This window comes from Coloeus monedula, assembly GCF_965178545.1.
Source record: "Coloeus monedula genome assembly, chromosome: 15".
NCBI lineage: Eukaryota > Metazoa > Chordata > Aves > Passeriformes > Corvidae > Coloeus > Coloeus monedula.
This window is the reverse complement of record NC_138795.1, coordinates 1,086,958-1,146,465: the sequence shown is the minus strand read 5'-3', so window position 1 is coordinate 1,146,465 and position 59,508 is coordinate 1,086,958. Positions and strand designations below refer to the sequence as shown.

General features: G+C 52.0%; 1 protein-coding gene across 2 annotated transcripts; it reads right to left on the bottom strand.

The window, feature by feature from the left end:
• Window positions 1–36,989: 36,989 nt before the first annotated feature.
• On the bottom strand, window positions 36,990–58,164 carry FGF1 (fibroblast growth factor 1). Of its 2 annotated transcripts, none has more exons than XM_082291784.1 (4): window positions 57,879–58,164; window positions 41,841–42,033; window positions 38,479–38,582; window positions 36,990–37,773 (listed from the first exon to the last, which is right to left on the bottom strand). In XM_082291784.1, the coding sequence occupies exons 2-4, from the start codon at window positions 42,007–42,009 to the stop codon at window positions 37,579–37,581; spliced, it is 468 nt and encodes a 155-aa protein (XP_082147910.1). In that variant the 5' UTR covers window positions 42,010–42,033; window positions 57,879–58,164; the 3' UTR covers window positions 36,990–37,578. The 2 variants fall into 2 exon arrangements, with proteins under 2 accessions (XP_082147910.1, XP_082147911.1); XM_082291785.1 differs by lacking the exon at window positions 57,879–58,164 and adding an exon at window positions 55,306–55,525.
• Between the last annotated feature and the right edge of the window lie 1,344 nt (window positions 58,165–59,508).

The window sequence follows — 59,508 nt, the reverse complement described above, 5'->3', positions numbered from 1 at the left end:
CTTGACCATTCCTGTGCATGTTATAAGGATGGAAGCTGTAGATTAAATTTTCCTATTAAAAATGAAAAAAGAGAATTTCAGGTTTTATCACCTCTTAGAAATAATTGATAAAACCTGGAACACTGAATGTTTCTCTTTTAATCCACTGACACAATATGCTCCTTGCATGGAAATGCATTGCTGCAAAACCCATCTGGGGCAGCATCCCATATTCCCGATGTGTTTGAGGCTTGTGATGCCTCCAGCCATAGGCAGAGTAGGAAGGATCATTCCTACTGATAAATGCTGGGGGATTGTGCCAAATACTTGTCATACATAAGTCAGAGAAACTGTTTGGATGTTGCTATAGGAATTCTCCTCCCCTTGTGCATTGCAACCAGCAGTTACTGTGCTGCTCTGTCATGGAGATGAGTGAGAGGGGGTTGCTGTGGATTCACAAAAGTGTTGGGAAAACAGTGGGATCGTGGGCTCTCGGGCACAGCCTGAAATGGGAGCGTGCTGAGATGCCAAACAGAAGTCAGGTGCCACAAAAGAGGTGCCAGACAGAAACCAGCAGTGCCTGCTGAGCTGTGGAGGTACTGGGTGCAACTCTCAGAGGGCTGAGTGTGCGAGATTGGCAGAATCCGGGAGGATGGGAACTGATGGAGCCTGTGGGAAGCACCACCTCTCAGGAGCTTCCCTCTGGATCTCAGCCTCTGTGGGAAGTAAGAGAGAAGCCCAGTGCTGTAACCCAGAAAGGGGTGGTCATGGCTGGATGTCACCTCGCTGTAGCTCGTGTGGGTGGAGGGCACTGCTGGGCTCATCCATGTGGGGCTGCTCCATGGAAGTGTTCCTGAGTTTTCTCTTGCTGCCTTGAAGTGCCCTGGCACGCAGCAGGGGCCTCTCCCTGGCAGCCAGGCCCCTGGCACGGGCAGCACGTCCACTCCTGTTATGAAATCACCTCATAAACTCTGCCAGCTGTCCCGGGGGTGGCTAAGAATCGTTATCTCTGTTCCCGATGGAGCTCTCGTAGCCGCCGCTTCTGCGGCACACATGAAAGGTCTGGGCTTCCTCCTCTCTTATCAGGCACCTGTTGTTGTATCCAGACATTACTCACATCCTTGGAGTCACATCTTGTTTTGCATAATTAACACCAACTGCTTTGTTTCCTTCCTCCCCTTGCAGTTCTGCTCTGTGGCCTTACCTGGCTGAGCAGCCTGCAGGGTTATTTTGGGTTTTAACACAAGCGATGGAAATTTGGGAGCACCAGCTTGGGGAAGGTGGGAAGATTTTAGTCAGGTGGAAGGCATGCTCCTTAGTCTTGAACTAGTGCTGCAGCCACGGCCTGTGGTGGGAATTCTGCACCAATTCCTTGTGAGTGGTATAAAAGAACCTGAAGCAAACCTGAACAAAGGTCTGTGCAGCAAATTTGGACTTGGAAAATGGCAAATCATAGAATCCTGGAATGGTTTGGGTTGGGAGGAACCTTAAAGCCCATCTTGTTCCACCCCTGCCATGGGCAGGGACACCTCCCACTGTCCCAGGGTGCTCCCAGCCCCAATGTCCAGCCTGGCCTTGGGCATATAGATTATATAAGGGTTTTTTGAGGGTTAGGGCGTTATAGTTGTTAATTTTTTGCAATATATCTGGCTTACCTGGCAACTTTAATTCCACCTGAATGGCCCATCTTTTGCTCTTGCTTTTTGGAGTTTTGCTGCTTTGAAGATGTTTCCTGGTTAATATTTGCTGTGTGCTGGCTGTGTCATCATCTCAAAAGCTGAACTCAGTATATCAGAGCAGTTTGCCTTTCCCTGGCATAAAAAATTCCACTGAGATAAATGCGAATTCTGAAGCTGGGACCTGACCAGGGCTGGGATTTTGGACTGGCTGCTCTGCAGAACTGTGCTTTGCACAGGTAGAACTCCTCAGGGAGAGAGCAGGTCCAGCCTGGTTGTGATGGATGAGCAGGGTTCTGAGGCTGCTGGGATCCTTCCTGCTGCCCAGCTGGCAGAGCAGCAGCGCTCGTTATCAGGCCAAGGCTCTCAGTCTGAGATATGGATTTTCCCATCGTGGGCTCCAGGTCTGAGACTGGACCTGCGGCCCAATCTTCTTGGAAGGGCTGTGGGTTGTTTTCCAACCTGCAGGACTCAGCCACTTGATAGTAGATGAGGGAGGGAAATATTTCACCTGTTTCTGATCGACTCGATCATCTCAAGGACCATAAATTGTGAATATGCCCATATTTTTTTTCCTGAATATTTATTTACGGTTCAGGTCAATAGTCTCCAGAAACACAATTCTGCTTACAAACGAAATTCCTGGGCTGCATTCCCAGGCATTCCCATGTGACTCGAGCATTTTTAGCAACTAAGTGAACAAATGCAAACATATTTTCAGGGCAGGGGAAGTGCTGCTATCCACATTCCCTCTGAGTGCCTGGGAGCCCTGGGTGTGACCATGCAGAGGTCCCTTCTGGGGGGCATCCCTGTCTGGGGCCCCTGGCAGGTGTGGCAGGGCAGGCACAGCGACTTTGGCCATCTGCAGCTTAATAATGCCAATGGAACGGCCCCACGCTCTGTCCTGTGTCCCCAGGTGTGGCCAGTGCCCCAGGTGGTACCCTGGCAGGGCACAGCCCCTCTCTGCCGGTCTTGCACAGCTGGGAATTGTCTTTCCTGTGGATTTCTGGGCCCAAGATAGGTGGATATCTGTTTTTCCAATGCCAGGGAAGAACTGATGCCAGCAGGCAGCACCTGCAGGCTCAGGGCTCTCAGCAGCCATCACTTCACCTGGGACTGAGAAATGAAATTTCACAGGGAGGAAATGGTGTTCCCTGGCAAACAAAGCAGCATTGTGGAAAAGTCCTGACCTTAAAAGTCATGCTGACCACGCAGCAGAGCTTTACAGGTCTTTTGGTGTCTGTGTTGCTGTGGCAGGCCTGAAAAATCCGGGTATTGGGATTGTTCTCGCTTCTCCAGCCCATGGACCGAGCTACAAATTATTGACAGCAGCCTGAAGAAATGCTGCATCCATCCCTGAAACCCCCAGCTGATACCCAGCTACATTTTGGTCAGAAAACCCTCTAATTCCTTCCTCAAAAGCCACATAACTTTTCACTAAATGGCTTCATGTTGTAATTAATGCACAGCAAAGCAAACACTTAAATATCAACCGGTTTTTTGAACGTATACTGAAGTGATCAAAAGCAGACAGCAAATCCATCTTTATTTTGGCAGGAACAAGGTCTGTATCTCCCACCTGAGATAGACAGGGATGCTGATGAGTAACAGCCATGCTGAATTAATGTATCAGCATAAAAGATCAAATAAATTACTGTTACATTCTTGTTTTTCCTCCTTCTGTAGAATTGAGCTTTCCCCAAAACCAAACTATGTCCAAATGATCTCTGAGGTCTCTTCAGGTAAATAATCTGTTGTCAGCCTTCAAACGTTTTTTGTGTCCAATTAGTTTTGATTTGCTGGGGAAGATGTTGGGGCTGTTTCTTTAAGAAAAGCTGAAATCCTGCAGTGCCAGTGGATAAATCCCTGGGGCTGACAGTGGTTTGATCACCGAGGCACCACCAATGTCTTCTTCAGGCCAGAAATGCAAGAGGAAATTTATGAAACTTGGAACCAAAAGGCACATATTTAATCCCAGTGTAGCTGCTGCAGTAGTTAAAGGTATTCCTGTGGAGTAATTTCTGTTTTTTCTGAGGTTAAGGTTTAAAATGTAAAGACTTCACTGAGATGATGTCTGTGTGCTGTGGTGGCAGGGGCTGTGCTGGTGGGAAACAATTGGGTTGGGGTTTTTATGCTATAAAATCATTCTGGGTTGCAGCTCTTTGCTGGCTCCCCAGGATGGGTGAGGATTAATTAACTGCATATTTTAAGCAGAGCTCCTCTGGGCCCTGTGACACTGATTTGGTTTGTGGGGCTCCTGTCTCCAGCCCCATGCCGTCGTTTTTAACTGGGTTTGGTTTTTGGTGGATCTGTAACACACATCACAACGGAAAAGGCTGGAATGTAACATTTCGTTCATGATTTATAACTGCTAAAATAAATTGCAAGCGAAAATATTCCTCCAAGTTAAAGTTCCTTTAGGGAAGTGCCATTCCTTGAGGAACTGGTGTGAGTTTGTCCCAGATTAAGGTTTGGTGTGAATGGTCCAGGGGGCTCATGGTGGTTGTGGGGCCCTGATGGAGTTTATGGGGGTCTTGCACCTCACCCCAGCCCCACATGGACGAGGGGGAATCTGTCTCTCCCTGCAAGATCAGCTCTGAATCCCCTGGTTTTCCGTCCCTCATGTGTTTACTCCTCCACAGGGTACAGCAGTAGAACAAAATCTACCCGACCCTTCCCCCTTTGAAGTATCACTGGGTGTTACAGAGTCACATAATTGTCTGTAATTACCATATTCTAACACTTAAATATTTTCCTGACTAATTTCCTCCTGTCTCTGCTTTGAAAATACCCAGATTATATCCATTAAAAAGTTACAGACTGGAAAATATGCAATTTCAAAGGAAATTTTTTTTTGCATTTAAACCCCACTTTTCTTTGTGGCCTTAACCTGTTGCCTCTGACAGAATTACTGGGGTTTAGTGTTCTGTTGTGGTTTAGTTTTTTCTTTAAAAGCCCCACCAGCCCACAGCCCCTCATGCTGTATATCAGGATATTATGACAGCTCTGCTGGGCTGAGTCCAGCAGTCGATGCTCTGTCAAAATACCCATCATTTCCTGTAGTTTTGCCTAATTAATGGTGCAGTAATGTGGAAACTTAGAACAGCACCAGAAGGAAAAGTAAACGTTAAATGATTTGTCTTTAATGGATCTCAAAAGCTTCTCTTTTTTGCCTTTTTTTATTCTTTCTTCCTCATGAGCTGTTTTTCAGGCACCTTCGTCTTCTCTGCTGTTCCTGGTTCCCTTCAGTTTTCTTCCTTCCTACAAGTGGGGGGCTCACCAGTGTCAGGGACTTGCAGCACAAAGGACACCAGCTCAACACCTGGGAGGGGATGCATTTCCTTAGCACAGTGATTAGCCCTGGCTGCTGGAGAACAAAAGCAGATAGTATTTGAAATGAATGTGACTAATTCAAATTCACTCGATAGCATCCTGTTGTTTCTGTCTCTCCTTAGCTTTCAGATCTTCAAATAGGATCCAGGTAGTTTGGTTAAAGCATCTCCAGAGTCTCCTGTCGGCGTGGGGAGGGAAAGGGAGGCTGTGTGGTTGGAACAGGTGGAAAGGTGGACATGGAATGACAGGACACAGGGAATGGCTCCCACTGCCAGAGGGCAGGGTTAGATGGATACTGGGAAGGAATTCTTCCCTGTGAGGGTGGGCAGGCCCTGGCACAGGGTGCCCAGAGCAGCTGTGGCTGCCCCTGGATCCCTGGCAGTGCCCAAGGCCAGGCTGGACACTGGAGCTTGGAGCAGCCTGGGACAGTGGAAGGTGTCCCTGCCCATGGCAGGGGGTCAGAATGGATGAGTTTTAAAGTCCCCTCCAACCCAAACTGTCCTTGAATTCTCTTGCATTTCTTTTGAAATGGGAAGTAAATTAAACCATAGGCAATGGACAGGATCGAATTGATGAAGGAAAGGCCTGTGCAGTGCAGGAGGGTTCCTCACCTGGGCACCCTGCAGAGCCCTGCTGGGGTCGGGGAGAGCCTCCCCAGCCCGGGGTGAAGGGCACCAGCTCTGCCAGGAGCCAGGAGGGCGCCGGGCCGGGCGTGGGGGGCTGGCTGATCCTCTTTTACGGTGTTTTGGTTCTCTGAAAAATATTTTGTTGTGAGAAACACCAGATGGATGTGAACGTTCTCAGGGGTGGAGGGAACAAGGGGAGGGAGAAAGTTAGTCATCGTCCTGGCAGGCGAGAGCCAGCGAGGACAAGCACTGGATGATGCACAGGGCAAAAATAGCCCAAGTTCCAAATGGAATGGGATGTGACGGCCGAGCTCCTCCGAGGGAAAACACTCCCGAGTCCTTGGGCACGTCTTCGCTGGCGTTTGGTGCAGAGCCGTGTAGGGCCTTTGCTTATCTGGGGGACAAATGGACAATGCTTGGGAAACAGAGAACTAGGGAGGAGAAACTGGTGTGAAAATAAGCCTTATGCCTTACTGGTCTGAAATTTTGGGAATTTTGAGACTTATCTTTCAGTCCAGTCTAAACCCCCTCTCTTTCCGTTCTAAAGCAAAGTCCTCTGTCCATCTAATGGATGGGAGCACTTCCCACGTCCATTGAGTTATGTCCAGTACCCTTTGTAAGGGTTAATGTTAGAAGGGAAAAGTTATTTGTACTAATTTTGACCTGTTTGACCTTTGATTTTGTGAATTTCTTTTCATTAAACCATGTGTTGAAAGAGACTTGAGTTTTCACCTCAAAACTTGTCTCAGTTATTGAAGTAATTAGAACCAGAATGGATAAAGTTTGGAAATGACCCTGAATTTTCATAATCAAATAAAATCTTGGCCCCCAGAATTGCCAGGAATGTTAAATTCTGATAGCTGATCTGTGAATTGATATCCCTGACAGGAACTTGGCAGCCAAAGAGGCAGGGAACCTTCAAAATTTTTTGTCCTATCTCAACAAATTCAGTGATATGAATAATGAAATTATGTGGATTTGTCCTACTGATCTGACCCTGTGGGTATTTTGGGCTGCAGGCCCTGGTCCAGCTCTGTGGGCTCTTCTGACAGGCTCTGAGGTTGGAAGCTCCAAAGGGAAACGTTTTGCCATCTTTAGGAATTTTAGGGAGATTTGCAGAGCAGTGAAACAACAGGTTGAATGGAACCCCCCACCTTAGTCCACTTTTCCTGTATTCCCCATCCCAGCCACTTTACAGTTCAAACCACGTTTTTTTCTTTAAAATATTCTCCAGGGAGTGTCAGGTGTCCCTTTTCTGTCCCAGGCTCTCTTAGGAAGCCTGAAGTAGCTTCAGCACCTTTGATAAGTCGGTTTTGCTTTGTCCAGCAGGAGAGTGAAGAGATGATTTAAGGACAGCCTTGGCGAGGGGCTGCACGCTCTGCCCGTGCCGTGGTGTCTGTGTTCGTGCCACGTGTCTTTCCTGGCTCGTGTTTCATTATCTTGGTGCTTCCTGACAGGAATAGTTTGATGCCAGTGCTCAGGAGCCCCAAAGTGCCCCGTGTTTTGTTGGCTGTTTGTGATCAGCGTGTGCCAGACGTGGCTTCTCCCTGTTTGAGGTTTTTGTGCCTCAGGGTTGGATCGACTGCTCTAATGGAACAGTGTGTATGTCCTGTGGAAGTGTTTTTGTTTTCAAAGGCAAGCAGCACATTGTGCACACATGGAAGTGTGTGGCTTTCAGAAAACCAACCACTGTTTCTGGATGCTTGAAGAGCCGGCGTTGGCCAGTTTGGGGTATTTTTAGCAGCAAGGACTTGACCATTTGATATGGAGGGATTAAGGTTTGATGATCTGGAGGTTGGAGATTTCAGTTTCAGGTGTTGTCATTTGTTCCTTGGAGATGGAAAAGCCCTGGGCTATTTAACTGCTGTCTCTCTAGCCCTGGAATAACAAGTTAAAGTGTCCCAGGAGAAATTAGGATCTGGTGCCACTCAGACAGGCTCAAGCTACTGCATGGCAGGCTGACCCTAAGCTTAATCTTAGCCCAGAACAAAGTCCAGTCCTAGCCTTTGGCCCTGTCAGCCACTTGTGAGCTATGAAAGGGGACTGCTGAGGTTGAAAATCTGTCTAATAAAATGTACTTTCATTAGAATACAGCAATATTAATAAGATAAGTAATGCTATTATTACTTTAAAGAATGCGTGCCAGCAGTTTCTTCATCTGCTTCTCTTTGGAGGACAAGCTCACCCTCCTAATTATTGTGTTCCTGTTCTTAGGCAGGTGAGTAGTCAGAGCATGACAACAGCCTGGCATTTAATGTATGCACAGGTTAAATGGATCTGTAATTTTTGGGAGAGCAGTGAATGAGTATCAGGAGCTCAGGAGACAATTTCCTACATGCTGCTCGCTCTGCTTGCAGGAGGACGTGTTGGTCCTGGGCGAGCTGCCGCGAGCACAGCGCCGTGGGTGACAATGGGATCCCTGTACAAACAGTGCTGGCTTCTCCACGCAAAAAAAATGCAGCAAGGAATTTTTAGCACGTTGTCATGCAGCACTCTCTGTTTCCTGGCTTCCACATTCAAGCTGTGTAATAATATTTATATACAAATGCTGACTGTGATTTTCCACCCCGGAAAAAGGAGATGTCATTTAAAAGTGCCGTGTGTGATGTAAAGCAGGGATTTGACTCGCGGCCTTGCACATGGTGTGGGCGTGGATTTTAATTGTTTGAAAAGAGATCATTTCAAAAAATGTAACAGTCTTGCTACATAAGCACATTCCCCTGAAGTAAAGGTCATTTTGCTCTTTAGAAGTTGCTTTTGGAAGGGAGGGGAGGGTCCTGCTCTTGCCTTTCCTTGTTCCTACCTTTTGAAGCGTCCTGGAGAACATGAAGTCTTTCACTGTGGGGCTGAAGCAGCTCTCAGGCCATGTTCAAGCTGGGATCCAGTACCAGGAGAGCTGCAGCCATCCTGCACTGGCACATGGAAGCTCGTTTTTCCCCTGAAGATCCATGCTATCCCTTGTCCCCAGAGCCAACACCCCTGTCCTGGTTCTCCTGTGTCAGTGATCACACTCAGTCTCTTAAGCTTTTCTGGAGCTGGGATTTATAACCAGTTCCAGGCAAAATTGCTGCTTTTTGGCTCCAGCCAAGGAAAGTGTTCTGATATCTTGCCAGTTGCCAGCACATTTCTAATCCTGGTGTCCTGGGGCCTTGGTTTTCATGTTGAAATCTCTGCTCCTACCAGGCTCTTGGTGAACTGAACACACAGAAAATAACGACTTGCTGAGCTGGGATGTGTTTGCTCATCTTCTGATCCACACTTGACCAAAGAAGGTTGGATCATGGCTTTGTTTTATCCTGCTACAGTGACAGAATCCAGATGTGAGCATCCTAAATCTTCAGTGCTCCCGGTTTTCTCCTTCATGAACCCTTTGAAACCAGGGCTGTCACTCTGGCTGTGCAGCCCCTGGTCTGGCAGGGTCCTACACCTCTCTGACTCTGTAATAATAGGGTCATTGGGCTACAGGTGTACCTGTGCCCAGCTGCATTTCGAGATAATCTCCTTGTTGGCTACAAACCAGAGGGCTCCAGAAAATAACAAGGTAGTGGCATAAACAATAGGTGGCATAAAACTCCTCTGCCACCATGTCATGAGAGACTCTCACGGGGAAGATGCTGCAGCTGAAGTTTGGTTGGCAGTTGCTGTGTTACATTTTTGCAGGTTGCTTAATCCTGACTCCTTTTGAATGGTATTTCTGGAATTAAAAATATAACTAGTTTAATGTGCTTTATCTCAGGGTGGGTGTTTTGGGCTGAAGCAGCAGCTGCCTGGGAGGGGGATCCTGGCTTTGCACAGGCACAGTGACACAGCTTTAAACCCCTGGGCTGGACAGGATGGTGAGAGCCAGCACTTCCTCCCCTAAAGCATTCAAAAGCAGTTTTAAATCGGATTAGGATTTAACAATCACTTCATGGTTTGCTCACTGCAGGGAGGATCAAAGCCCAGCGAGGACTCTTCAGCTGTTTGCTTTTCCTTTATGTAGAAACTTCACCATGGCTGCCCTAAAAACCCCACTAAATACAATAAAAAACCTCCCTTCTCAGAAAAGCAAATTACTTAACCACAGCCTAAAATAAGGTGTTCATTATCTGGTGACACTTTTTTTCCTCTCTCTGCTATTTTACTAAGCTCCCATTCTGAGGCAGTGCAGGGAGCAGGTTTGCATTCCCAGCTCCAGCTGGACTGATCCTGGGAGATCCCAAAACTGGAATATGGATTTGCCTTGATGTGCTGTGTCATCTCAGTGCCTGGCCAAAAAAAAGTTCAGCATTTACTCTATTGAATAATGGTGTGGTGTCTCAGGGGAGCAGGGACTGCTGCAGTGCTGCACAGATGCTGGAGGGACTTTTCCTTGCTATTTGGTGGGAATGCTTTTAAAATCCGAGAGGTTTGTGTGCATTTTCCTGCTCAAGGTGACCAGGGGTTTATCCTGCTGGGAGAGGCTCAGAGCAGCAAGGTTTAAAAAAATAGTGATAATGGGAGAGGGAAAAGAGTTTTGTGGCTAAAAGAGAGACAGTTTTGTGTCTGGCCCTCTGGCTCCTTCCTACTGTTGTAATACAGATTTGTCTGAAAGAGATCACCCTGGCACTTTGAATATGTACATGTGGCACTTGGGGACTTTATTTAGTGGTGGCTTAATGGTTGGACTTGATCTTGGAGGCCTTTTCCAACCTAAATGATTCCATGATTCTGTGGCATCTCAGAGAGCTGCACCCTGGGGTGCTGAGCCAGAGCTGCCCATGATTTATCTGGAGGCTAATGCCCATTTTCTCCTCCCCATGTAATGTGGTTTAGCTCAGAAAGGGAGCTAAATGCAGAATGAGGATTAAACTGTGTAAGCCTGATGGATGTTTTGTAGGTGATGCTTTGCAGAAAATCATTACTTTGAAATGTTGGAATAGAAAAGAACATTTTTCAGGCTTTTCAGACATAACATGTTGTGGAGAAGGAGCTTGGAACAGATGTACTCATAGTTTATTCAATTTATCATATTAAAAATAAAGAAAAGACAATTTCAGCTCATTTACTGCTTTATTAGTTCAAATAAACAGCTTTTCTAATCGATGTGTATGGCAAGCACAATGCTTTCATAATTGGCAGTGGTGGTTCCAAAATTAATGGGACTGTCCCTGTTTATGGTCTGTAACAAGTCACACAGTCGATACATTGGTCTAATCCAGCCCTTACCTTATGTTCGTTTTAGCACAGGAAAAATTATAATCTTACTTTTAAATTTTAAAGCATTTGAGGGTTGTTGTTTTCCCCCCATCCTTTTGAGAAAGCGCAGTTGGAAATGAGCAGAGCTGCACAGGAAACGGTCCCAAGGAGAATGGCTCAGCTACATCTGAGGGAGTCTTATGCTCTTATTTATCCAGAGGTATTTATTGATTTTACCTTCCTTTGCAAAAATGCTGATTTAATTTATGAGGTGATAGAAGAGGCTGGGAGAATAATTTTACCTATAAGAGTGCAGAATTGTCCAACTAATTGCCCAGGAAAAAGAGAAAAGATCTGCTGATCTACCCCTGCAGATGTTTCTCATCTGGAATACAGACCATTTCCAGATATTTATTTTTTCGATTACTGTTTATTTTGATGCTTTATTACATGGCCATTGCCAGGAAGGAAATGGTGCTCAGAAATCCAGCAAGATGTTTTTTCTACTTTGGTACTATTTATTTAGTAACAATTTGGGGTTTAACCCCTTTCTCCCCCTTTTCTTTGTCTGATTGTGAGCCCTCACTTCCATCCTTCACTGGGAACAAGAAAACACACTGGTCCTGGGCTGAGACCCATCATGGTTGTTATTAAACTCCCAGAATTTCATGGAGACATTAATGCTCATTTCCAGATTGTAACAAATAAGGACCTGTTGGCTTTTTTTGCCACCTAGTGCTTCTGTCCCTGCATTACTGTGGAGGGTTGTGTGTGTGAGGAGTGAGGAACCATATGGTGCTGCAGCTCCTCTGCCAAACCCCTGTTTGGTTTGTCAGAGGAGTTTCCTTGCACGAGTGGAATAAACTCAAACCTTCCCTGGTTTGCTCGAGACCCACCAAGGGCTGTGGAAAACTTTCTGTGTGCTGAGTGGGAGAAAACAGGGAGCACCTCTTGCTTCTGGTCTGATTTTAAACCTGGTGATCCTTCTCCCTGGAAGATGCTGAGCTTGCTGATGTTTTGTGAGTTCGATAGGATGGTGTATGTTCCCACTGTGGACAGAGCTTCAAATCTCATGGCTGGACACACAGAGCCACTCTGTCCTCTGGGCTGGCAGCAGTGATGCTCCAACACCTCTAAGCTGTGGTTCCATATGATTAAAAATGGCTGGAAAATTAAATATATGCAAAGCCAACAATCTCATGCCACTTTATTTCTCCAGATTTCTCCCATAGCTGTTGGTGTGCCAAATCTGCCTCAGGCACTTACACCCACAGGTACATGTGATTTGTAATTTAAGGTGATGCTGTGTATTATAGCTGGAAATGGGCTACACCTGGATCCAAACTGGGTGTTTGCAAGAGCCCCAGTTGGGTTGGGGGGTGTGTTCATGCTGAGGGATGTGCAGCCCCTCCTTTCCCTGTGCAGGCTCTGCCTTGAGCAAACCCCAGAGCACAATGGAGCCGTTCTGCTCCAAACGGGAGCAGGAAGGTGGGTGGATTAGGAAATATTTTATAGTATGGATTTTTCTTCCACTGAGCCATGTCACGTTCAAGTCCCACTATTGCTTTATGGCCACGTGCCTGTCCTACCCTGTGAGCAGCAGACCTGCTGCTGTCCGTCTGTCCATGTGTCCGTCCGTGTGTCCGAGGCAGGGCTCTGGTCATGCTTGGAGTCACCAGGGGCAGTGCTTGGCAAGGCTCTGCAGTGCCCGTGGCCGTGGGGTACAGCAGCACTGACAGGCTCCTGCAGTAGTTGATATATTGCCTTTTGGTCCCTGGTGATGGCATCCAGACCTCCCAACCTTTCATAATCCACAAATGGAAAAGTGGCACTTAAAATGAATTTATTCAGGTGGGAGCTCTGTAAAACATGAAAATAAGGCTTTTGACTTGCTGCACCTACACTTGAGTGTCAATGAAAAGCTTTTTATTTGGTTTTAGAGCCAGACTTGCAGAAGTCAGTGTGCCTTGTGGTCTGGACCTCTGTGTTACGGGAGCCAGACTGGAACAGGGCACGGACAGGGCGGAGGGGATTGGGAGTGAAGCTGCCCAGTGAAAGACCAGCAAATCTTTGAGCATCTTGGAGGCGAGAGTTTGCCAGGGGAAGGCTGGAAATGGGAGGGGAGAGATGAGACAGACAACCCCCCAGATGAAATTCCTTTGGGATTAATAAGTAAGTCTTTATATTAATTTTTGTCCCTGCTTTGTGCAGCGGGATCGCCCGGTGCTCCCTGGCTGCTGCCTCCCTGCTGGGCAGCATGGGAGCATCTCCTGCCAGAGCTTCCAGCTCCGTTCAGCCCGAGGGGCTGCGGGTGGAGAGGAGGGAGCAGGGGATGGTGGTGGAGCAGCAGCAGCGAGCAGGCGCCGCTGCCTTCGCCCACTTATTTGATTTGACACTGTCCTCAAACACAAGGTCATTTACAGCCCGCCCGGGGCTGCCAGACGAGGAAGTTACCTTGCGAAGGAAGGAACCAGCCCATGCTGTCTAAATATTGTCAATTGTGTGCTGAATGGAGGCCACAGCCTGAGGAACCTCAATAGTAGCTCTTTGTGTCCCTGGCCGCCTCCTGCCAAAGTACTTTCCATAATTAGGAGTAAAATGTATTTACATTCCTGCCGTGCTCGGTGCCGGCACACACCTGTGCGCGTGTGCGTGTTCGTGTATGAGGTGCAAGCAGTTCTACTCCTGTGCTTTTAGAGTGCGTGTTCCTGCCTGGAGTCATGGGAATGGTGCAGCAACCAATGGAGGTAACTGGGATGTGTGGGACAGTCAGGGGTTGTAATGGTGAGAGGAGAAGAAATCCAATGGATTCCCCTCTGCCAGGCAGGAGCATAATCCCCCTGCAGAGAGATGCTGAATTTGGTCGGAATCGGAACGTCCGGGCTGAATGCCGCCTTTTAAAATTCATTGACGTTTGCGCGGAAACCAGAAAAATGGGCTTAAGTCAAGAATGCAATAACCTCACTCAAAACTGCCCTCCATGGCAGGCACTCATCCGCTTCCAGCCGTTCTGCTCGCGGGAAGATAAATGGAGGAGTGGAATCCTGTGTATGGCCGCATGGCAGCGGGGCTGGAATACCGTGGGTGATGTACAACAGCTTTTCCAGGCATGTTTCTCCCCCTCCCTCCATGGTAACTCGCAGCCAGACATTGATTAGTTCAGTTTGGGGGGAAAAAGAGTCGTGCAGGACAACTGGATACTTCAGCAGAGAGATTCCTGAACCGAGTCCAAGGGAGAACGGAGCGGTCACGTGGTGCTGGCACCGTGCCTGCTTCCAGCTGCCGAGTTTCATTAGGAGACAGCCAAAATACATTAATTAGTCTTCTAACATAACTCTCCTGTGCAGGCAGTGCTGTGGCTTTCACAGGAGCAGAGGAGATGGTCTGTACAATGTGTGAATGATGGCCATGATGCAACCTCTGTGTCAAGATGTGTCCCCTGCCTGATGCTTCCAGGAGTCCCCCTGGGTGGTGGGATCGTGCTGGGGAGACCAGGGCAGAGGAGGCAGCCTGCTTTAGGTTTGGGCTTTCCCAAAGTTCAGTGTGGCTTCAGATCCAGGGTTGTTTCCTACCTGTTTTGTGCAGGAGGCTGTAGCCAGGTGGGGGTTGGTCTCCTCTCCCGAGAACAGGTGACAGGACAAAAGGAAATGGCCTCAAGTTGCACCAGGGGAGGTTTAGGTTGGATACTGGGGAAAATTTCTTCCCTGAAAGAAGAGTGGAGTCCCCATCCCTGGAGGGATTTAACAGCCATGGGGACATGGGTTAGAGGTGGCATTGGCAATGCTGGGGAATGGCTGGACTCGATGATCTTGGAGGGCTTTTCCAACCTGAACAGTTCTGTGACTTTGTCTATGATTCTGCCTCCACATGAAGTCTCATCTGACAGATCTCCCCAACAATGATTTCAGACAAATACTCTAAAATGGCTACATCTGTGTTCCTCTTGTGGCGCAGTCAGAAGAGACACCCACAAGTGCACCGGGGCAATCCCTGCTACTGTTGCAAAACTCCTTGTAAAAATTCTGCAGAAATCCAAGGAAAAAGCCGCGCTCAGTCTAATAATGAGTTTACTTTTCCTCCGGAAGCTTTCTGAGCTTCCAGGCACTTAATGGAAACACCAGTGCTCCCACTTGGAGGGCAGGCTGGAAAGTTTGCGTGGGCTTGTGTGAAGCCTCTTTCCATTATGCTTTTGTCAGACTTTGCCTCCGTAAAGGGGAATTTGGGCTTTCCATGTCAAAGCCCTCTGCAAATGCTACCCAAGACCTCTCATCAGTGCTGTAGTTTGTACAGGAACACCTCCCAGTGCCTGCCCACGAGTGGGGAAGGCAGCTCTAACACTCCTGCCCTTTGAGGGAAATGTCTGTTATTTGGGATTTTTCATTCTTTCCTCCCTTGGCGTTCACCATTTCGGATGCAGGCTCATGCTCCTGCTCTCTTTAATGGCCTGTTTTTCCTCTAACCACTTCCAGCTCCAAAACCTCTCCACATCTTCTCAATGTAAATACACTTAACTTCCCAGAGCAGGCTGGGGAGACAGTGGTGACCTTCAGCTGAGAGCAAAGCATTTCAGTTTGACCTACTTTGCTGCAGAGTGGGTTTGGCTGTGGCAGGGCAGCTCTCTGCTCCCTGCTCTCCTCTTGGGGAAGGTCCTTGGGGAGATGCTCCATGTGAGTGAGAGAGCAGGGCTTAAGGAGGATGGAAACCTCAGGCCCTGAGTTTTGGGTGATGTTTGGGTAGCTGGGTGCTGGCTTTCTCCATAGTGCCAGCTTTTATATTTGCAGCTTTAGATGTTTGATTGTGCCTTTAAAAAACTCTGCCACAGGTTGGTAACACAAAATGCCCGTCACAATATACTCATTTTTCATTCACTACCTCATTTTTTTCTCTTTGCTTGCTTTCCTCAAGGCTGGTTGTGTGAAGGGAGCAGCTGCAGGAGGAGCCAGGCTGCCATGGTCCTTCCCAAGGCTCCTTGGCTGCACCAGGAAAAGCTGTGGTTGCTTTCTCTCTTGTCCTCTGTCAGAACTTCTGGGCAGTGCCAGTGCAGCTGTGGCTTTGCCTGGGTGGTGATAACACATGGCACCACAGAGGGGCTGGTCCTTCTTCCAAATGCTTCGGGAGGAAAATTCCAAGTGTAGAGAATTTGTCAGTCCCCAAATCTCCTTCTCCTTTGAGTGTGTGTATATATGGGCATATAATATTGCAGCCTAAAGGGGCTCAAGGAGAGCTGGAGAGGGACTTTGGACAAGCAGTGCCAGGACACAGGGAATGGCTTCCCACTGCCAGAGGGCAGGATTAGATGGGATATTGAGAGGAAATTAATTCCTGTGAGGGTGGGGAGGCCCTGGCACAGGGTGCCCAAGGCAGCTGTGGCTGCCCCTGGATCCCTGGCAGTGCCCAAGGCCAGGCTGGACATTGGGGCTTGGAGCAGCCTGGGACAGTGGGAGGTGTCCCTGCCCATGGCAGGGGTGGCACTGGATGAGCTTGAAGGTCTCCTCCAAGCCAAACTGTTCTGTGTCTCTGTGATTCTAGGAGTGTATTAATTGGGGATAATTTAGTAAATGCACACTAGGGATGCTTAGCTCTTTAGATGTTGCAATTTTCTGCAGTACTGGTTTCTCAGGAGGGCTGTGGGGTGGCCCCTCTGGAACTAGAGTTGTCTTTTGTTAGGGGACATGTGTCTTTAAAACCAAGTTCCCTCCTTATCTCAAGTTTAAAGTGCAAAATTCCCAGGTTGGAAGCAAGTTAAAATTTCCTGTTCCAGCTGCATCTGCATTCAGTCCTGGAAGCAGATACTTGGCTGTAATTAAAAAAAAAAAAAAAGAACAGAAATTGATATTGCAGGTAAGAAGGAGCAACTGAGGAAAAAATCCTTTCAGAAGCCCTTCAAGCAGTTTTCAGGATAGTTTTCACTTATTCCTGAATAATTCCTACCACTGGTCACCCATTAAAAATAACAAACCCAAACTCAACCCCACGTCCCTGCTGATAAACACCCTGGACTTGCTCGTAGCTTATCTAATGCCTGAACATCTGTTTCTCCCTTGCTGAGAGGTTCCCTTGGACGAGTTAATGCAATTCCCTATGCAAAGGTTAAACAAAGTTGAGAGGCTCCGACCAGTGGCCTCGTGCCACGGGGCCTGTGCTGCACAAACAGCTGCACTCTGGAAATGTCCCATTGTAATTCAGAAAGAAGCTCAGGACGGGAAGAAAGGCACCCAGCCTAAGCCTGGCCTGCAGCAGGGTTGGGCTCGATGGTCTTAGAGGGCTTTTCCAGCCATAATGCTCCTGTGATTCTGAGCTAGTCCAGTATGGAAAGGGTGTTTGGAGTGCTCATGTTCCCTGGGTCTGAAGAGCTGGTGCTGGTGGTGAGCTCTGCACCCTGCCTTCTGCCTTGGCGGTGCCATCAGCTTCCCGTGGGCTGGGCTTGGAAGCTGCAGGCCTGTTCTTGGTAGCTTGTGTGCACAGGAATATTTACATTTTTGATTATTTAATACTGTTCTGTGTGTTTGACAGAAGGACCTTTCATGGCTGGGACAGCTGGAGATGGGAAGGGCTGCAGGGTGATCCCAGCACCGACTCCTGGAGCTGCTGGGCTGAGCTGAGCCCTGGGGGTTGGGTGCCAGAGATGCTCCAAGTGACACTGACACAGCTGGGGACATCACATGGGCATGGGGGGATTGCCACACACCTGTAACCTTGTGGGGAGATCGGGATGGCCTGTGGGATGAGGGACTCCCAGCCCACTGCCCCTTTCCCTCATCCCCATCGCTTCCCCCTCGCAGGAGCAGGTTGGGTGTGACCACACCAGGTCCCTGTAGCCCAGAATCCAGGGTGGGGTTGTGCCAGTGTCCATGAGCTGTTCCCAAACGCCACATCCACACTTTTACTTTTGTGCCCTTTCCTTTCTGTGTCGGCTTTTGGCTCCTCTGGCTCCGCATCCTGCGGGGCTGCACTTCACACGCCGAGCAGGAGCATCAAAGGGGAGCTCCTGAATAAACCCCCGCTTTATGACATCTCTTCAAAGTGCCTTTTTAAGAGTTCAAAGGCCATGAGGAAAGGAGGGGATCAAAATCAAAGGGAGATTGGGGGGAGGAAATTAAAGCCTCAGAGGAACTTTATGGCGAGTTTTCCGTAACACTTTCAATGCCAAAATCACAAGTGTTCCCAGCACTGACTCCTCCCTGGCTGTCAGATTCCCTGGTTACCTGCACTGCTTTCAGGGCAGCTCAGCAGCTCCCGGGAGCTTCAGCCCCACATACAGACACAGGGCATCCACAATTTCACTTTTTCATAAATTTTTTTCTAAGACCAAAACTTCCCATTCTGCTCCTCCAGGCCGACGGGGAGATGTTTGTTCTGAACTGGTTCGAAGTCCTGGGGCTGGCAGCAGAGCTCACGTTTAATGAAAAGCTTATTTTTTTTGCTTTCAGGAAATGCATCTCCCTCTTTTCTCTTACTGTCTTCTACTGCAGCACCATCATTTTGTCCATATTTGGGGAATTTCCATTACTGCTGGGGGAAAGGGACTTCTCCTGAGTGAAGACTGTGGGACCTGACTCGAAGCAAGACAAGAGAAGCAAAGCCTCTGTGTGAACGTCGCAGGTAACATCTACAGACTCTGCTTTACAGGGAAGAAACGCAAATCAGTGAGGTATAAACAGCTTCATATTTAGGTAGCTCTCATGATTTTATCAGTTTCCTGTCTATTTTTAAACAGAATAGGAAGAAAAGTGTACAAAGCAAGGGAAAGAAATCAGGCTGGTTGCAACTCAGGATCAAACCCTTTATAATGCTGGATGGAGGTGAGCTGGAACCACATCCCTGCTGTGGGGAGCAGAGTGGGGCAGGGATGAAGCTGGGAAGGACTGGGATGCACATTATGCTTTTCCCAGGTTCTGATACAATTTGAGGAGCTTTCAGACTCGTGTCTTTAAATGGAAAGACTGAGAAGACTAATTAATTACCTGAGAAAAGAAAGTGGGTATTGGTGGAGGGAGGGAAGGCTCCTGCTCAGAGGAGCCATGGAGTTTCCTTGGGGTTCCTTGAGCTGTGCAGGAGCAGCCTGTGGCTCCAGTTTGGTGCTCCCATGTTTAAACCATCAGTGAACAAATGCATTTCCTCCACTGGGGGGCTGTTTCCTCATCCCAGTGCTTTTCCAGAGTCCATAGTGTGTGTTCCTGCAGGAACTCTCAGCCCTTGTCCTGCCCAGGTGAGCTCACCCGCACCAAGTGCTTTCCCCACAGGTGCTTTCCAGGGCTGCTGCTCAGAGAATGGCACAAAACTGTTGCTGAACTCCCTTCTCATTAATTCATTCTCTTGTTTTTAATATACTGAACTACACACCTTGCCCTCTGTGCTCTGCTTTAGGCAGGCACCCAAAAATAGCCCAGAATGGTGCAAATATGGGAGATAAAACTCAGTGTGTGATGAGCTGTGTGGGTGGTGGTCTGGAGGACAACTACTGCCAAGAAACAAATTAAATTGCTTGGTTTTCACCCAGAGAAGTCCCAGTTTCACTAATTATCGCTGCAAAGGACACCTCAAGGTGAAATTCAGTCCGTGTTTAATGCATCTCAGCAAAAAGATAGTTTTATTCACTGGTAACAGTAAGGGGGAATTTAAGGCATGTGGAGTAACTAATCAGATTGGAACTTGGCTTGGAGACTGGGGCTGGGACCGGTAAGGTTTGTTTACAAGAGGGGATTTGCATCTAGGAGAGACCCTTTAATACAGGCTCTTTACATTAATTGGTTTGAAGCTGGCCTGTCTCAGTGAACAGATGGCTTTATTTCCCTCACGGTGCTCCAGGCCACGTGGGGGGATTTCCTTTCCAAACACGCCGTGGGCAGTGGGGACAGGCACACAAAGTCCCATCCTGCGCCGTGCCAGGGCACGGTGGGACCGTGCTGGCAGTGCCTGCTGGGGAAGGAGCCCCATGGCTGCTCGCTCAGCACCCCATAATAGCACGGTTGTTAAAGGATGTGGCAGTGTCCAGGAGGTTATTAGTGCCTTCCTATGGGAACTGGGAGCCTGGTGATTTCCATCCACCTCTGCCAGAAATAGAAAGGGGCTTTTTTGAGTTCCCCTCTTGCTCAGCCCCGGATGCAGCCCCAGGGACGCGGCCGCGCTGGGAGCGCTCCCGGGGCTGGGATGATGTTCCTGCTGGGGGGAAGAGCAGTGAGTCAGCAGAGCTGGAGACATCTGTGGGTGATGTCGGTGCTTCCTCGTGGCGCTGGGACACACGGTTCCTCCCCGCTGTCACCGCTGGTGACATCTCACCCGGGGCATTCGGGCTGTAGCATGGGGCTGTTTGCTCCTGGAGCAGTAGCCCCTGGAGCATCTCTGTGGCCTCCTCTGGACTCACTGGTGCAGGTCCAGGTCCTTCCCTTGCTGGGGACCCCAGAGCTGGACACAGTGCTCCAGGTGGGGCCTCGCTAGCGTGGAAGAGAGGGAGGAATCACCTCCCTCGACCTGTGCCCACCCTTCTTTTAGTGCAGCCCAGGTTGGCTTTCAAATAACGAAGGCTTGGTGCTCCATGGCAGCACAGTGGGGCTTCCACAAAGCTGGAGGGTTGAAGAGAAGTTAATTGGATAGACTCGGAGTGCTCCCTGTTGCAGGTGGGCTGCAGCGTGGCCTCAGCTCCAGGTCTGTGCCGGGTCTTACTTTACTTTATTTTTGTGGGTGTTGCTAAGAGATGATTTCCCCTGGAAGCTGCAGGACCTGCACAGATGCAAACTGGCTGAGGAGGGAGGGAGGTTCCCTGAAACCCAAAGGGCAAATTAAAATCTGTTTGGGAATCCTCAGCCAGCTCCACACAGGCACTCCCAGAAAACCGGTGCTGGGCACAGGATATTTCCCAGGAAGATCCTGGAGCATGGCACCTCCTGGCACTGTTTGCAGTGTCCTTTCCTAATGAAACTGGGTTTTTGTGCTTTTCTTAGGCTGCAAATGGTTATGCAAATTCCTAAATATTTTCCTACTTCCCTTTTCGGATGTCTAACATTATGTATTATTTTCTGATACTTACCTCACCCGGGAAATCTGTTTTCCATCTCACTTCAGCCAAGGTTTTCTTTTTAACCAGTCCTTCCCAGTATTTTCCTTTAACACTTCTGGTTTGCTGAGTGAACTTTGCAGTGTGAGGGTAAATGAAAGTGAAAATGTATTGCTTGTCACACACTGGCTGTTTAGAGAGGGTTTGGGGTTTTTTTCCCCCTCTGGATTTGAAGAGGGAGATATAAATCATTGATTTAAAACCAGGGTAATTTAACAAGATTATAGGAGAGGGAAAATCCACTTCCTACCCAAAGTAACAGTCTCTTAGGTCTCTCCACCTACACAAGCCATATGCATCCTCCGAGCTGCCCAAGATCCTCTTTTGTGTGTTTCTGGCAGGACTGTGGTGTAATAATTAAAGTCCATATGCAAAGCTTTCTTGGTGGGTCTTTTAATTACTGTGTAATTGGTCAGAGAGTTACCATCCCTCAGCCCTCAGCCTGCTCTCTGCCTTTGGAAAGTCCCGGACCTGAAGGGATATTCCAAGCTCCGAGTCCCAGATCAGAGGGATGTGATCAGGAGTTGCCTTTTTGTGCCATCTCCCTTTTTAACAAACATGAGCGAGCTGTGCTTTTCCTTGCTGGGAGTGAAGCTCTGGGCTGGGGAGAGCAGAGGGATTTGTGCTGCAGCAGCGTGGGTGGGATGCTGGATCCGGAGGGCTCTGCATCGGAGCAAAGGGGTGGAGAGAGGGATGGCGAAGGGAACGCTGATCCCTGGCTGGAGTTCTGGTTTCCAGTTGTGGGGAGCCTTTGTGGTGACCCCAGGGGGAGCATGGGATAACAGAGCTCCTCACTCAGAGCTCTGGCACAAAAAACTCAGGCATCAGTTGGGCTAAGTGACATCATCCAAATTCACTTGGTCCTTGCCATGATGTTCCCCCATCTCCCGAGGGCAGGTAGCTCCCAGGTTACCCAGGGCAGGATGCAGAGGCTCTGTCTGTGTTTCTGAGGCCAAACACTGAGTTCTAGAGACAGTTACAACCCCAGATCTCAGTGGCACTGCCACACCTGAGCAGGTACCACACGAAATACCCTCAAAATAACAGATATCCTGCTCTTGTTATTCCCACTCTCGTTGGGAGTCAGGACTCTCACCAGGCACAGGGACTGGAGTCAACAGATCTTTTTAATAGATGTAGCAAACCACACATAATCCTTTGATTCTGGGAGCTGGAACTCCAAGCCCAGCTCTTGTACCACAAACATGGGTGTCACTCGGGTTGTCAGTTCAGCAGGAACATGTCACCAGAAGAGGTGTCCTGGAGCCTGCTTTGCTCTCACTGGCAGGACAGGCTTCCAGTAATGAATTTCCAATGAAATGTTTTTCTAATTATAGCAAATTATTTTTACAAACATTTTCCTGGGAAGAGAGTCTGAAACTAGAGCCAAAAAAGAGAAGACTGAAATTCAGGCAGTGCCTGAACAAAAAATCAAAGATGGATTGCATGCTAGCCAGCTTTTATTGTCAGGCAAACCTGTAAACCTCACATTAATGGGTTTTGAGGAACTTAATTCCAATATGACCAGTTTGTGTCTCTGAAAATTGGAATGGCTTAGAATAGTGCCATCAAAGCCAGCTCTTCCCTCTCCCCACATGGTCCCAGGATGCCCTGGTGGCACTGGAGAAGGGTGGGTGGCAGAGGTGACAGCTGGCAGCAGGTCACTGGCAACGCTGGTACAGCCTGAGCAGAATCTCACGTCCAACAGCCCCCGATGAAAATTATTTTGTGTTTATTCTCCTTTCTAAATTCTGCAGCGAACTTCTGTTCTATTTCCAGACCAGAGCCACATTCCAGTTGCAAATGCTCTTGGTTTTGGGGGAAAAGAAGGAGTAATTCTTAGTCACCATTAAGAGAAGTGTGACCACCCATGCCCAGATGTCCCATGCCCTACAAACATGAAGGCAGTTCGTTTGTGCCGATGGAGACGGTTCAGCTGTGGCAGGCTCAGTGCTCCCTGCTTTCTTTTCCAGGAGAGATTCCCACTGGAAGCACAGGGGCTGGCAGCACCATGCTGTTTGTGAGCATGCCTATCTTCCCATGGCTCTTGAGCTCAGCTGGGGAATTTAATTAGAAGTCAACTATGGAAAAATCCATAATACTCACATAGAGGTGGTGTGGGCTGTGTGCAGCTGAGGGATAATCTTAATGCAAACCTGAATGTAGGTTATTGTTCAGCAGGAAGGAGTTGGTTGATATTTCTAAAGCCAAAAAAAAAGAGAAAAAGGCCACCCCCAGCCAAAACCCCAACCACAAACCCCACGCAGGGCACTAACCCTGGGCAGTGGGAAAATGTGATACTATGGATGGTTCTGCTCAAGGGCTGTGCTGGGGTTTGTGGTGTGGCTTATTGGCACCCTGGGAGCCAAGGTGGGCTAAGGGAGCCTTGGAATAATGCAGGTGGTGGATATTTTATGGCATGTGCTTGCTTGCTTGAGGAGGAATTGGAGATAGAAGTCGGGCGGGTGGTAGATGCTCATCATCGCGACCGCGGGCTCTGGCTGTGGTGGCTCTTACTAAAGCACCTAAGGGTTAAAGATGGGCAGTTTCCCTGCCCCCCAGTAAAGGTAATTACCCCCCATCCATTTAGCAGGGAAAGAATTTGCCATTGAGCAGATAGGGCCGGTTCAGGAGAGCCCTTCAGCCCCCAACAATATCGCATTACCCCGGTGCATAAAGAGTGGGAGCCGTTTCCGCTGGCGGGGCCATAATGGAGGTATCTCTTTACAAAGCCCCCACTTCAGGCCAGCTGAATGCCTCTGCCGAGCCTCCGAAATCCCGCAGCCCTAATCCCTTTAGCAACAAAGATCTGTTTCTTTGCTTAGCATGAAGTAGACCTCAGAGGCCGGTGTGTGCCTTGGCCTGTAGGCCAAAAGCCTCCTGTTTACAATTTCCCTATTCCTGTTTTTAATGTTGTTCTGAGAGCAGCCACAAAGGGCCGGTTTTGTCCAGCAGGAACAAGGGAGCTATTAGAGAGGGACGGAGGAAGGAAGGAAGGGAGATCCAAAAGGAGCAGCCCAGGAGGGATTAGCATACACAGCTGTTCCCTCAGGGACAGGAGCTTTATGCTTTTTATAATTTCCCTCTCATTTACATTTTTTAATATCTGGTTTCCTTGTTTCCAGGTCCCCTTCCCCCCACGTCTCCAGGACCATCTGCCCATTTTATTGGATTTTTTTTTGTTTTCCAGGCGGGCGCATCCAGCCAAGGGTGTTCACTGGCTCCAGCTTAAATCGTGCAATCCCTGCTGGCCGTGGGCTTGCTCAGTTGAAGCCCTCTCCCTTGCCTGGCTCATTTTGTACCATGACCCTCCATCCAGCCGCATCACCTCTCCCTGGTGCGGTGGGAAGGCAACGCTGAGCATCCCTGGATCGGGATGCCCAAGGTGGAGGGTTTTCATCCCTGAATGCGCACTGTTCTGGGCTCTGCCAAGGCCAGAGGGGAGAATAGCTGAGCTGTTTACAATATTGTCTCATAGACTGCTCAAAAGCAGCGCCTGTTTTCCAGAAGTGCAATGAAACATTTATGAGTACAGGACGTGGTGGAGCTCCGGAGCTCTGCAGGGGACGAGGGACAGTCGGGGATTTTTATGTGCACATCCCAGCTAATGTGGGCTGTTGGCAAAGGAGTTAGCAGGACACATTTATCTCATTTTCATTCCCCTCTTCCAAGGTGGTGATCCCTCAGGTACCCTGACTGAGGGCCAGCAGAGCTGGACACATCCCAGCTCCAGGGCAGGAGCTGGTGAGGTGCTGCGCTGCTCTGCTCTCCAGCTTTGCCTGGCTCTCATGAGCTCTTTGTTTCTGTCTGGTACATAAGTCCTGGTATAAAGCTGTGGAGCTGCAGAAGTCCTGTGCCTGCCCTGGGGTCCCTGAGGCCAAGATGAAACGGCCTCAAGTTGCCCCTGGGAAGGTTTAGGTTGGATATTAGGAAAATTTTTTCCTGGAAAGGTTTGTCAAACATTGGAACAGTTTGCCCGGGGCAGTGGTGGAGTCACCACTTGTGGAGGTGTTCAAAAAATACGCAGGTCTGGCACTCAAGGACATGGTTTGGTGGTGAACATGGTGATGGTGATGGATGGATGGTTGGACCTGATCTTAGAGGTCTTTTCCAACCTTAACCATTCCCTGATTCTATGGGATTCTATGATTTATGTCAGTGAAGAAACAGGCAAAGTAAAGTTGGATTCTAGGATTCCAAGATTCTAAACCTTTGCTAATCCATGTTAACCATCTTAAATCTGGACATTTACTGGGAAGAAATGAATAGCACTGTGGGTTTTCCTTCCATGCAGAGGAGAGGTTGTACTCTGTCCTTGTACAGCTCCCTTTTGGTTATTGTGCAGCCTGTTTCTCATGTGGGAGCTACAGCAGGTCCTTCCAAATAATGACCTTTTCTTTTCCCAACACAGGATCACTCCAGAGCTCATTAAAGTTGGTAAATATCCGTATTTTACACACATAGACACTCTAACCAGAACTGTACCCTGGCTGTAGGTAAATGTGGGGATAAATCAGAATTTGAGTTTTGCTGTGATGTCTGTGATTGTTTCCCTGTGTCTCTGGCATAAGGGATCCCGTTGTACTTAGCAAGGATGTCTCAGCTTTTACATGGTTTGGTCTACATTTCTCAGGGTTTAATATTTGAGTTTCCTTCTAGGGATGTATCAAAGGAAAAGCTGGATTTGAAATCCATTCAGAAAGTTTTCCCATATCCAGAATTACTTAGTGCTTATAAAAGTGATTTGGTTCTGTGGAATATGTTTAATGAATCTCCTGGAAATGGGGGGTTTTGTCCTGTTGAGCAGAGCCTGGGCTGGGAGTGGGACCTGAGCAGGCTGTGGTTTAACATCCTCCCCACTCACCCGGGGATGTCCAGCCTAAACCCTTCCTTCCTGCCCAAAGTGGAATTATCATTAACTCGTAACTAGTTTTCAAGAAGAACATTTTATTTTGGTAGGCTGTGGAGTTCTTCTAAGAGTTTTTCAGTTTTTACAAATGAAAATATAAGCTCAGCCAGATGCCAGCTAAAATGCAGTTCCTTTATACCAGCCAGCCCAGGCACCACAGGCTCAGCATCACAACCTTTAAAGCAGCTTTTCGAGAACGAGCTGGGAGAACACTTTCTAAAAAGGCACAATTGCAGCTGCTCTCATTACTTACAACATCCTTGATGGAGAGGAACTTAAAAATAATTCTTAAGGAACTTAAGCTTCAACAGCCCCCAGTAGATTTAGTTTATGTGCAGTGCAGGCTTCCCTCGTGGAATTACAGGCTCGGGATGGTGATTATAGTGTTGATGATAATGTACATTTTCTAAATCGTTACTTGTGTAAGAATAAAATAAAATAAAAGGAGCGAAGCCTTTGTTTCCCTTTTCTCATGCAGATGAATGGGTCAGGGATTTAGCCACTTGTTTCTAAAATCAGACACAGATTTCAGTGTTGTTGCCACATGTTTGTTAAGCTAACGAGTTTATTACATATGTAAAATGCATTTGGACACACTGTATTTCAAATCAATAAAATAATTTGAGTCATCAGCTTGGTAGATGCATAATTACATGTTACTTCCTGGATTTTTATAATATTTCAAGCTGGTATTTAATTAAAACTGGCACTTGGGATCCAGTTTCTTCAGGGTTTTGTGTATGGAAACCTGGACCCCAATTTCCATATTTTTGTTAGTATCTTGTAGCTTTCCTGACTCCACTGCCATCCTCTGCTCCAAGGTTGGCTTGAGGGCAGGGTAGGATTGTGGTCCTGTGGAACTCAAGAGATCAAACCAACATTAAATCCAATTTATTTTAGTAGAACCAACCAAGATTTTGCACCAACACTTCAGTCTTGACTGAACGATATTTTTTCTATTTGTGAATTTTCTGTTCTTAAATTAATTCCAGTAAATCTGTTGAGTTATGGATAAGAACTGTCCTGCCTCTTCAACTTCTTTAAGATCAAAACAAGATACGTTTTCATTAAACCCCTTTATTTTTGTTCATTTCTTTCTATTCCTCTTGTCACCCAGAACTTTGGTTTTCAGATTTGTCACCTTGCAAAGCTGTGGTTCTGCTGAGACCCTCTGCTCCCCTGACAGCAGCGGGATATGGGAGGATTTGAGCTGAGATCTCTGAGCAGCCACAACCCCCTGCTCTAACCCCTCACTTCCACCCCAGACACAGCTCCCTCAGCCCTACATTTCCTCCAGGTAAGACCTGATTTCCAAAAGATCCCATTTCTGACCACTCAATCTTTTCTTCTCGTTATTTTGTCCCAGTGAGGGGCTGCAAGGCCGGCTCCTTTCCCATGGGATGGGCCCAGGGGACCCCCAGCCCTTGGCTCCTGGGACCCACTGGTGTCTGACACCAGCCATGGGGACAGGGATGTCATTCCAGAGGAGAGGATGGGAACCACAACTGCTCTCCCAGAGGATGGCTGCTGCTCCTCCAGCACATTGTTCTGTGCTGGCAGGAACAAATTAGGGCTTGGTCCCTGCTCCAGGAAATTCCCTGTCTTCTCTCGATGAGGTACCCAGCTACCCCAAGTGTGTTTCTGCTGCCACAGCAGTGGATCCCAACACCCACACACTGCACTGGTGTCCTGGGGTGGATTTTCTTTAGGGCTGACTTGGGAAGTGTGCCCATAGGAAATGAATGAATAATTCAATAATTTGTAGCTGGTTGGAGAGCTGGAGAACCTCCATGCTCTGGCCAGGGTCTGGAAAGTTGATGAGCAGATGGAATTTTGGGCTGTGTCCTCTTTCATCCCTCTTAAAAATCCCCCATGGCTTTGGGAAGCTGCGGGCATTTGGGAAAAGATGCTGGTGGTGGCTCTGTGCTGGTGTCCTGTGCTCTCTGAGTGGGATGTCTGTATGAGCAGCACCAGGCTCTCCCAGTAAGGATGGGGGAACTGGGGTGTGCCATGATTCTGGGCACCAGAGCCAGAGGAGAGGCTTCCTCTTCTTGGTGTGTGCTTGCCAAGACAGCCTGGAGGAGAAAACAGAGCAGGGAATCAAATAGAAACTCCGGATGTTTGGTGGAGGAGGGAAAGCTGGGGAGTGGAGTGAAGGCAGCCTGGAAAACCGTGGGGTGTTCTGTAGCCTGAGAGGGGAAAGGGGGGTGACAAGGTCTGGGACCGTGCCAGAGAACAGGAGGAGGCAGAGACCATGGAAAGCAGCTGGGAAGAAGCCTTCTTTGCAGGAGGAAATGTTATTATTAGTGCTCAGTTTCCTGGACAAAAGATTCTTGTCTATTTAAATACTTCAGCTTCACGGAGCTGCAGTTCTCCAGACACAATAAAATCTGCCTTTTCTCCCTGTCACTGTCATTTCCCGCTGGCAGCAGGTGGCTAAAGCCCCTGTGCTCTGGAGTAGGACATTGCAGGCTGCCATGTGGGAGGACAAGCCCAGGGGACAGGGGGTTTGTTCCTTGTGCCCCCTCACGTCTGTCCATGGAGATGCTGCTCTTCCACAGCAGTCCAGATGCTGCTGGTAGAGAGATGAGATCTATTAGATTTGAATAAAATTGGGAGAAGCGTAAAAAATTTATTAAAAAGTTAAATATCTTGATATAAACTGAACTTAAGGAACCTCCTGGGCCATCCCCAGGCTTCCTCAGCCAAGCATGCAAGGTTTTAAGAACCAGCAGCAAAATACAGAACCTCACTAATTCCAAATAATCACAGCTAATGGATAATTGGACTTATTCTTTCCATCCAGGGATGCACAAAGAACACACAAGGGTTGGAGCTGCTGTTTTGAGGGGAAGAGATCCAGGTTCTGTGCAAGGTGATGCTCACACCTGAGCCAGTTCCAGATGATTTCCTGTGATAGCTGAGAAATACTTTTCCTATCTGTCTTGAAATGTGAAAATCTGACAGCAATAGTATGGAATTTTCTTTGTAGAATCCTGATTTTTTTTTCCTGTATTCAGGTAGCTTGAGTTTAATATCAGATCTATCCCTATAATTATAGAAATAGGACTTTTATTCCATAAAAAGATGGGAGATGTCTCTCTCTGCTCTTTCCCTGATTATTGTTCCAAGCCCTGCAAGACTTTGAAAAGTCAGCCTTCCTGAACGTATGACAAATATATCACAGAACCACAGAATATCCTGTGTTGGAAGGGACCCACAGGGATCGTTGAGTCCAACTCCTGGACCTGATATAAATATATATTTATATTGAATTACTACAAAAGTGCAGATGTGCTTAAAGCAGTGAGGGAGCTGTGGTGGGGCTCGTGGCTGTCACGAAGGACACACAGGATGCACAGTTGCTAAACCACGAAAAGCACGTCCTGTTCATCTCAGTGGGGAGGGTTTCTGCGTTGGGATTCTGGGAAACTGAACAATTCACTCACGGTGAATGAATAAATGCAGCCAACCTGCAGTCGTGCCAGTCAGACAGAGATTTTAATCAGAGAGTTTTGGAAGATAACAGCAGCCATTCTTTGAATGCAAAATACTTGGGGATGAGCTGCCGGTGTTTTATAGGTGTGAGTTTGATTTGCTGGTTTTGTCAGCGCAGGTAAAGCTCCAGCTGCACGTGGCCTCCAGCCTCAGCAGTGATGTGTCAGCCCTGGCAATTCATACCTGGATTTCACAACAGCCTGCACTGCTCTGTGCTGGACTCGTGCTTCTGCACTGGGCTCCATCCATCCCCACGAGCTCTGAGCTCGTGCCCCATTCCCTGGGAGTCCTTCTCCCCTCAGCCCCATTGCCTGGGGGTCCTGCTGCCCTCAGCCCCATTCCCTGGGGATCCTGCTCTCCTCAGCCCCATTGCCTGAAGGTCCTGCTCCCCTCAGCCCCATTCCCTGGGGATCCTGCTGCCCTCAGCCCCATTCCCTGGGGGTCCTGCTCTCCTCAGCCCCATTGCCTGAAGGTCCTGCTCCCCTCAGCCCCATTCCCTGGGGATCCTGCTGCCCTCAGCCCCATTCCCTGAGGGTCCTGCTCCCCTCAGCCCCATTCCCTGAGGGTCCTGCTCCCCTCAGCCCCATTGCCTGAAGGTCCTGCTCCCCTCAGCCCCATTCCCTGGGGGTCCTGCTCCCCTCAGCCCCATTCCCTGGGGGTCCTGCTCCCCTCAGCCCCATTCCCTGGGGTTCCTGCTCCCCTCAGCCCCATTCCCTGGGGGTCCTGCTCCCAGCCAAGGCTGACCTCCCCTCTCCTGTGAGGATGAGGGAACAGCTCTGCCTGCCTGCTCCCACTTTGCCAGCAGGTAGGGAAGGAGGGACTTTTGACCATGGCAGTGTGTCCTGAGCCTGGGAGCGCTGAGGGAACTGGGGGCAGGCAGAAGCTGCTGTTGGAGCCGATGGAAGGCTGGGAAGCAGAGGAGTGTCCAGGGCCAGGCTGTCAGCAGTTCCCTGCCTTCCCTCCGGCCAAGGACCGCAGCCCCCGGGCCCTTATCTCTCCGGAAGGCTGTGGTGAGATGCTGTTCCCTGCAGCTTTGCAGTTCTCCTGCCACTCCCCGGGCAGGGCTCTGCTTTCCCTCCCCTGGAGCCGAGCTCGCACGGTCGCAGCTGTGGGAGTGTGGAGATCGCTGGCCGAGCTCTGCCTCTGTCCCCGCACTTGGGGAGGTGACAGCTGCCACCGCTGCCTGTCTTGGGGCAAGGACAGGCGTCCAGGGACTCCTTCCAGGCTGTGGATAAAAACAGGCAGCAGGCTCAGTGTAGCCGAGAGCGTGGCCAGCAGCAGGAGAAGCTGAGTGGGAGAGCTCGTGCCAGAGCTTGCCCATGGTAGTAGGAGCCCAAGGGATGAGGGACTTCGTTTGCCCTCCAGACTTGCTGTGCCTGTGCCTCTCCCTCTCCCTGTGGCCATGGGACAGCAGTGGCTCCTGGGTGACTGTGCAGTGCTTGCTGGCCCTGGTGATGTGCTGAACTGCTCAAGCAAATCATCCTAAAATAGGCTTCATATGTGATGCAGAGGAACCCAAGCAAAACAGAGCCCAGCCAACCCCAAATTTATGCTTGTGGTTGCTGAAGCTTGTGAGATCAATTTTTTGTTTACTTAAAACTGATTTCAAAGAGGTTTTTTTTCCCTTTTTTAAAATTCTTGTTCTTTATCCTTGGGCTGGGGGATGGTCATGGCACTGCTTCAGCTGGGGCTGAGCATCCTGCTGTCATCATCACAGAGAAGCTCTGTCCCAAAATACCCAGAATTAAGGTCCTGGTGAGGTGGGGGAGCATTGTTACACCCCCAGAACAGGACCTGTGGTGACTGTTCTATTGGCACATCCCAGCAATCACCCGGGGCATCCTGAGAGATTCTCTTATTTTCATCACAACCTGGAAAAGTAGATCTCCGCAGAGCTTTTAATTTTTATTGCTAACTTTTGAAAAGATTTAAGCTAGGAAGTGTTAAAAGCACCAGTTCAGTTGGAAAAAAAAAAAAAGGAAAAAAATGCCAAGAAACAAAACTCCCCAAAGCCCACAGAGCCTCTGTGAAGCCAGCAGAAGCCAGAGCACAGAATCAGCACTGGCTGATTCCATCTCTTTGTCATCCCACATGTGGGGTTTACCCCAGTGAATAGGAAAGCCTCGAAAGTCCAAACTGCCATATTTCAGGACAAACTGTATCGAAAATAAACACGTGGGATAAATAAAGCACAGGAAGGAAGCGGTGACTCTGTTGGACAGAGACCTGAGGTGATGCTGCTCACAGCCCCCAGCTCCTGCTGCTGGGGACCCTTCCCAGCCTGGCCAGGGCAGGGAAGCGAGGGAAGCACCCACCTATTTTCTTTTTTCAGGAATCCCTGGCTGTGTGGCCCCCGTTTCAGCAGAGAATTCCTGCAGCCTCAGCGTTTGAACTGGCCGAATCCCTGCGGGGCCGGGGCCAGCAGCTCTGTCGCTGGCCAGAACCCATCGTCCCTTCAGCAGCGATGTGGTGAGTGCGCCCTGGTGCCGAGCCCAGATGGAGCTGTTCCCCGAGAAGATTCCTTCCTCTGGGTCCTTTTATTTCTTCTTTTCTTCTTATTTTCAACACTTATTTGCAGATTTGTCAGTGCTATGTGTGGCGTCCCAGGGCAGTTTGTGTTGGCCTCCTTGGGGTCCCTGTGCCCTGAGGGGACAAGTGTGGGGACAGGGCCAGGCAGCACAGCCTGGGAGGGGGGAGAGCCCAGACTGGGGGTTCAGCGCTGGCAGCTTTGGGAAAGAAAACCGATTTGTGTTTGTGAATGGAAATGGCCTTGGGGGAAAATCCTGGAGAGAACAGGGTGGCCGGTGCTGCTGCTGTCGCGTCGTCTGTCCCTGCAGAACCTCACTGCTCCTGACCAGGGTTATTGTGCTGTGGAATTGCTTTTGGACGGTGTTCAGGCAGCAAAGTGGGGCAGAAGCAACTCTCCAGGCTGGTTTAACTCTTCTGTGGGGTGCAAGTTCTGGCTGGTTACAGGGGCAGGTGAGCTGGGAGATGGGGTGGGCAGCAGCAGGGCAGTGCCAGACAGCAGGACCTGGGAATGTGGGCAGCAGCTGAGAAAGCAGTGAGGGACATCAGAGAAAGGATTTTACTAAAAAAAAATGAGGTTAAAGCCTGCAGTTCAGTGAGGAAGGAGAGGTGGTGGTTTTAAAGGGTTTGCTCCTGGCTGGGGGAGCAGGCTGGTCCATGGAGCTGCTCTGCGCACGCTGGGACCCATCCCATGGGCACGGAATGAATTAATGTGTCACAAGTGTCAGGAGCGAGGAAGGTCTGTTCCAGAACCCCAGCCCAGAGCAGGCTGGGGGAGCAGAGGGCATTCAGGAGCCGTGGGGGCCTCTCTGCTCTTCGGTGGAGACAGCGTTAATCGCCGGGGCTTAGCGGCGTGCGCGGTGCCGGCGAGGAACAGCGGGGCTGTTAACAGGAGGAAATGGTTCTTTGTCTAGGTGGGCTTAACACAATGTAAACTGCACGGTGCACACAGAAGGTAAAGCCTGACGTGTGAAGCAGCTGAGTTACCCAGCACAGCAGTGTGGGTTGAGCTGGGCCGAGGGTTTCCTCGCGGTGTTGGAGCTACAGCCAAAGCACGGTGTCCGTGTGCCTTTTCCTTTGGACGCAAAACATCTGCAATCCTCGTGGATGCCCTTTCCAAGCTCTTTCTTAGGTTGTTTGGCTAGAAAAAAATATGATTTTTTTGGTATTGGGGAAAACCTGTCCAGATTCTGAGGAATATTGGTAAAACAGTGTTTTAGTTATAATTCATTATGCAGTGTCTCATTTTGGAATCACATTTTTGGCCAGGGTACATCTAGCCAAAGATGCTGTGGTGGTGCCCCAAGCCTTCCTCTTGGTTCTCATTTAGGTTAGAAAAGTAATTAAAGGAGGGTAAAAAAAGAAGTGACAGAGTTACTGACTCTCTTTCCAAAAGTGAAGGGTTTAGGCCAAACTCCTGCTAGGAAAATAAACAGAATTTCGTTTTTTTGTTGCAAGTTCTTCCCATATATTGAATTTCCGTGCTCAGTGACAAGGGGGATCTGCTCGAGTGAGCAGCGATTGGATTCAGATGGCTTTGAGTTGCACTTGGATTTGCTTTGGAAAGCTGGAGCTGTCCTTGGAGAGCAGGGTTTGGACCTGAGCTCGAGGCTTTGTTCTCTAAGGAGCACAAACCTTGCAGCCTGAGTTATCAAGCTGTAACTTTTATGGCTGTGCCTGGAAATGATTTTCCTGCCCAGTGTCCCACCCAGCAGTGCTGTGACAGAGCCCTTCCTTTCCAAATTAGGCCAACGTTTGCTAATCTGAGCCTAGAAACCCTTTTTAATTGAGGCACGTTGCAGAGGTTGGCTCTTCCGGCACACGTGGGTGTGGATGTCCTTCCCACCTTCCCTCCTGCAAGACGAGGAAACCCATGCTGGGACAATTTCTGCAGAAAGCAGTAAATCTGGGGTGGTGGGGAGTGTTTGAGCTTGTCCCACCACCAGGACCCCCTGATGTGGGGCCGTGCTGGGCAGGAGTGAGCCCGGGCAGGGGGGTGGGAGATGTTTTGGTGGTCACCACAAGCAGCTGCGTTCCTCTGGGCGGTTGGTGGTGACAGCAGACGGTCCCAGGGGAAGCGCTTTGGGAGCCAGGGGGGCTGGAGATGCTCCGTGCCTCGGGTGATAAATTGATCAGCGAGTCATGGCTCTGCTCCGGAAACAGGGCAGGGAAGGATGTGAGTGACAGAGGATTCATATCCCGGAAACACCGCGGTGTCACGGCTCGGGAATTCAGCAGGATAAATGCATTTGCCTGTCCTGCTGCAGACAATCTGCTTAATGTGGGAAGCAGAGTTTCCTGTAGCTCTGAGCCAGTGGGGAAGGGAAAACCCTGAGAGCCAGGAAGGGCCAGGGAGAAAATTAAGCAGGTAAATGCATTAGCAGTGACCACCTCTTTGTGTAGGGATTACACAAAGCTGCTGCTTTTGGATGGGCAGTGTCTCGGGAGGAGCCAGGGCTGGGAGTGGGGGCCTCTCCTCTCTCCTGAGGGGCTCGATCCCAGGGCTGGGATTAGCACTTGCCACAAGCCGCCCTCTCTAGCCAGAACAAATTGCTGCACGTGCTGAGAGAGAGCCCAACCTGCACGAACCGTGGTGGTGCTGTGAGGCAGGAGTTTGGCAGGCTTTGCTCTGGCAAATCTCCCCACTCTTCCCAACGGGACCTTCCTCATGGAAATCGCTCCTTTTTAACAAACAGATTTACACTGTTCTACCCTGGACAGAGGTTTATCCCAGCTCCCTCCACAGCTTGGGAATTCTTGAGATCCTGGCTCTAAACACGGAGTCATGACACAAATGGAAATAGATGTGCTGTCCCAAGAGCCTGTCTCAGTCAGGACATCCTGAAGGGGTCTGGCACAACCTGTGCTCCAGGAAAGCTCGGGCCAGTGGGGAGGGAGCTCTGGGGTGCAGCGGAGGTGGGTGTGTGGATCACACACACCACATCTGGGGGTGGGCGTGTGGAGGGGGGGGGACACCCCAGTGCCAGGGAGAGCGGCAGGGATGAGCATCACCAGGGGCCAGGCCGGGACTGCGGGGATCTCTCGGTCCTTGCCGGAGCCTCTGACGGGACGATGCTGCACGACCTCGTAGCGGCCAGCACTGGGTCCCACAGCTCCCATCCCGAGACGTGTGTGTCCTCCGGCAGCCTTTCCAAAATGCCAACCACAGGAAAGCAGCAGAAACCCAAGCTTTCCTCTTGCTTGGATTCCCATCAGTTCCCAGACTTTAATAACAGACTGTTCCAGGCTCCCTCGCTCGGGTTGGTTTGGCTCTTCGGGCCGGGGCCGGGCGCTGTCTCACGGGCAAAGCAGCCACGGGCTGAGAGGAAGAGGAAGAAGCCACGTCGTGGTCTGAGCGGTTTTGCCGGGAGCGTGACCCCTCTCTACAGCCCTGCTCCCCACGGGGGTCCCGGCCAGCCCCGGCCCCGAGCGGGGCTCCCCGAGCGGGGCAGCAGCGGCACAGGGGGGACCCTCCGCGTCCCGGGCCGCCGCAGCTCCTCCCGCTGCATTTGTGCGCCAGATGCCGAGCCAGATGTTGGCGCTGCCGTGTCCGCCCGCCGGCAGCGGCAGCAGCAGAGCGGGGGATGCCCGGTCCCCGCCCGGTCCCCGCCGGCGCTCCCGGCGCGTCGGCACCGCCACCTCCCGGGCATCCGGATCGGAGGGGATGCGCAATTCCCGCCTGCCGGCCCGGAGCCTGCGGGGCAGGGTTTATTTATTGTCTTCATTGCGCGGTGTCTCCGGCCCTGCCCAGGAGCCCCCTCTCACAGCACACTCGGGCTCCCAGCACTTACCGGGAAAGATCTTCACTCTCAACGATTTTATGAAATCTTATAGTTCTCCCTTTTTTGCCTCTCACCCTAAGGACCAACACCCCGAGGTGAGCGTGGTTTCTCCGGGCAATGCTGGCCTGTCCATCTGTCTGAAGCAATTACTGTGGTTTCCCTGGCGATTATTTTTCAGAGCAGGTGCTGACTTTTTCCCCAGCTGGGTGTCAGCCGTACCTGCGGGGGCGGTTTCGGAGCGGCAGAAGCCTAACGAGAGAGTGCCCTGGGTTAATGAGGTGTTGCAAGGCAGCACAGCTAAATCCAGCTTTACACGGTCCAACTTTCCAGTTTAATTAGAAACCTGGGTCTCCCGCTCATGCATTAATTCACTTTTTGACTTGAGTGACGGCCCAGCCTCTCGCAGGGAAAGTGACCACGGTGTTTAAGAAGAGTGTGGGTGTTCTTGTCTGTCCACACCCCTCTGTCCGGCCCGGCTTTGTGCTTGCCGTTGGAATATTGTGCTGGCCCCACCAGAGCAGCTGAGCCAGGGCCATTGGCAGTGGCTGGGTCCCTCTCTTGGCCAAGAGGAGCAGTTGGGACCTGCAGGATTGGCAGAATCCCCCTTTCCCCTCGATTTCCACATGGATCCCACAGGCGGGGAGCAGCTCTGACAGGCCATAGGGAAGGTGCAAGGACCTGGCATGTGCTCCTTGCCAGCCATGGCTCTGCCATTCTCATGCCAGCTCCCAGTTTGCCTGGGAGCACTGGGATTACAGAGATGCTGTCAGTGCTGGGGAGAAGATTTGGGAACCAGCAAGTGCAGAAGTTCAGGAGTGAATAATTAGCAGAGCAATTGTAAAGTGCAGCAATTAGTGGCTAATTGCTGCTGCAGAAATATGCAAGGCAGGGTGCCTTTTATTCCTTCCTCCATGTAGGATGGCTGATCCCGGGTTTGCTGGGAGCAGGGAGAGCTTGTCTCTTGTCCCTGTCCTTGGTGGCAGGATAGGACAAGGGGGAATGGCTTTAAGATGAAGGATGGTAGATTTAGATTCGATATTAGGGAGAAATTCTTCCCTGTGAGGATGGTGAGGCCCTGGCACAGGTTTTCCAGAGGAGCTGTGGATGCTCTGGGTGGAGCATGGCAGTGTGGTGTTCTGGTGATGTTCTCACCTGGCAGGAATGGCTCTTGAGCTGCTTGGGAGATCTGCATTGTGCCAGCAACGGAGAAACTCAGCTTCACAGAGGGTTTGGGAGCCACCAAGGGGCCTCAGTGCCATTTTTAGAGCCCCATTTAGCCAGACTTGGAGGCAGTGGGAGGAATCCCTCTGGGAATGGGTGCGGTGCTCTGCCACTCCTGTGCAGCCCCTTGCTGCTGTACGTCACACCCTCATGGCAGTCAGTGCCACTGCCCCGTCCTCACTGGGACACTGGGACAGCGTCAGGGTGCCTAGAATTACTTATGAGCACTTGTAGAAGAGACATATTTACTTAATAAATAAATACAAATAACATATGGCAGGTACGAGCATGAAACACACACTACTGATGTTGTGAGGGAGGCCAAGGTCTGAGGCTGGAGCTTTGCCTAGTTCATGGCACACAGCTGAGGGTCATGGCACACACAGGAACATGGCTGAGGGTCATGGCACACACAGGCACATGGCTGAGGGTCATGGCACACACAGGAACACGGCTGAGGGATGTGGCACACATGGGCACACAGCCAAGGGACGTGGCACACACGGGCACATGGCTGAGGGATGTGGCACACACAGGCACACGGCTGAGGGTCATGGAACACATGGGCACACAGCTGAGGGACGTGGCACACACTGGCACATGGCTGAGGGCAGGAGGACGGAGGCCCCGTGGACCTTGAGAGGGTGTCAGGGCTCGTCCCCTCATCTCTGCAAAGCTTCGTGCAGAGCAAAGGGACTCTGCTTTGGCTAGATTTGGCAAAGCCTTGACCTAAAGCTTGGAGCTCTGATGAGCTCTAAGGAGGCAGCAGCAGTTGGGTTTTGGGATTTGGGGTCATCTCGGAGCTTCTGGGCCGGCCTCAGTCGGCTGAGACGGGCAGCGGCAGGAAGAGGATCGCCTTCTGGCCATAGTGAGTCCGCGGGCCCAGCTTGCTGTTCCCGTTCTTCTTCAGCCCCACAAACCAGTTCTTGTCCGCGTGCATTTTGGAGACGTAGGTGTTGTAATGGTTTTCTTCGAGCCTTTCCAGGAACAGACACTCCTCACCCAGTAACTGCTGAAAGACAGCCCGGGGAAGCACAGTGAGCGGGGGCGGTGCCGGGGAGAGGGGGATGTTCCTGCCGTGGCAATCCCAGCTCAGCTCTCCTCGCTAAGGTGCCATCCAGACCCATCTCTGAGACTCCCACACCCCAGCGAAGCTCATATTTAAAGTGTGGGGTAAGTGGCCTTGATTTAGTCCCCTGGGCCATTCCTGCAGCAAGGTGCCTGTGACCCGGGAATCTTCACTGGCAGTGACAAATCAGCCCCGTGCTCCATAATCTGCTCCTGGCCCTGGCTCCTGCTCTGCCCTGAGCTGTGTGGTGGCACCTGCAGGCTCAGAGCACTGAACCAGAGTGGTTTGGGCTGGAAGGGACCTTAAAGACCATTGAGCTCCAGCCCCTTGCCATGGTGAGGGACACCTACACCAGGTGGCAGCTGCCGAGGGGCTGCAGAGCAGCTGCTGCTCCAGGTATGAAGCACAATATTTATCAAGTGTCAGATAGGAAATACAATATTTGGCAGAGGCAGGGCAGTAAACAGCATTATTTGGTAATTTATTTATTTCCCCCCAAAATAAAGCCAGATGCAGAGGGGCTGTGCAGCTGCCAGAATCACAAACAGAGCCTAATTATTGCCTGTGGTTTGCATTACTCAGGGCTGCGAGATTTCTGCAGACCTCCAGCCCTCTCCGTGTCCGATCCCACGGGATCCTCCCACTTACCGAGCCGTAGAGCAGCCCATTGGTGTCCATGGCCAGGTACTGCCCCGACTGGGTGCTCCTGATGTGCACCACCCCCACGCTTTCTGCACTCAGCTGCAGCTGAACTGGGAGTAAAAAAAAAGCCAACAACAGTGAAAGGAAAGTAGGAAAAGGGGGGAAAAAGAGCTGCCAGGAAGGCTGGTGGGATGTTTTGTTCTGAAGCCTGGCTTATAAGGAGTTTATAGGAAGCTGTACAGCGTGTAATAAAAGTGTCTCCTTGTACCCTCTTCTTCAAAGAAACCCCACAGCCATCCTTTAGGAACCAAAGACCAATTTTTCCCTTATTTTGCATCAAAGGAAGGGCAACGTTTTGGTTATGACGCTGGAATGGGACACAGGAGATTGGGGTTTTAATTCTGGCTCTAATTTACGGATTTCTCATGTGGTTTGACAAGACACTTAAGGAGTGACACATGAAGAAGTATTTTGAGAGCTAAGCCAGGGATGGGCAGCCTGCAGATGCCTGCACTGCAAACCCCGGATCCAAAGCATCCCATCCAGCCGTGTGCTGCAGCTGGATTTATCAGTGCATTGTAGATGGGGAATGGGGAAATAGAAAAGGCTGTGGCTGCAGTCACAGTGCCTTGCAAATTCCAGTTCTTCCCAGGGATCATTTCCATCTTGTAGGCAGCTTTTTTCCGTAAGATTTGTAACAGCAATATTTAGGTTGGTTTGAATGAAGTATGAACGGATGTCTCCTTCCTTCCTGTTTATATTTAATTTATTTATCCTTATTTAGATGAGGTAAAAGGCAATGTTACCTCTTGGCCTGGCGGAACACCCGTCTCAGTGAAATCTTTGCTGCAATGGTTCACATTCTTCATTTTTGGCATTTCCTGCTCAGTAAATGATGGTTAATTAGGAAATTGTGTGGGTGCAGGTTTGCAGGAACACTCGGTCCCAGTGCAGGTCTGGTTTAGGCTGGGAATCTGGGAAAGCCCCAGCCCACCTGCATTCCCTGAGGTGCTGCAGACCCGGGACCTGGTCGAGGAGCAGTCCAGGGGGAAAGGAGGGAAATGGGATGAAACTGATGATACTGTCCTAAAAACTGTCCCTGAAAGAGGGGAGCGAGGGTCCCTCCAGCTGCCCATGGGGATGTTGAGTTTTTTGGCCACAGAGGGAGGGAGAATGGTGGATCTGGGGAAGGAGCTCGTGCACTAAATTCTTACAGGTTCTGTTACAGGTCTGTACAGAGATTTCCTTCCATAGATAATGGGATGAAAGCGGGAAAAGGAGACTTTTTGTAGAAATGAGCATGAGCTTCATCCTGAAGAATCTGCAGTGTCCAGGTAAGTTTTCTTTCCATTCCATGGTGCAAGCTTGGAATGCCCACAAAAAGGATGCGGGAAGTGGATCCTGATGAAGGGCTGGACAACAAAGGCTTAGAGAGAGTGACTCCTTCTGCTCTTCTTAGAGATCCTCCCTGATTCTGAGGCCATTTAAGAGAAGAATAAGAATTCTTGGTATTTGTCTGGAGCAAAATGCACACGGGCAGTTTGCAGAGTGCCAGTGCGGCTGGAATGCTGCTGTCCCTGCTGTCTTCCCAATGAACCGTGGGTGTTTCTGTGTCTTGTCCCTCCCTGGGGCTGGCAGGTGCCTGTCCCAGCTGGGTGACAATATCCCAGAGTGCCAGTCATGGTCCAGCCTGCTCCTCTTGCACTCCAGGGAATGCTGCTGAGCAGCTCCATCATTTTCCAGGAGCAGGGGCAGGAGCGTGGCAGCCGCTGGTGCTCAGAGCAGGGCACCTTGCACAGGGCTGCTCTGCTGGCACACAGCCCTTCCAGGAGTTTCCTCTGTAAATATTAGTGCATTCCTATATCCGAGTTTATGAGATCACTTACAGGAGGCTCCTTTCTGGCAGAGCTTTGCAAACACGTGGCCCCAGGCCAGCAGCCAGGGAGGTGTGAGCGAGCCAGGGCACAGGACCTGCCTGCCCTCACTGCCCACAGGCACGGTGCAGACATGGGGACCACTCCAAGGTGAAGGATTTGCTCTTCCAGAGGGAAAAGGGCTGGGCCATGTGACAGCATCCACCTTGTGAGGCAACAGCTTGAGGCTGGGGCACGGGGAGTGGATGCTCCTGTCCTCGGTAGCTCCCCGTGTCCCGGGAGAGGCCATCTTCATCCTGACCTACCCTTCTGACTCCAGCAAAACTCTGGAAAATGCTGCAGAGACACTGCCTGAGCTCACACCACCTCTCCTCGTGGGTCTGTGAGCCCAGTCCTGTCTTTCAGATCCTTCAGGTCATCATGTTGCCTTTCCCGGGGGTTTGGGGGTTACGTGCCATGTTTATTCCTGGCTGGAGGCTGGAGTCCCACTCTGTGTTTATCCAGCCTCAGGGAGCTCATCCTCATCCATCCCCCAGCACTGCCTCGTGCTGGGGAGACAATGTTTGTAATTAAAACTCGGCTCTAAACTGCCTGTCATTAAAACAACAATAGCGAGAGGAAAGGTTAATTTTGGGGGAGAAGCCACATGTGCGTTTGTGGTTTGAAGAAAATAAAAGTGCTTTTCTTAGCACTTTGTAAGGCTGGCTTGGCTCCTCCCAGCCCTTCCTTCTCACCAGATAGGAGCCTGGCAGGTCCCGGTCCTATTCCAGTAAATGTTCAGGATATGGTGCACCCACAGGTTGCTGCCAAGAGCTGAGGGGAAGAGCCCAGCCCCGCTGCCCACGGAGCCCTGCAGGAGCTTTGCTGTGTGGCCTGTCCAGCTCTCCTGGGCAGTGGGTTAAAAAATCCTCTGAAGAGTTTTTGGTAATGCAAGAGCCCAAAAATCATAAAATTTCCAATGATTCCTTGTTAGGACAAGTGGTGGCATCTGTGGGAGCAGTTCCTCCCAGGAACAGGTCCCAGCATCCCACGGGCTGGAGCCACCACGGTCACCAACTGCAGGGGTGGGGACAGGTAAGGGGAGACCCTGGCAAGAGTGACCTGTTCAACAGCTGTGGCACACAGATGACAACGCAAAGACAGCCCAGAGCTCCATGTGATGCTGTGTGTGGGATGCCAGGCTGCCCTGGGCCCTTCCTGCCAGGGCCAGCTGCCCGTGTGTGGCCCAGCCCTGCTGTGTCCCCTGTGTCTGCCTACCTGCCAGGAGACGATGCCAGCGTCAGGTTTCACACTTGAGATATCTGTTTATATCCTTTCTATCTACACTTTGACACCTTCCCTGCTCTGTGTATGAGCTGCAGGTCTGTTTGGCCCCTGGGAGCTGTGTTGTCACACAAACCTTGGTGCAGACCCCATTTTCCCCAACTCCTCCCTTCCCAGCTGATGGAATCACAGAGCAAGGAGCGCCCCAAGAAGCCCCCGGGGTTTGCTTACTGTGCTCGTCGCTGCGGTCCCTGGTGCCATCCACGGTGCCATCGGGGAGGATGCGCAGGAAGTGGCCCCCGTTGCTGCAGTACAGGAGTTTGGGTTTCTTGTAGTTGCCCGGGGGCAGGTTGAACTTTTCCGTCAGGGCGGTGAAGGTGGTGATTTCCCCCTCGGCCATCCCGCAGCCTCTCCCAGGGCCGGGCTGCAAGAGAGGTGACACAGGGGTGACACCGAGTGCTGGGCACACGCTGCTGCTGCCAGGCTTTAAAGGCAGGCAGGCAGGGAGGGAGGGAGCTCGGGGGTCCCGGTGGCCGGGCTGGCTGGGGCAGGTGATTCACAGCGCTGTGACACAGCCCAAGGTGATGCTCCCCCAGCGTGGGAGGTGGCGGGGGGCTGTCTCCTCGCCGGGTGGGGCTGGCCAGGAGGGACTCTGTCCTTTTAATTTTATCACAGCGAATTCTGTTTTTGTTCTCCTTTCTATTGACGTACGTGCTAAAATTACACACTCAGAAAACCAGTTTGAAAAACACCCAGTGTCTGATTGGAACCCGCAAGAGGCGGGAAGGGAGCCCAGGTAATAACTCTCTCTCCACTATTATAACGCTCAAACACAATTATGACCAGGAATTGCAACACCCGCTGCATGTCAGGTAGTAAATATTGCTCATCTCTTGGCACTCTGCAGCTCACCTGGCCCAAGAACACACAGAGAAAAGGTCAGGACACACGCTGGGTTGGGTGGCAGATGAGCAGGGGGCAGGAGCTTTCCCTGCCTGGGCTGAGCAGGAGATTTACCCAGACACTGATCAATAGCACATGGAAAATGGGAATTTTGAGTCTAAGATATGCCATGAATCAACCAGCAGCATCCCGATGCCTAAAGGGCCTCCAGGAGAGCTGGAGAGGGGCTTTGGACAAGGGTCTGGAGTGCCAGGGCACAGGGAATGGCTTCCCACTGCCAGAGGGCAGGGATAAATGGGATATTGGGAAGGAATTGTTCCCCGGGAGGGTGGGCAGGCCCTGGCACAGGGTGCCCAGAGCAGCTGTGGCTGCCCCTGGATCCCTGGCAGTGCCCAAGGCCAGGTTGGACATTGGGGCTTGGAGCAGCCTGGGACAGTGGAAGATCATCCTGAAACCTCATTTTGCAGGAGACTGTGGTCACAGTCTGTATTTAAGCAGATGCTGTGCCAAAACTTGGAGGCATCACCAGTCCAATAAAAGAAAGATGCTGTGGATGTTGGAGGGTGAGAAGTGCCATCACAGAAGTGCCATCACAGACGTGGCATCAGGAGATGCCACAGGTGAGGGCCAGAGTCCCACGGATATTCCAGGTGCATTCATGTTTTTAGCCTAGAAACTACATTTAAAATCTCCCATGAATTCTTTCTGTCTTTCATACACAGAGTTCCGTAGTGCTTAGAGAGAAGTGGATTTATGAACAGAAAAAGACATGGCACAGAATAAATCTAGATACAGGAAATTGCTTTAAATGTCATGTATTCCCACAGCTGTATTATGGAAAATATTTTATAGTCACTGTTTATATGTGTTTATAGATTGTAAAAATGTCTCTTTAGCACTGAGTTGTGCTACTGGTGCGTTGGGATGGAGCCAGGGCCACACTGTGGGTTTGCTGTGGGACTTGGAGGGCCCTGGGAGATACTGAGGGTGGCAACTCTGCAACAGACATGCTCACACACATGCACATGTACAGAGAACCTCTAAACATTTGTCTCTAAACCCTTTAGTATTTTAAAAAGTCTGCAAATGCAGCTGCAAGAAGGGGAAACCACTCCTGGCAATGGATCCCAGATGCCTGCAGAGGATAAAAACCTCTGGAAGCTGGATTGCCAAAAGCTGAACCCCTGGAGATAAAGCCTGTGTGGCTGCTGCTGAAAGCACCCCCAGCCACTGCACCGACTCTGCTTCGTACAGACTTCAGCCCTTGCTCTCAGATGCCCCCTTTGACACAGAATGGGATTTTGGGAAGTGTTTTCTGGAGTGCCAACACAGGCCAGCTCCCACCTATTGCCATGAGGTTGGAGATGCAGCCTCAGAAGTTCTGTGGCTCCTGGTGGTTTCCAAAGCAGGTGATGGACCTGCCAAATACAGACTCAAAATCTTTATTTTTAACACCATGGTCAGGTGAAATTAAGTATTTCTTAGAGAGTCTGGTCCCTAAATTAATTTTTCTCCCAAGACATCATACTTTTCATGCAGCAGTTCAATTTTCCTTGCTAACTGCCAGCCTTCTCTGAAGGAAAGCCCCCAAGTCACACAGGGTGGCACACAGGGCTCTGTCCTCCACTGAGCTTTCATCAAGACCGGCAGCACTGGGTAATTTCCTAGAACCAAAGCTTTTCTTGAACCTTTATGTGAGGGTGAAAGGCACTCAGCAGTCTCCTGGGTTGATAATGGATGGTATTGAGAAGCAAATATCCCAGATCCAAGAGCTCTGATCAGGATCTCAGCAAACTCTGCAGCCAGCAGGGGTGAGGAGCAGGCTGGGGGCTCCCCACAGTCACCTCAAGGTCTGAGGGCATCTCCAGACAGCTTAACCAGAGCAGCTCAACTGGAAATGGCTTCTTCATCATCACTTATTTCCTCTAAGGTTATTTTTGCTATTTTTAGGAAGACTCCAGTGCTCGCCAGCTGCCCTGACTGCCCCAGCAAAGCTCAGTGAACACTTTTCCACTCCTGTTGCCTCCCCATGCTAAATACTATCGCTGTTCTCAGACTTTATGGCCATGGAGTTGTTCCTCTACAAACACCACCACTCATGGCCCTACCATTACACTTTTGGCAGGAACACGTTAGGTTTTTATGGGAATTAAAAAGCACGAGTGAGAGAGAGAACCTGAACCAAAGACAACATAAAGGGCTTTATTTCTTTGGGTAGAAGCCCAACAATGCTATTAAATAACTCAAAGCAGAACGGAAAGCTCTCTCAAATATGCAAAGCTGAGAGACACCACACTCCAGCAGTTACTTGGTGCTCCATGGAGAAAGGAAAATATTCCAAGAGGAGGTTGCTGTAAGAGGGGAATGGCTACTGCCGAGCGCTGACCCCGCCGGTCGCACTAGGACAGGGAGTTGGAGCTGAGCTGGGGTCTGTTTGTCCAAGAGCAGCTGTGTTTGTGGCTCCTCTTTCCTCCAGCCCTGTGTAACAGCTTTGCTGTGCTGCCTGAGAGAAAACCCCACTGAGGAGGAATCCCTGGGAGCTGCGCCTAGGGCACCTGCTCCAGGACAGCCCCAGCTCTGCCTGCGATGTGGGGAACTGAGGGCACCCAGCTCTTTCTCCTGGATGGAGATGCCAGCACCTCAAAGGATCAGAAATAATTTCTGAAGGTAAAAAAAGACTTAGGAAGTGAGTTAAACCTGAATGTTCATTTGATCCAGGTCCTGCTGAGCCGTGGTGGCTGCGCTGTGCTGGCTCCCTACAGCTCTGAGGCAGAGGAGCCCGGCGCAGGGCTGGAATAGCTGTGAAATTCTGAGAAGTTTGGGGTTGGTTCCAAACTTTATCACTGGCCAGACCAGTGGCTTTGATGTGAAATCCCAAACTCTGCAAGCATCTGACTCTGAGCATCGAGGGCTGGTCATGCTGCCAATATCAGGCATGTGAGCTCTGAAATAACAGCACATGCTGGGAGCCATGGAAGGAGTGGGGACCTTTTCTCTCTGTTTTAGAGCTGATTCAGACTTCACTGCACAGCACTTGTTTGCATGACAAAGGTGGTGTTGATGGGAACGTGGGGGATTCCTAATGGTCCGAAAGGTTTTTGCGTGTCAGAATTGCCAGGAACTTCTGTGTTTTGTTTTTTTTTTTATGGCTCCTGTGGCACAAATTTAGTGGCCAGCAAAGACTCAACCCAGAGGCAGCCAGCTAAGGTGAGCCTTTTTTCCTTAGGTACAAAATACCTGGCTACTACACGGAGGAAAGCCAAAGTATCTCAGCTACTGGGTTAAAACCAGATTGGATTGATTCAAATACATCAAAATGGTCCTTGGCTTTGGACACAATCCTTTATGTAAGCTTGGAAAGAAATGTTCTGCATGGCCTCTGAGTGGCCACGGTACTGAAAAGTGCAGTTAATCACAATTGTCATTTAGATATCAGCTAAAGATCACACAGAGAACTCCAGAGAGATGAGAAACTGCTAAACCCAGGAGTCTCCTGGGGTTTTGCCCAACTTCAGTTAATGAGATCAGTGTCTCCTGAACCTGGCTCCGGTGAGTTCAGTGGAAACACTCCAGTTGGTTTCACTTTGGAAAGTGTTATTTTCTCCATTAAAGCAGAAATGCTGTTTCTTCCAGGATGTGTGACTCAGCTGGGATCAGACAGCATCACCTCCTGGTGGGCTCCTTTCCCACTCCCACTGCTGACTGCAGTCACCTGAACAGAACAGTCACTTCCCAGGCAGCTCAGATGCTCCATATAGGAATGGAAAGCATTTACAACAGGTAGAATATTTTTAAGGAATTGAGGCTCTGAATTGCCTCTCTGGGGATTCCTGTGGGCTTTGGGATGATCTGAGAACTACCTGGGATAAACATCTCTCAGATAAAAAGGGCTTTTATTCATCATAAGTTTTAGAGAACCATTGTGTGGGATGGATTTCCTCATCCAGGAAAGGATTAGAGACCAGGCAGAGGTTTCCTCATGCTCTGGCTGCTGCAGGATCAGCTCGGTGGGTCTGGGGTTATCATCAGCATGGGCAGCCTGCAAGGGCTGCCTCCCCTCCCGGGGGCTGGCAGTGCAAGGTACAGCTTGAATTCCTTGGACTGTACATCCTCTTAGAGGGACTTAATAAATGATTAGGCAAAGCATATGATAAATATGCAATAGATCGTTCTGTGAGTATCAGTGGAATGCATTGGCTCATTTCTAGTCTTGTTTATGGCCAGGTGATTTTATCTCTAGCGACATGATTAACTGCTTAATGAAACACTTATCAGCCAGGTTGTACCCTTTGCAAGTGGAATATGTTGTATGAAGTGTGACCAAAAGCATAGAAATCAATTTAACTGATGCCTGCTGTCATCATCTCCTGCTCTCCACCAGCAAACAGCCATTCCACTGAGTCACGCTGGATTTGTGGCAGGTAAAACAGAGGGGGTGTAAAGCTGAAAATTTCAGCAGCTTCCTGAGTGGGTGTCACTAATGGCCGATGACAAACACAGCAGCAGCACGGGAGGGACGGGGTTAACCCATCCCAGCCCTGTGCCCTCAGGGATGCCCAAGAGGAAACTCCGTTCCTTCCCCGGAGCCAGGTATGGCTTCTTCAGAGCTCTGAGCCCGGGGCAGCCCAGCTGCTGCTTCTCACTGGAACAGCCAGTGCAACATCCACCGAACTGCTGGTGTCCGTGGGGAGGCAGGAAACCAGGAGATTCTGCACTTTCTAATTCCCTTCCCGCCTCTCCCACCTCCCACCCACGGCCCTTTGCCATCCGGTGATTAACTTAATTGCAGTTCCAGCTCCAGGAATCAATCCAGCCCAGAGCAGAAGCTTTGCCAGGAAGCTCTTGCCCCTGTGTCCTGTCTGGGTTCGGACCAAGAGCCGGGACACGAACACGAGCAGCACTGGCTGCACACACAGATCCCACAGATTTGTGCCTCACGTCCCGGATTTGAGCCCTGTCTCCCAGAGCAAGCCGGGTGCGTGGGACCTGCAGGATGGGGAGAACAGCCCGGTCAGAGAATCACCAATGCTCAGTCCCTCCAGCCAAGGATGGGCTGCGGGATGCGCTGCTCCCAGGGGACACCTCTGGGCTTTGCAGCAGAGGCAACGCAAACATCCCGGGCTTCCCCTTCCCTGCCGGGTGCAGCGGGTCCTGTCGGCCCTTCCCAGGCGCCCCTTCCCTCTCCCAGGCTTGTGCCGAGACCAGTGCAAAGCATCGCTCCTGCTCCTGCGCTTTGCTGCCTTGCTCCAGCACGTGGAGCTGGCTGGGAGCAGCCACTGACGCGCCACGGGTGACACCAGTCTCATCCCTGTCACCCGAGGGCTGCTGAGGACTCAGGGCCGATGCACCAGGCACCGGTGCCTTGTTTTGGGTTTGCCACCTCGGTTATGGGCAGGGCTGTGGGCACCTTTCCTCCCCGGCTCTGCCCGCGCTTGGCTTCCCAGGGAAAGGCATCCGGAGGGAGTGGAAACCACTGATAAGGTGTTGGCTGAAGTGTTCTGTGATGATGTGGGAAGCCCCTGGGGGCAGGGGGCACTCCGTGTGCCCCTTGGCTCCTGCTCGGCAGCCCCAGACTGGGGGGCCCTGCAGTGGGGTCCCATCCCTCCCTGCCCAGGACCCGCTGCCCAGTTCCCGCAGCAGGAGGTGCAGCCTGTGACACTTCAGCCGGCTCTGCAGTGTCCCCATCCCCCAGCCAGCCGCCCCCGGCGTCCGTGCAGGACACTGGGCACAGAGTCAGACCACAGAGCCCCGGCTGTGGCTGTCTGGGCTGGCGCTGCAGGTGTGGCTGCCCCACACACCCACAGACAGATGGACGGACGGACGGATGACGCTAAATGACAAACTCCAGCCCCAGAAATTCTCTCCATGCTGTTAATCCAAGGGGTGATCTGGCTCTCCTGTCACACCATGTCCCCTCTGAGCCCTCCAGTCCCACCCCAAGCCAATCCTGTGCTGAGGCCCCGTCCAGGTACGTGCCTGTCACTCAGTGTCCTGGTCACCCTCCGCCAGCCGCCAGCCCTCGCCACCCCCTCAGCGCTCAGACGGGTCCGACATCTCCGGGGCTGTTGCTGATGCTCACGGGGCTGGGATTGGGAGCGAGAAGCAGGAATGCTGTCATGGTGTCGGGCAGTGCTTCCTGCAGCTGGCCCTCTGAAGAGTGGCCAAGCCCAGCTGAGGGTTGGCTCCAGCTTCAAAACTGGGGTTGGAGTTTGGGTTCAGCCTTTATTCCCTGTCCTTCCCCAGAGAAGCAGAGGATGCTGGAATCGCAGGTTTCATCTCCAGGCCAAATGAAACCCCACATCCATCCTGGTGGTTAACCATCAGCAGACATATCATCGCTCAGAAATCCAACTTCCTCCAGCACAGCCTCGGTCTGGGCTGTTCCAAGGAAAATCACTTGGCTTCTGGGTTCACCATAAGCTCAGCAGTGATTTCCTACGAAATTGTGCAGGGAATTGATGGTGTTCGTCCTGCAGTGTTTGTGGAAGGGCTGCACAGCTGCTCTTTTTAACATCTAAGTAAGATTGGCTGGGAGAATCCTGTTCTTAATTCTGTTGCCCAAAGTCTTATTTTAAATTCAGTCTCTAGTACCCCTGGATGCCAACTCCTGGTTTTTTTTTCCTCCAGGCTGCTTGAGTAAGGAGCTTAGGCTGTTGCTCATTAACAGTGCAATAAAAGCTTGAGTTAATAATGGCTATTACCAGGAAAATCCTACAATAAATAATAATTTTCTTATCTGCATCACTTTGGGACTGGAGAAAATGCCTTCCAGTGAAAGCTGCAGCATGTAGGAGTGTGCAAGGAGTGTTTCAGGTGAAAGATCGGAGCAAGGCAAGCTCAGAGCTGAATCTTGTTAAGTGCAGATGAGTAGGTCAGCAAGAAAACTGGAATCAGTGTGGCTAAGTAGTCACTGGAGTAAACTATGGAGAGCAGCTGAGCAATTCCACCTCCTGTGGTCTGTAGAGCCAGACAGATCACTGCTTTGAGCTGTGTTCTTCAGGCAAAAACTGGGGAATTCTCAGTTGTGGCAGTGGGTGGCTCTGGAGGCCATGGACACCGAGCCCTGTTTGTCACCCTCAGCTCTGGCCTGGGAAGGAGCGTGAGTCACTCACCGGGACCTGCCAGACCCCGTGGAAGGTACAGCCCTAACTCTGGTCCTGCTGTCCCAGACAGGGACACAACGAGACACCTGTCTCCCTGCAGAGCTGGGCACCTGCTTGGTCCTTGCTGTGACACGTGTGGCCACAGGCTATGACAGCAGCAGGAGCAGGCGGTGCTGCTCCAAGGAAAACAGAGCCCTGCCTTGGGTTTCCATTACAAAACCCTCAGAGGGAAGGGGATGTTTTTTGGAAGCTCTTCTGCCCCTTCTCACCTCTGTAAACAACAAAGCACCACAAAGGGCACGGTGCAGGACAGAAGGCTGCAATTTTAACAACCTGCTGAACCTCAGCCCCAAGCTGGCACCCACGCTGGCTATTTCCAGCTCTGCAGTGGGCAGTTCAGAGACACCGCGGCGTTTGTTGTGTCCGGTGTTTCCACAGCTGCTTCAGGGGAAAGCTGTGGGGCCAGGCTGGCCCACAGGGATGCGGACAAGGATCATGGAATCACAGGATGGTTTGGGTTGGAAGGGCCCTTAAAGCTCATCCAGTCTCACCCCTGCCACAGCAGGGACACCTCCCACTGTCCCAGGCTGCTCCAAGCCCCAGTGTCCAGCCTGGCCTTGGGCACTGCCAGGGATCCAGGGGCAGCCACAGCTGCTCTGCTGTGATGCTTGTGATAATTGAGACAGAAAGATGCCCTGGACTGTCTAACTGGAAAAAACCCCCAAACTAAACCAAGCCCTTTGGGACAACCAGGCAGAGTCTGAGGATCAGCAGTTGCTGTGCCCCCTGCCTGGCTGGGCGTGCCACACCCAGAGCCCCAATGGGTTTTTACCTTCTCCTTACTCTTGAGCTGCACGTTCAGCCATGCACTGGGATCCCCAGGGAGTCAGTGAGCATCCCCTGTGCTTTGTGGAGGATCACATCCACACCAGGGTAGGTGTGAGCTCCAAGATCCCCATTTGCAGTCTGGCAGCCAGTGACTCTTCCCGTCAGTCAGAAGCTTTTGTGAACACCTGGCAGCAATGGGAAAACTAAGGAAGGGGAAGGGAGGGTGTTTTACTTGAAGTTAAATACTTGCATTTTATATCCAAGATTTGACCTTCAATAGAGAATCAAGTATCAAGGGAGATAGAAATTTCAGTGAAAAAGTACACATTTGGGTACTCTTGTGTACAACACCCACATGTCCTGTGGGGCTGAGCAGCTGTCAGAGCAGTAGCGATGGATCTCTCTGGGAAAAACAAGGAACTTCTCGGGGGAACACGTAACTGGAGCGGGGGAAAGCAGGGCAGCCTTGGGGTCTGCGAGTCATGGATACAGGAATGGCTCTGTGCCGGGTCTGGGGGGTGTGGAAATGCATGGAGGGCGACAGGGCTGTCCTTGTCCCGCTTGGATGGCACAGGGATGCAGGAGGTCCCTGTGCCCGCAGCGACTGTCCCGGGCAGCGCGTGCCAGGGAGAGGGGCAGGGAGCAGATGGGTTGTCTGGCACTGAGCTCCTGTGATCAGCATCATTTCCAGGGGGTTTATGGCGTGCAGAGTGTGTTGGGATAAGCAGACAGCTTGGATCTGGAGTTCATCCTGGGATGCACAGAGTGGGATTTGTCACGGTAAAGATCTCCCCCTCCTGTCTGCCCTGGAGCGAGGATGAGAGCAGAGAAGGGAAACCACTCCTCAGGCTCCTGCTCTTGTTCCGTGGCCCGAGCACGGGGCAGACAGGCTCAGTGTGCAGTTGGGGGCCCCCTGAGCAGGTGGGGGTGACCATGCCCCAAGGTGGCCATGCAGACTGGGGGAGCTGCCTGCCTGACCCCCTGGGCTGGGAATGCCCTGTGGGACCAGCATCCATCAGGGTGGGCAACCGTGCCCCTCACAGGGTCACTGCCAGGCTGGCTCCGCCTTGGAGGGCTGTAACAGCTGTGTGGATATGGCACCTGGGGACAGGGGCTAGTGGTGGCCCTGGCAGCGCTGGGGGAAGGGTTGGACTCGATGGTCTTAGAGGGGTTTTCTAAACTAAACAGCTCTCGGGTTCTGTGATTCTGCAGAAATAGGGTCCCTGCACAGGTGAGAGCTGGCAAGGCTGGTCTGCAGGTGAGACAGGCAGATTTACCAGCCCCAGAGCTGTGGGAAGGAAAGAGCCAAGATCAAGGCTGAGACCCAGATCTAAATTAAGAGCCAGGAGCAAGGACAGACTTTGTGAGCACAGTGGGCCATGAGTCATGGATGAACTGTGTGTCCAGACTGCTGTGGGCAGTGGGCAAATCCTTGGCAGGATGGCTCAGGGCAGACACCACCACTCCCAAAAGGAGTCTGAAGGGGACAAAAGGGTTTTAGATGGCATGCCGTGAGTCAGTGGTACCTGGGCACAGCAGCCAGCCTGGTTCCCACACCCTGTGAAACCCCTCTCTGCCCTGTCCTCAGGGACAGCTGCCAGGCTTTGATGCCACAGGCATGGGAAGCTGCCTGTGGGATCTCAGCTCGGTCCTTTCCCCAGCAGCCTCCTCTGTCCAGTGCTTTCCCTGGGCAAAGGGGGGCGGTTGGGGGGGTTGGGAAGCACAAACAGAGGGGGAAGGGGGTTCTTCTGAGCTCAGTCAAAGGGGGTTTTCTGAGCTCACTTCTGAGTTAAGGCCCAGGAGAATGGGGTTTGTTACCTCACTAAAATTGAGGTTAGGCTTTCAGCCGGACCACGGGTGTGTGTTATGCTGCTGTGCTGGGGTTAATAGAGCTTTATTTAGCACTGGCTGTGTATTGGCTGTTCTTGAAGGGAATTCCTAAATATTAACCCTGGCACTGTGAGGGTCTGTCTCAGCCATTCTCTGCCACCTTCAGCAGATGAAAATGAAGCATTTTTGTTATTCCAGGTTTTAGAGAGAAAAGCAGGACCTGTGGCAGCCAGAGTTTTGTCACTGCAGGTGCCAGGTGCAGACTGCCTCTGCCTCCTCAGGCCTGGAGGCCAGAGCTGTCTCCAACCCTGGCATGAGGCACAAGTCCCCATGCCTTGGTGGGCAGTGCTACCTGCCCTGTTAAGCACCGACAGATTTTGGGGGATATAAAACCTGCAAGTCACTGACTGCTGCCGCAGCTGCTCTGCATGGCCCCAGCCTCTACTTTGGTTCTCCAACAGCTTTAAACCAACAGATACTGATGCTGGAAACAAGGGAAGAAAAAGGAACTGAACCGAGTCAGGCACCTCTCAAAACCAGAGGGGGAGAGGGAGGATTGCTGCATCAACAGCAGAGACCACGACAAAGCCATCATATCCCTCGCTGAACTGGTTTTCAACAAATTCTTCTGCAAAGGGATTTCTATTGTGAAGTTTCTATTTGAAAGACAGACCCAGCCAGGCCTCCAGCCCCCACGATAATCCCCAACAGCTCTGCACTGCCAGACAATGTACACAGGATTCCTAAAAATGCCCCAGCCATGAGTCAGTGCCCACTGTGCCCAGGAGGGAGAAGTGCTGGTACCCAGGGGCAGCCTGGGAGGTCAGGGCAGCCTTTACCTCCCTGGAATATATATTTTTTTTCCAAAGAATATTTCCTGAAAGGGTTTGGAAGATGCAGTGCAAGTGCTAACGTGTTTTGAGGCAGTGATGAAGGGGCAAAACAGAATGGAGATGGAGTAAGCGAGGAAGCCTGAAAGAGAAATGAGGGCTAAAGGTGAGGAGTCTGGAAAAGAAGTGGAGTCACAAAGAAGGCTGGGGAGGAAAAAAAGTAAAGGCTGAGGAGTGCAAGAGAAAAAAAAAAAGGTTGATCAGAAATAAAAACAAGGACAGAAAAAATAGAGGCTGCAAAAGGGTAGAGGGCCAAGAAAGGGTGAAGGGGGAAAGAAATGCAGAGGCTGAAAAGGGCAGGAGGCCAAAATAAAGTGGGAGGCCAAAGGAAAAGCAGAGACCAAGAAAAAGTGGAGAGTGAAAAGGGGTGGGAGGCTGAAGAGGCGCACAAGATGTACGGGAAGGGCTGCCCAAAGAGGGGTCTAAAGTTTAATGGGTTCCTCAGGCAGGACAGGGCTCAGTGGTGATAAGGCAGCACAATGTCCAATTGTTCTCCCTGCACACCGGGTCAGCCCAGCTTCCTCTGTGCCTGGGATTTGCAGGAACACACACTTTGGATTTGGGCTGGACAGAGGTCGGGTCTGCCGAGGTCTCCAGCCAGACCCAGAGCTCTTCAAGCCCTTTGGATAAACTTTCCTTCCCAGCTCCACCCCAGCCCAGGGGATGAACTTTTCCTCCCAAGCTCCCTGAATGACTTTGGCCTTCCTCCCACTGCTGAGACCTTGATCTTCCTCCCAGCTGAGGCAGCTCATCGTGCAGCTGGCTCTGGCTCCCTACCCTTATTCCCGACCAGCTGAGCCGAAGCCCCGCAGCGCCCGGGACTCCCGGCATGGCGGGGACGGGGACAGGGACAGGGACAGGAACAGGGACAGGGAGCTGTTGCTGCTCCATCAGGGTTTCCCCCTTTGCTGAAGGAGCCAAGAGGCTGCAGGTGCTGGCAAGGGAAGGGGGCAGTGGGGCCGTGTGGCCCTGGGGCCGTGCGGTGTCTCAGCCTGACACCTGCACCCCCAGCCAGGAAGATTCGAGCCTGCAGAAATTTGTCCTTGTGTTTGGCATCTTTATTTTGGCTGAGAAAGCAGCTCACAGCTCAGAGCATGGTGGTGATGAGGCGTTTGGGCTGTCGAGTCCATCAGGATAATCCCCGTGGTGATATTTCAGTCATAAATCATGGAATCATCACAGAATGGTTTGGGTGGGAAGGGATCTTAAAGCTCATCCAGTGCCCCACCCCCCGCCATGGGCAAGGACACCTTCCACTGTCCCAGGCTGCTCCAAGCTCTGTCCAACCTGACCTTGGACACTGACAGGGATGGGGCATCCCTAATCCTGCACAGAGAAGCTGTGGTTTCCCCAAACCGTTCTATGGTTCTGTGATTTATTTATTTTGCATCAAAAATGAACCCTTTATAGTGCTGTGTCACTGCAACGATTTTCCTTTCTGTTTGCTGGGTTTTGTTTGGTTGGTTTGGTTTTTTTTAATGGCCCAAATATTGTGTTTTGCCATTTTAAATGTTTGGGGTTTTATATATTGCAGTTCAAATTCTGATCTGGGCTTCGGCTTCTGCCCAGAGCTCCAGGTGAATTTGCAGTAATTTGGAGATTGCCATTTGGAATGATGCCATCATCACTGAGCCATTCCTCTCTCCCAGGGTCTGGGGGCACCTGCAGGGTTTCAGGGGGGGTTGTCTCAACTGAGGGGAGCAGCACCCTGCCACCCTAAAGCTGTCCCTGCAGAAGGGACCTGCCGCCTCACCACATCCCAGCTGGACCCTGCGCTTCAGAGCCTCCCTCTGCCCCCTCTCTCTGAGCATCCCCTGGGGATCTGTGGGGGTGGCAGAGCATCCCATAGGGATCCCAGAGCCTCCCGTAGGGATCTTCGGGGCTGGCAGAGCATCCCATGGGGAACCCAGAGCACCCCGTGGGGATCTGTGGAGGTGGCAGAGCATCCCCTGGGTGTCCGTGGAGCCTCTACGACCATCCCGAGGGGATCCCAGAACCTCCAGTGGGAATCCGTGCCGTGGGGCATGTGTGAGCATCCCGAGGGTCTCCGTGGGGCTCTCAGGGCACCCCGTGGGGCTCAGCCCCGCGCCCGCCTCGCCCCGGGTGCGGGTCCCACCGCTCCCCCCCCCGCCCCGCACCTACCGGCGGCTGCGCGGCGCTCCCGGCTGCGGCTCCCGAGTGCGCGCGGGGAGAACCGGGGTGGAACAGAGCGATCGGGGATGGTGAGGATGAGGAGGAGCTGCCTCGGGGCGGGGGAGCGGCGGGAGGATGCGGGGGGGGAAGGGGGAGGCTGATCGCATCCACCCCCACAACGGGGCCGGGCACCTGCCCGCCCTGCCCGACCCCCGGGCAGCGCAGTGGGCAGCGGCTGGGGCTGAGCCCCCCGGCAGCAGGAGCGGACAAAACCCCCCAGGAGCCGGAGCAGCATCGGCCTTCCTGTCCCTCGCGTTTCCCTTCCCTGCGGCACAGGACATTCCTGCGGCGCCGGGTGCCTCAGGACCCTCCAGGAAGGCGATGACCTCCCTCATCCCAGCCATGCCCGAGTGCCCCGGGCAGCGGGGACGGGTCCCTGCCATTCCCGGGGGCACTGCCGAGAAGGGACCGGGGCAGGGGCAGCCACAGGGCTCTGCCGGGCACGGCTGCGTTCCCGCTGGCACCGGGAGAGCTCGGCCTTAAAAGCCGAAGTGCTCCGGGAGCGCTGTCAGCCGGACAAAACGCAGCTCCGTGTCCCCAAGGATGGGCGCTGGAGCCTGGTGGCGGTGCTGGCTCTGCCGTAGGGGCTGTGCCGGGGCATTGCCCTTGCTGGGGGCCAGGGGTGGGCTCGGGGCTCACGGGGTGCCTGGGGTGGGCTCCTGGGGTGCCGGGGGTGGGCTCGGGGCTCACGGGGTGCCAGGGGTGGGAGCAGGTTGGGGTGCCGCTGTGTGGGGTGCGAGGCCGCGGTCGCTGCTGCAGCACTAATGAAGCTCTAATGAAGCACTAATGGAGCACTGACAGAGCCCGAGCGATGATTTCAGCGCTTGGCCGGGCTCCACGAGCCCTTTGATGTGGAGATGTTTAGGCTGCGTTATCTAAGGCTCGCTCAGAATAGGCTTTTAGTCCCGGCTCACATGGAGCCAGTGTGTTTGGACAGGCATTCCGGGCTGGAAATGCCCGGAGCCCAGACGTTTGGACAAAACATTCCCGAGTTGACTGGGGTTACCAGCGCCTGCTGGGGGCGGCTCCTAGCGCTCCCCACAGCGCAGGTGGACTCGGAGCTTTCCGGCCATATCAATATTCCTTTTTTTTTTTTCCTTTATTTTTAATAATCCCGCCCAAGATTTCCTCTTGCTTTTTCAGAAAATAAAAAAATAGGTATGGCCAAACATTCCTGAATCTAACAGAAGAGCAGGCCTGGCTTTGCCTCAGGCTCTCCTGGATGGAAGGCACGGGGGTTGTGAGGATGTGGGGAGGATTAGGAAATGCTGCTCCGTTTTCTCACTCAAGGGAACACCCCCTTGTTTCGGAGCTGCAGGGGGCTGCCCCCTCCCTGCACCCCAGCCCTCCCCACTTGCCCTGCTGCCCTTGCCCCCTGTCTGTGGTTGGCACTCAGCAGCCCTGGTGCGGTGCTTTGCAGACGGTGTCCTGCCAAATTTGTGTCCTTTTGCCCGTCCCGAGGGGTGGTGGCCCCGGGATGGAGCCAAGAGCCGGAGCGACGCAGACACAGAGCAAACATGGACTTGGGCAGCGGGATCTGCACCGGGCACGGGGAGAGGAAGCTTGGCCAAAACCCAGACACCGACTGTGCCGCAGTGGCCCCGGGCCCTGCACCGAGAGCCGGAGGGATGGGGGACACTGCAGGGATGAGGGACACTGCAGGGATGAGGGACACAGTGGAAATGGGGACTCTGCAGGGATGGGGGCACTGTGGGGATGGGGGCACTGCCGTGGCAGCAGCTCTGCCTCCCCCCTGCCCTCCCTAGGCCAGCCCTGTCTGGGCAGCCCCGGCAGCACCTGCAGCAGGGGCCTGTGGTATTTCCCAGGCTCTCGGGATGAATTTGATGGTTGGCTGCTGCTCCTGTTCCTCTCCTGCTCCTGCCTCCGCCTGTGATAAGGAATCTCCTCACCTCAGTGCCTCGAGCGCCCAGCAGTGCCCTGGCTCTGAGTGCCGTCAATAACAGGCACTTCCCGGGCTTGTTTGGAAGCAGAGTGAATAATTAACCACGGAGCCCCGAGGAAGCTGCAGGTGCTTCCCTGCCTGGCCCCACGCACACAGACAGTGCCCGTGAGGGCAGCCGAGTCCCAGCCCCGCTGCCCCGGCGGCTCCTCATCCCCCCAAACCACGGTCCCACAGCAGAGACGACTGAAGCAAAACTTCCTGCACGTTTAAAAGGAGACCCACGAGATCCCCCAGTCCTGGGCTTTGGTTCCATCCTTCCTGAGGTGGAATTCCTGGGAGGACTCAGCAGGCACTGCTCAGCCCAGTACGAGCTGGGAACAGCACCGAAGTGGAGACCCCCTCCTGCCTCCTGCCAGCTCCCTGCCCCAGAGCCGGGCAGGGGAAAAGGAAACCCCAGATGTTCCTCAGCACCACGTACGTGGACGAGCTGGTGAGCTTGGCCAGGAGTTCAGGAAACAGGAACGTGCTGCAAACCCTTTGGGAAAGGACTGCAAAGCCCCCGGGAATCTGTGACGCTGTGCCAGGGTGGGAAGTGCAGGATGCCGGAAAAGGCACTCACCTGAGGAGGGTCGAGGTGTGCAGGGCTGAGCGCTGAGGGCAGCTGGGGCGGCAGCGCCGCTGACCTGCCCGGAGGTGGACAGGGAGGTGCTGGGGTCACCCTGGCCCTCGCTCCACCCCTCGGAGCCACAGGACCACACCCACGCCCCTCGCAGCACGCCCGGGTGCCCCAGAGCCAGGCAGGGTCCCGCAGCTGGGCACCGGCACCGGGAATGAGCCGGGCCCCGGGGCGGGCAGCGGAGGGGCCCCGGGCTGGCAGCGCCGGCCGCGGCTCTGCACCCGCACCGATCAGGGAAGTACGGATGGATAATCCTTCGCCTTGCTATTTTTTTCCTCTCATGTGATCTTGTTTTTGGACGGCTATTTTGGGGCTGGACTCCAGCCCAGGTGAAAGACAAGGATTGAATCCAGCCTCCCCCTTTCCCGGAAACCCTCCCGGGACCTCTGCCTGCCCGCCCGCGGGACGGGGACAAACCCTGCCACCGGCTCCCATCCCTGCCCGCTTCCAGCCCTGTCCCTCTCCCGCTGCAGAGCCCTTTCTGTCCCTGCCTGCCCTGTGCAGCCGATGCGGGGCTGGTGGAAGCCGGCTGTGGCGAGCACATCGGGCCCGGCCGTCCCTGCATCCCACGGCCACCCCTCCCTGCGTCCCCAGGGCTGTGGCTGGCACGGGCACGGCTGCAGAGCCGGAGTCTCCCAGCACCATTTGCCTCTTTGTGCCCGTTTTCTCCCCCCCAGACCAGCCTGGCAGGAAGCTGGCGGGAGATAAATACATTAAAAATATGCTCGGAGCGTGCAGCAGCCTTGGAGTGAACCGCGGCGAGCCCCGGCCCGGCGCGCTGCCATCGCCCCCCTGCAGCCACCAGGGCCGGGAGGAGAGGGACAGGAGGGGACAGGGCAGGAGAGGGACAGGCAGGGACAGGGCAGGAGAGGGACAGGCAGGGACAGGGGAGCCGGGGGGCTCTGGGGCCCCCTCCACTCCATGTGCAGGAGTCCCGGTCCTGTGCTGCATCCTGCCCATGCCTGCCCCGGGGGCTCCTCTGAGGACATCCTTGGGGACATCTTGGTGCCACATGCTCTGTGCTGTCGGGGCTGACTATTTTTATCCCATTTATGTCTTTCGAGCCTCTGAATGAAAGCTGAAGGGAGCCAGTGGGGCACTGGGGAAGGGTAGCCTGGCTCTGTGGCTCAAAGGATGCAGATGTGGGGTAGAAAAGGGATGTCGGGGTGTGACACTGTGTGGCTGTCCCCACGTGCACGTGTCACATCGTGCCCTTTCACGGTGGGTGGTGGGAGGAGTGGGTGCTGTCACGGCGTGTTTGGCTGCTAAATTGTGTCTTTGCATGACTAAAACTCGTTAAAGGTCCCTGTGATGAGTCTCAGAGGAACCTGAATTTCCCTCAGCCCAGTCTCCCCAGTTCAGCTCTGGGAGAAGCTGATTTGGCACTGACTGCACAGCACCGGGGGCAGGTGGCACGTGGCAGCAGGGGACAGGTGAAGGACAGGACCCACCACATGAGACTTCAGACAGAGGTGGGTGTGATCTGGGTTACAGAGAAATGGGTCATTTCAGAGGTGTGCTACAAATGTGAAAAATTCGGGTCCAAAAATTAGAGGTCACTTTTTTTCCCAGC

Bases quoted from the DNA above. Each gene is read 5' to 3' on its own strand.
- FGF1 (XM_082291784.1), bottom strand. From the start codon at position 42,009: ATGGCCGAGGGGGAAATCACCACCTTCACCGCCCTGACGGAAAAGTTC. The intron at 38,583-41,840 runs GTAAGCAAACCC...TTTTACTCCCAG, and splicing joins GGACCGCAGCGACGAGCACA to TTCAGCTGCAGCTGAGTGCA. The intron at 37,774-38,478 runs GTAAGTGGGAGG...GCTGTCTTTCAG, and splicing joins ATGGGCTGCTCTACGGCTCG to CAGTTACTGGGTGAGGAGTG.